Source organism: Tinamus guttatus, unplaced genomic scaffold (assembly GCF_059628265.1).
Source record: "Tinamus guttatus ecotype Peru unplaced genomic scaffold, ASM5962826v1 Tinamus_guttatus_pri_ptg000786l, whole genome shotgun sequence".
Lineage (NCBI taxonomy): Eukaryota > Metazoa > Chordata > Aves > Tinamiformes > Tinamidae > Tinamus > Tinamus guttatus.
This window is the reverse complement of record NW_028289320.1, coordinates 1-69,894: the sequence shown is the minus strand read 5'-3', so window position 1 is coordinate 69,894 and position 69,894 is coordinate 1. Positions and strand designations below refer to the sequence as shown.

Below are 69,894 nucleotides of genomic sequence, written 5' to 3'. Positions count from 1 at the left end.
GGTCCCTATACATTGGGGGGGGGCTATAAAACAGGGGGGCCCTATGGGGGGTTCCCCCCCCCACCTTGGTCCCAAGGGGGGGGCCCTGTCCCCTATGGGGTCCCCTATGGATGGGGGGGGGGTAGGGGGACATCCCCCCCCCCGGGTGTCCCTTATTGGGGGGGGGGGGACCCCAGGACATCCCCTATACATCGGGGGGGACCCCCCCCCCCAAAGCCCCTATAGGACATGGGGACCCCCCCCCCCCACCTTCCTATGGGGCAGGGAACTCCCTGCTGCCCCCCCCCCCGCCCCTATAGGGTGGGGACCCCCCCATTAAAACCCCTATGGGTCGGGGACCCCCCCCATCCCCTATACATTAGGGGACCCCCCTTAAAGCCCCTATAGGTCAGCCCCTCCCCCCCAAGGCCCCTATAGGGCAGGAGCCCCCCCCCAATTTCCCTATAGGGCAGCGCCCCCCCCCCCGGGGCCCTATAGATCAGGCCCCGCCCCCTCCATAGTTCGGGGGAGGGTCACTACAGCTCAGGGCCCCCCCCCATAGATTGGGCCCCCCTATAGATTGAGGACCCCCTATAGATCTCCCTATAGATTGAGGTCCCCCCTATAGATTGGGCCCCCCCCATAGATTGCCCCCCCCTATAGATTGGGCCCCCCCCATAGATTGGGCCCCCCCTATAGATTGAGGCCCCCCTATAGATTGAGGACCCCCCTATAGATCCCCCTATAGATTGAGGCCCCCCTATAGATTGAGGCCTCCCCTATAGATCTCCCTATCGATTGAGGCCCCCCTATAGATTGAGGCCTCCCCTATAGATCTCCCTATCGATTGAGGTCCCCCTATAGATTGAGGACCCCCCCTATAGATCTCCGTATAGATTGAGGTCCCCCCTATAGATTGGGCCCCCCCCCATAGATTGGGCCCCCCCTATAGATGGAGGCCCCCCTATAGATTGAGGACCCCCCCTATAGATCTCCCTATAGCTTGAGGTCCCCCCTATAGATCCCCCTATACATCAGGCCCCCCCTATAGCTCGGGCCCCCCCATCTCAGGTGCCCCCCCCCTTGCGCTCCGCCCCCTCCCCCCCTCCTCCTCCCCCCGCCCCCCCCCCAGGGGTGGGCGGGGGCGGGGCCACCGCCCCCCCGGCCCCGCCCCCGGCCCCGCCCCCCCCGGCCAGGGCGTAGCCGAAGGGGACGGGGACGGGGACGAAGGTGTCACCCTCGGGCAGGACCATGTTGAGGGCCAGGGGTAGCGGGAAGCCGTAGGGGTAGGCGGCCAACAGGCGGGGGCCGTAGGGCAGCGGGAAGGCCTTGGCGCCGCCTGTAGCGCCGCCGCCGCCTGTCCCGCCGCCCGTCGCGGTGTTGTCACCGCCGCCGCGCTCGTCGCCGGCCCTGCGAGTCCGCCCCGCGGCGGCCGCCAACAGCGGCAGCGGGTACTCCTGCACGGGGTACCCGTAGCAGGGGACAGGCGGCGGCGCGGGGTCGGCGGCGCCGTCACCCGGCGGCGGTGGTGGTGGCGGCCCGGTGTGCGACACCACCGGGTCCTGCACGGAGCCCCGGCTGGGCCCCGGCGGCTCCTCCGGCGGCGCCGCGGCGGCTGTAGCGGCGGCTGTAGCGGCGGCTGTTGCCCCGCGGGCGCCGTCGCCGCTGGACGAGGACACCTGCATCTCCTGCGGGTCCTCCTCCTTCACAGGCGCCACCTTCTTGCTGTAGGCGATGACGGAGGGGGCGGCGGGCGGCGGTGGCGGCGTTGTCACCGCGCCGCCGCCTGTTGCGGCGGCGTCGCCCGCCTGGCCCTGGTGCCGCTTGTTGTGGCGGCTGAGCGCCGCCGCCGTCTTGCACACCTTGCTGCAGTGCGCACAGGCGAACTTGAGCGAGGGCCGGCGGCCCACGCGGGGCGCCTGTTGCGCCGCCGCCTGTTGCGGCGCGCCGCTACCGCCGTGCGCCCGCTGGTGCTTGCGCAGCTTCTTGAGCGCCGAGAACAGCTTCCCGCAGGCGCCGCACCGGTGGCCGCCGTCACCCGCGGCGCCGTCGTCACCCGCGCCGCCTGTTGCGTCCCAGCGCGGCGGGCGCCGCCAGCGGCTCCGGCGGCCGCGCGACACCGCGCCGGGGCCCTTGCGCTTGGGCTTGTAGCTGTAGTAGGGCCGCCACAGCTGGTCCTCGGCGTCACTCGCCTCGTCCGCGCTGTCGCCGCCGCCTGTCGGCGCCACCGCCGCCGCGGCGGTCCCGTCGGAGGTGCCGTCGGCCGCCTTGTCGCGGTGTAGGTCGGTCTCGGAGATGCGCCGGGTGACGATGGCCTCCTCGCCGATGCGCACCGTGATCTGGCACAGCGGCGCCGCGCGCCCGTCACCCGCCGCGCCAACACACGCCGGCTTCGCCACGTACGTCATGGTGCGCCCGCCGCGCGGCCGCCTGTCCTCGGCGCCGCCTGTCTCCCCGCTCGCGCTGTTGCCGTCGCCCTGCCGCGCCGCCTGTTGCGCCCGCTGCGCCTCGATGTAGTCCCGCAGCACCTGCTTCTTCATGGGCTTGGCGGCCGTCACCCGCGGCGGTACAGGCGGCGCCGGCGCGGTGTTGTCGCCCCCGCCGCTCGGCGCCCCGTTGTAGGCGATGACGGAGGTGGCGGCGGCCGGCGCGGCTGTAGCGGCGCCGCTCCCGCCGCGCACGATGACGGAGGCGGCCGGGCGCCCGTAGGCGATGACTGACGCGGCCTCCGCACCGCGCGCCGGCTCCGGCACCGGTACCACGAAGCGCGGCTGTTGCGCCACCTCCGCCGGGGGTTCCCCGCCGCCGCCTGTACCCTGCGCCGCGGCGGGCAGCAACAGCCCGTCGGGCGGCAACGCCTGGCTGTAGGTCTTGTAGGGCCGCTTGTGCGCCCGCATGGGCAACAGGCGGTAGAGCTTGAGCGCGTTGAGCTTGGGCTTGTAGCCGCCGTTGGGTGTCTTCTCCGAGGCGATGAGCCCGGGGTTGATGCCGTGGAAGGCCTTCTGGTGCGTCTTGAGGTTGTAGTAGGTGACGAAGGTGTCCCAGCAGAAGATGCACTGGTACCGCCGCTCGCCGGTGTGCCACACCTCGTGCTTGGTGCGGTACTCGGCCAGCGCGAACACCTTGTCGCAGTAGCGGCAGGGGTACTTCCGGCGCCACGAGTGGACGTTCGCGTGGCGCTTGAGGCTCGACAGCGTCACGTACGAGCGCTGGCACACCCCGCACAGGTACACCGCCGGGCCCGCCTTGGCCGCCTGTTGCGGCGCCTGTTGTTGTTGCTGCGGTTGTTCCGGTTGTTGCGGCGGGCGCGGGCGGAGCAGCAGCGCCTTCTTGGCGGGCGCCCCCGGCGCCGCCGTGAGCACCTTGGCGGGGTGTTCGTGCGGCGGTTGTTGTTGTTGCGGTTGTTGTTGCGGCTGTTGCGGCGGGCCGTCGGCCTCCTTGCACAGCGCCTCGTGCGTCTGTAGCCGCTTGCCGTGGATGAAGGCCTTGCCGCAATGGCGGCACGACAGCGCGCGCCGCGCGCGGTGTAGCTTGGCGTGCAGCCCCAGCGCCGCCGCCGTGCCGAACAGCCGCCCGCAACAGCCGCACCGCAGCGGCGACGACGGCGACGCCGCCGGCGGTACCGACACCGCGGGCGCCTCCGGGCTGGCGCGGGCCCCGCGCGTCAGGTCGACGGGGGCGGCGCCGGCGTCACCCTCCAGCGCCTGTAGGCGCGCGATGCCCAGGCGCCGCGCCAGGGCGCCCAGCTCGCGGGCCGCCGCCGCCGACGGTACCGACAGGCGCGCGTTGTAGATGTAGTTGAGCACGGCGGACAGCGCCGCCGCCTGTACCCCCGGCAGCTCCAGCACCCGGCCGCCTGTTGTTGTCGCGGTGCCGCCTGTTGTACCGCCGGCGTCACCCAGCGCCTCCTTGAAGTAGGGGCTGGAGGCGGCCAGGACGTTCTGGTGCGCCCGGAACTTGGTGTCACCCGCGATGATGGTGACGTCGCAGAACTGGCCCCGCAGCCGCTGCTCGTTCAGCTCCAGCAACAGCGCGCGGCAGTGACCCCCGTCCGACACCTCCACGACCGGAGACATCCCCGCGGCGCCCGCCTGCGGGGGGAACAGGCGGACGGAGCGGGGGTCGCCGCGGGGGACAACCGGGAGCGGGGTGTCACCGCGACCCGCATGGGAAATGGTGACAATCGGGGACAGGGTGTCACCACGGGGCGCGCTGGGAATGGGGACAACTGGGGGATGGGGTGTCACCGTGACAACCACAGGAAATGGGGACAACCAGGGGACAGGGTGTCACCGTGACAAGTGTGGGAAATGGGGGACAAGGTGTCACCATGACAACACAGGAAATGGGGACAACCAGGGGAGAGGGTGTCACTGTCACACACAGGGGAAATGGGGGACAGGGTGTCACCGTGACCCACATGGGAAATGGTGACAACCAGGGGACAGGGTGTCACCATGACAAGTGTGGGAAATGGGGGACAGGGTGTCACTGTGGGATGCACCGGAAACGGGGACAACTGGGGGACAGGGTGTCACCGCGACACACACAGGAAATGAGGGGAGTAGAGGTATAGGGTGTCACCGTGACCTGTGTGGGAAATAGGGACAACCGAGGGAGAGGGTGTCACTGTCACACACATGGGAAATGGGGGACAGGGTGTCACCGTGACACACATGGGAAATGGGGACAATCGGGGACAGGGTGTCACCACGGGGCGCGCTGGGAATGGGGACAACCGGGGCAGGGGGTGTCACCGTGACAAACACAGGAAATGGGGGGAGTGGGGGGACAGGGTGTCACTGCGACACATACAGGAAATGGGGGGACAGGGTGTCACCGTGACCCGCGTGGGAAATGGTGACAACCACAGGGGTGACAACCACAGAGTGTCACCACGGGGCGTGCTGGGAATGGGGACAACCGGGGGATGGGGTGTCACCGTGACAAACACAGGAAATGGGGACAACCGGGGGACAGGGTGTCACCGTGACAAGTGTGGGAAATGGAGGAAAGGGTGTCACTGTGACCCGCATGAGAAATGGGGACAATCAAGGGACAGGGTGTCACCATGGGGGGTACCGGGAATGGGGACAACCGGGGGACAGGGTGTCACTGTGACCCACGTGGGAAATGGGGACAACCAGGGGACAGGGTGTCACCATGACACACACAAGAAATGGAGGAAAGGGTGTCACCGTGACCCGCATGGGAAATGGTGACAACTGGGGGACAGGGTGTCACCGTGGGGGGTACCGGAAACGGGGACAACCGTGGGACAGGGTGTCACCGTGACACATACAGGAAATGAGGGGAGTGGGGGGACAGAGTGTCACCGTGACACACGTGGGACATGGTGACAACCGGGGGACAAGGTGTCACCGTGGGGTGTACCAGGAATGGTGACAACCGGGGGAGAGGGTGTCACCGTGACGAGTGTGGGAAATGGGGGACAGGGTGTCACCGCGACACACACAGGAAATGGGGACAACCGGGGGACAGGGTGTCACCGTGGGGTGTACCAGGAATGGTGACAACCGGGGGAGAGGGTGTCACCGTGACGCGTGTGGGAAATGGGGGACAGGGTGTCACCGTGACGCACACCCAAACCGGGGGTCACTGCACCGCGCACCGGAAACAGGCGGACGCTGAGGGTCGCGGTGTCACTGTCGGGGGTCCCCAGCCCCACAGATTCGGGGTCCCCCCAGCCCCACACGTGTGGTCCCCCTCCTGCCCCACAGATTGGGGTCCCCCCAGCCCCATAGATTGGGGGGTCCCCAGCCCCCCCCCCCAGCCCCACAGCTCCATGTCCCCTGCCCCACACATGGGTCCCCCTCAGCCCCACAGATTGGGGGTCCCCCCTGCCCCACACATGGGGGCCCCGAGGTCCCCCCCAGCCCCACAGATTAGGGGTCCCCCCCTGCCCCACACATGGGTCCCCCCACCCCATAGATTGGGGGTCCCCTCCAGCCCCACAGATTGGGGGTCCCCCCACCCCATAGATTGGGGGTCCCCCAACCCCACACATGGGTCCCCCTCACCCCATAGATTGGGGGTCCCCCTGCCCCACACATGGGGGTCTCCAGCCCCACACATGGGTCCCCCCCCCCAGTTTAGGGGTGCCCAGCCCCCCCCCCAGCCCCACACATGGGGTCCCCCCCCGCCCCACAGATTGGGGGTCCCCCCGCCCCATAGATTGGGGGTCCCCCAGCCCCACACATGGGTCCCCCCCCCTCCAGTTTAGGGGTGCCCAGCCCCACACATGGGTCCCCCCAGCCCCACAGATTGGGGGTCCCCCCACCCCATAGATTGGGGGTCCCCCCTGCCCCACACAGGGGTCCCCCCAGCCCCATAGATTGGGGGTCCGCCCACCCCATAGATTGGGGGTCCCCCTCCCGCCCCATAGATTGGGGGTCCCCCCTGCCCCACACATGGGTCCCCCCTGCCCCACAGATTGGGGGTCCCCCCAGCCCCACACATGGGTCCGTTCCCCCCCCCCCCCGTTTTGGGGGTCCCCAGGGCCCCCCCCGGCCCCACATCCCCCCCCCCCGCCCCGTTCCCAGGATGCCCCGCGCCGAGGCCCCGCCCCCTTCCCCCCCCCCCCCCCCCCGCGCAGCCATTTTGCGGCGGCGCCTCCGCGGCCGGCGGCTAAAATGGCGGCGGGAGCCGCCGCGACGGGAGCCGCGGAGGGACACGGGGAGGGGGGGGCAAGGGGACACGGCGGGGGGGGGGGGACACGAGGGGACATTGGGGACATGGAGGGACCTGGGGACATGGAGGGACATGGGGGGACACGGGGGGACCCACAGAGGGACATGGGGGGACAAATGGAGGGACATGGGGGGACACGAGGGGACCCGGGGGGACCCACAGAGGGACATTGGGGACATTGGGGACACGGAGGGCGACACGGGGACATGGGGGGACCCGGGAGGACACGAGGGGACCCACAGAGGGACACGGGGGGACATTGGGGACACAGAGGGGGACACGGGGACATGGAGGGACATGGGGACATGGAGGGACCCATGGAGGGACACGGGGGGACCCACAGAGGGACATGGGGGGACACGGGGACATGAGGGGACATGGGGGGACCCACAGAGGGACACGAGGGGACATGGGGACGTGGGGGGACATGGAGGGACCCATGGAGGGACACGGGGGGACCCACAGAGGGACATGGGGACATGGGGGGACACGGGGACATGAGGGGACATGGGGGGACCCAGAGGGACCCACAGAGGGACACGAGGGGACATTGGGGACACGGGGGGCGACACGAGGGGACACGGGGGGACACGGGGACATGGGGGACACAAGAGGACACGGAGGGACACAGAGGGACATTGGGGACACGGGGACATGGAGGGACACAGGGGGGACCCACAGAGGGACACGGGGGGACATTGGGGACACGGAGGGGGACACGGGGACATGGAGGGACACGGGGACATGGAGGGACATGGGGGGGACCCACAGAGGGACATGGGGGACGCACGTAGGGACACATGGAGGGACATGGGGGGACACAAGGGGATATGGAGGGATAGGGGGGACACAGGAACACGAAGGGACACGGGGACATGGAGGGACCCACAGAGGGACACGAGGGGACACTGGGGACACGAGGGGACCCACAGGGGACACAAGGGGACATGGGGGGAGACACGGGGACATGGGGGGACCCATGGAGGGACACGAGGGGACCCACAGAGGGACACGGGGGGACACGAGGGGACATGGGGGGGACACACGGAGGGACATGAGGGGACACTGGGGACACAGAGGGGGACACGGGGACATGGAGGGACCCATGGAGGGACCTGGGGGGACACGAGGGGACCCACAGAGGGACACGAGGGGACACTGGGGACACGAGGGGACCCAGGGGGGACACAAGGGGACATGGGGGGACCCATGGAAGGACACAGGGACATGGGGGGACCCGGGAGGACCTGGGGACATGGGGGACACACAGGGACCCATGGAGGGACACAGGGGGATCCACGAGGGGACACGTGGACACAGTGACACAGGGGGACACATGGGGACACCCATGGAGGGACATGGGGGGACCCACAGAGGGACACGAGGGGATATGGGGACACATAGGGACCCATGGAGGGACACGGGGGGACCCATGGGGACATATGGAGGGACATGGGGGGACACAGGGGGACCCACAGGGGGACACGTGGGGACAGGAGGGACCCATGAAGGGACATGGGGGGACACGGGGACATGGAGAGACCCACAGGGGGACACAGGGGGACCCATGTAGGGACACATAGAGGGACACAGGGGGACACAGGGACATGGGGGGGACACAGGGGGACATGGGGACACACAGGGACATGAGAGGGACACAGGGACATGGGGGGGGGCCCACGAGGGGACAGAGGGACACGCGGGGACCCATGGAGGGACATGGGGGACACAGGGGGACATGGGGGGACACGGGGACACGAGGGGACCCACAGAGGGACACGGGGGGACCCACAGGGACATGGGGGGACCCACGTAGGGACCCATAGAGGGACATGGGGGGGACACAGGGACATGAGGGGGGCCCACGAGGGGACACAGGGACACGCGGGGACCCATGGAGGGACACGGGGGACACAGGGGGACACAAGGGGACACGAGGGGACCCACAGAGGGACACGCGGGGACCCATGGAGGGACATGGGGGACACAGGGGGACATGGGGGGACACGGGGACACGAGGGGACCCACAGAGGGACACGGGGGGACCCACAGGGACATGGGGACATGGAGGGACCCATGGGGGGACATGGGGGACACGAGGGGACACGCGACCCACGGCACCGGGGCTGCCCCATAGCGCGACCCACAGGGTGACCCACAACTGCCCCCCACCAGGACCCCCCCTCTTGCCCCCCATGTCCCTGGGACCCCAATGTGCCCCCCCCAGCCCCCCAACCTGCCCCCTAAGTTGCCCCTCCCCCATCTCCATCGTATTGACCCCCCCCCCGGATCCCCCCCAAATATGGGGGGGGGGGGCAAAAATTCCGCCCCTTCCCGGCATTCCCGGATCCCCCAGGATCCCATGGGGCAGGATGGGGCCCCCCCCCGGTGACAGGGGGCGGTTGTAGAGCGGGACAGGTTGTCACGGTGACAAGGGGATGGTTGTAGAGCCGGGTGGGTTGTCATGGTGACAAGGGGGGCAGTCGTGCAGTGGGACAGGTTGTCACGGTGACAAGAGGGCGGTTGTGCAGCGGGACAGGTTGTCATGGTGACAAGGGGGGCAGTTGTGCAGTGGGACGGGTTGTCACGGTGACAAGAGGGCAGTTGTAGAGCGGGACAGGTTGTCACGGTGACAAGGGAGCGGTTGTGCAGTGGGACAGGTTGTCACTATGACAAGGGGGCGGTTGTAGAGCGGGACAGGTTGTCACGGTGACAAGAGGGCGGTTGTAGAGCGGGACAGGTTGTCACGGTGACAAGGGAGCGGTTGTGCAGTGTAACAGGTTGTCACGGTGACGGGGAGGCGGTGGGGGCGGCTGTACAGCCGGACAGGTTGTCGAGGTGACACGAGCCTGTTCCAGGGGCGGGTAGGTTGTCACAGAGACGGGGCTGGTTCTAGATGGGAGCGGCTGTCGCGGTGACAGGGGGGCGGTTGTGCAGCCATCTGGCTGTCACGGTGACAGTTGAGGCCAGTTCTAGAGCCGGTGGGTTGTTGCGGTGACAGGGGGGCGGTTGTACAGCCATCCGGCTGTCGCAGTGACGGGGGAAGCCGGTTCTAGAGCTGGCGGGTTGTCACGGTGACAGGGTGCGGTTGTGCGGCTGTTGCGGTGACAACGGGGCCGGTTCTAGAACTGGCGGGTTGTCGCGGTGACGGGGGGGCGGTTGTGCAGCCGTCACGGTGACAGGGGGCGGTTGTGCGGCTGTCGCGGTGACGACGGGGCCGGTTCTAGAACTGGCGGGTTGTCGCGGTGACGGGGGGGCGGTTGTACAGCCGTCACGGTGACAGGAGGGCGGTTGTGCAGCCGTTCGGCTGTCACGGTGACAGGGGCAGTTGTGTGGCCGTCACGGTGACGGGGGGGGGCGGTTGTGCGGCCGTCGCGGTGACAGGGGGAGCCGGTTGTAGAGCCGGCGGGTTGTCGCGGTGACAGGGGCGGTTGTGCGGCCGTCGCGGTGACGGGGGGCGCCCCCTACCTGTGAGCGGAGGCCTCATGGACCAGGGGCGGCTGCTCCGGGGGTCCTCGGCCGGGGGTCGCTGCCGGCAGGGCCTCCTGGGGGGGACAGAGCGGGCTGAGAACCCCCGGACACCCCCCCACAACCCCCGGCCGGGCGGCTGTTGTCAGGCGGCAACAGGCAGAAAACACCGGGGAGCGGAGCCGGGCCGTGGGAGCGAGCGCAGCTACAGGCGGAGAGGGCCGCGACACGCGGTGGGTACAGGCGGAGGGGCGGGAAGAGGCAACCCCCCGCCGCCGCTACACCGCGACGGGCGCCGGCGGCCGGGCATGTCACAACCGCACTGGGGGTGTGCATGGGCTGGGTACAGGCGGACGCCGTCAGCGGCACCTCGAGCCCGGGCGGCGGTTGTGCCGGGAACAGTCGGACGCCCGCTGGGACTCGGTGGGGGGTTGGGCTACAACCAGAGCCCGTCAGCTCCCTTTCACGCTGTAACGGGGTGGGGGGTACAGGGAGGTGGAGGGGAAAGCTACAGTCGGAGGCAATTGGGGATGGCGACCGGTCTTCCGGTGGGAGGGGTGTGCGCATGCGGGTGTATGTGTGTAACTGCCAATACAGCCGTTCCGTGTGTGCGAGCTTGTTTGAGGAACAGGTGGAAACAGTCGACGTCAGGCGGGGAACAGCGCTGCAGAACCCCCCCATCCGAGGAGGTGTCCTTTGGAGACAACAGTCGCCCCGGAAAGGTGTAGCGCGGCCACAGCCGCCCTGGTGGGTGTGCGCGGGTGTCCGTCCCCTGGCTACAGCCGGAGCCCAGGGGTGCTGGGAAGCTCCTGGTACAGCCGCACCTCGCGCCGGCGCGGTGTAGCAGGGGTGTCCGTCTGCGGCTGTACCGCACAGGCGGCGTGAGGGCCCCGCCGGGCTGTGCGTTGACAGCGGGGGGCGCGCGGTAGCTACAGCCGCGTCACCGGTTCACGCGGCCCCCGGTGACGTAGGCGGGGGTTCCGCCGAGCGTGACGTCACCGGGGGCGGGGGGGCGTGTCGGCTACAGCGTGAGGTCACCGGGCAGGCGTCAGGCGGCGGCGACGTCACCGCGTCAAGCACAGGCGGGGGGGGTGTAGGCAGTGGGGGTGTAGGGGACACACACAGCGTGCGAGGGGGGTACAGGCACCGATTGACACGAGGGGGGTGTGCCCGGCCCGGGTGAATCCGGTTGTGCGCAGGAGATACAGGCGGTGCATAGCTGGGGGGGGAGGGGGGGGGAACAACAGCACAGCAGGGGGTACAGCCGGACGGAAAGAGGGGGTCAACACCCCCCCCCCCAGGTACAGCCGGCTGCGCTGGGGGGCGGGGCCGAGCGGGGGGACCCCGGGGAGACAACCTGACGCAGCGGCTACAGCCGGCGGCCCCGGGGGGGGTGTTGTTTGGGGGGGGGGGGGGGGCTACCCCCGCGGCACCAACAGCCTCCCCGGAAACCCTCCGCGAACCGGAACAACCCCGCGAGGAAACACCCGCCCCCCCCCCCCCACCAAACACACCCGCCCGATACAAGCGGGCGGTTGTCACGGAAACCTGTGTCACCCCCAACCCCACCTCGAGCCCCCCCCCCCCCTTACACCCCTCCCCGCACCGACCACCGCCGAAGCCGCCTGACAACCTCCATCCGCTGCTCGGGGTGGGGGTGACGGACGTCACCGCGGCAACAACCGGTCACATCCCCGGCTGATGGAGGACCCGGTTCCCCCGGTGACGGGGGGGAGGAAGTTGTTGCCGGGGGGGGGGGGGTGTCACCCAACTGTTGCCACGGAAACAACCCCCCCCCGCCCCCAAAACAACCCCCCGTCGCGGGGTCCTGACAGGGGAAAGACCTTTCACCTGCTCCAATGGGGACGCGCGGACGGGGGGTCCCGCCCCGCGTCACCGCCCCCGCCGGCCAATGGGGCGCCGCGGCGGCCGCGACGTCACACTCACCTGGATGCTCATTGGCCGGGCTGGGCGTGATGTCACCGGGCCCCCTTCCTGAGCACGACCCCCTGCTCCGGGTGTCTTAAAGGAACAGGCGCCCCCGGAACAGCCTGCGGGGGGGGGGGGGACGCGTCAGGCGGACGCGCGGCGGGTACAGGCGGACGCCGCGGGGGGTACAGGCGGACACGGAGCTACAGCCCGACGGGCTGTCCCGGTTCCGCCCCCCCTCCTTCGCCCCCCCTCCCGCTGCCGTGGTATGCGGGTGACGCAGCGCACAGTCGCGCAGGCCCCGCGGGTTGTGCGCACAGCCGGCGGCGGGGGGTAGCCCGCGCTACACCCGCAGGGCGCACAAGCGCCCGCAACACCCCGCAAGCAACACCCACACTGTGACACGCGCAACAGCCGGCGCGCGCGACACCCTTCACGCGCTGTTAGGCCGCTCCGCCGCAGCGACGACGCGCGCGCACAAGCGCAACGCACACCCGGACAACACCGCGACGCTGCCCCCCGGCTCGCGCACAACCGCAGGCCTCGCGCGCGCCCCGCTCCGCACAACCTGCCCATGCGCACAGGCGGCGGCGGCTGTACCTGTTGTCACACGCGCGCACCGCCCTAAGCTCCACACAACCCAACAACCCATCCCGCTGCACAGCCGTCAACACGAACACCCGCGTGCACGCACAAGCGGAGCGCCTCCCGTCACAGCCGCACGCACCCCTTTGCAGCAACACCCGCTCACGGCCCAGCGCGCGCTGCCGTGCACAACCGCACAGGCAACAACAGCCCACAGAAGAGCCCGCACAACCGCACACCTCCGTGCTCCCGCACACCCTCTCCGGGCAAGCACAACCGCACGCACAACCACCCGTACATGGGGATGCACAAGCGGGTGAAACACCCCGCGTAGCTGGACCTGTGACGGTACAGGCGGTCACAAGCGGCCAAGCACAACCGCGCGCCGGAGCACAGCGCTACAGGCCGCGACGCGCACAACCCCCTGCGCCGCCGCAAGAACAACCGCACGCCCCCTTCCCCGCCAACAGGCGCACGCACAGCCGGGCGCAGGGGCACACGCAGAAACGCAACAACCGCGCGCCCGGACGCACAACCGCACGCGGATACGAGCCGGGGCGGGGGGGAACACGCACACGCAACAACCGCACGCAACAACCGCACGCAACAACCGCATGCAACAACCACTCGCAACAACCGCACGCAACAACCGCAGTGTGGGGGGGTCCCGGGGACAGTCGAGAAGGGGCCCCAAACCCCCCCCCCCGGGCCCTGTTTATTTGGGAGGGGGTTGGTACCGGGAGGGGGGAACAGCCGGTTCGGGGTGTTGGTACCGGGGCGGGGGCGGGGAACGGTACAGGGGGAGTCGGTACCGGGAGGGCGGTTGGTACCGGGGGCTGTTGGTACCGGGGGGGAGGTGCCAGAACCGGGGGGGTTGGTACCGGAGGGGGGTCGGTACCGGGGGGGTTCGAGCCGGTTCCGGGGGTGCTGGTGTCGGGGGGGGGGGGGGGGGGTGGTTCGGGCCTGTCCCGGTCCCGGTACCTGGGGGGAGTTCGGGCCGGTACCGGGGGCGGGGCCGGGCCGGTCCCGGAGAGGGGGAGCGGTTCGGGCCCGTCCCGGACCCGGTGCCGGAGCCGGGGGGGGGGGGGGGTGGTTCGGGCCCGTCCCGGTGCCGGGGGGGGTTCGGGCCGGTCCCGGTGCTGGTCCCGGTCCCGGGGGGGGTTGGGGCCGGTCCCGGTGCTGGTCCCGGTCCCGGGGGGGGTTCGGGCCGGTCCCGGTGCTGGTCCCGGTACCGGGGGGGGTTCGGGCCCGTCCTGGTCCCGGGGGGGTTGTGGCCGGTGCCGGTACCGGTACTGGGGGGGGTTGGGGCCGGTCCCGGTGCTGGTCCCGGTACCGGGGGGGGTTCGGGCCGGTCCCGGTGCTGGTCCCGGTCCCGGGGGGGGTTGGGGCCGGTCCCGGTACCGGGGGGGGTTGGGGTCGGTCCCGGTGCTGGTCCCGGTCCCGGGGGGGGTTGGGGCCGGTCCCGGTCCCGGTACCGGGGGGGTTCGAGCCCGTCCTGGTCCGGTGCTGGTCCCGGTACGGGGGGGGGTTGGGGCCGGTCCCGGTCCCGGTACCGGGGGGGGTTCGGGTCCGTCCCGGGGGGGGTTCGGGCCGGTGCCGGTACCGGGGGCGGGGGGGGTTCGGGCCGGTACCTGGCGCGGGCGGCGGCGGCGGCGGCGGCGGCTTCAAGATGGAGGCGGCGCCGCTGGGCCCGGGCGGGAGCGAGGCCCCCCCCGCCCCGCCCGCCCCGGGACCGGGACCGGGACCGGGACCGGGAATGGGAATGGGAATGGGAATGGGAATGGGGGGGACCGGGAATGGGGGGGGGAATGGGAATGGGAATGGGAATGGGGGGACCGGGAATGGGGGGGGCGGGGACCGGGAATGAGGGGGGACCGGGAGGGGGGGGGGGCGGGGATGGGGGGGGGGACCGGGAATGGGGGGGGGGAATTGGGGGGGGGGACTGGGAATGGGGGGGACCGGGAATGGGGGGGGGGGGGAATTGGGGGGACCGGGAATGGGGGGGACCGGGAGAGGGGGGGGGGCGGGGATGGGGGGGGGGACCGGAATGAGGGGGGACCGGGAATGGGGGGGGGGGCACTGGGAATGGAGGGGACTGGGAATGGGGGGGGCACCGGGAATGGGGGGGGGGCACCAGGAGCGGGGGGGGGGCGGGAATGGGGGGGGTACCGGGGATGGAGGGGGGGGCGGGAATGGGGGAGACCGGGAATAGGGGGGCGGAATTGGGGGGGGACCGGGAATGGGGAGGGGGGCACCAGGAATGAGGGGGGGGTGGGAATGAGGGGGGGCACCGGGAATGAGGGGGCACCAGGAATGAGGGGGGGGCACCAGGAATGGGGGGGACCAGGAATGGGGGGGGCACCGGGAATGGGGGGGGGGCACCAGGAATGAGGGGGGGGGGCACTGGGAATGAGGGGGACCAGGAATGGGGGGGGCACCAGGAATGAGGGGGACCGGGAATGGGGGGGCACCAGGAGCGGGGGGGGGAGGGGGCGGGAATGGGGGGGTACCGGGATGGAGGGGGGGGCGGGAATGGGGGAGACCGGGAATGGGGGGGGAGAATTGGGGGGGGACCGGGAATGGGGAGGGGGGCACCGGGAATGAGGGGGGGTGGGAATGAGGGGGGGCACCAGGAATGACGGGGGGGGGCACTGGGAATGGAGGGGACGGGAATGGGGGGGGCACCGGGAATGGGGGGGGGGCACCAGGAATGAGGGGGACCAGGAATGGGGGGGGCGGGAATGGGGGGGGCACCAGGAGCAGGGGGGGGGAGGGGGCGGGAATGGGGGGGCACCGGGGATGGGGGGGGGGGACTGGGAATTGGGGGGGGAGTACCGGGAATGAGGGGGGCTGGGAATGGGGGGGGTACCGGGGATGGGGGGGGGGACCAGGAATGGGGGACTGGGAATTGGGGGGGGTGGAACCCGGAATGGGGGAGGGTCGGGAATGGGGGACCAGGAATGGGGGGGGAGTCACCAGGAGCGGCGGGGGGGGGGGGACTGGGAATGAGGGGGGATCGGGAATGGGGGGGGAAAAATGGGGGGGGTCCGGGAATGAGGGGGGATCCGGAATGGGATGGGGGGGGAGAGGACTTGGAATGGGGGGAATGGGAATGGGGGGGGGCTGGAATTGGGGGGCACCTGCCTGGGAAGGGGGTGACAAGATGGGGGGGGACCAGGATGACGCGGGGGGGAACAGCCGGACGGGCAGCTGGGTACAACCGGAGAGACAACCGGACACGAGCGGGGTCACAGCCCGGGGTACAAGCGGGGCACAAGCGCGCGGCGGGGTGACAACCGGAGGTACAACGGGACGCAGTGGGGGGAACAACCGGAGGCGAGCCGGGGTGCACAGTCGGAGGGGCACAAGCGGAGCTACAGCAGCACAGGGGGGACAAGCGGAGCTACAGCCCGGCATAACTGGGAGGTTGTAGCAGAGACAGCCAGGGCTACAGCGGGACACAAGCGGAGACCACAGCGCACAGTCAGCGACGTGGCTGTACCCAGAGGTGCAAGTGGGTGACACAACCACCGCACAAGGCGGGGGACACAGGCGGAACAACCCCACAACTCCGGTCTGGGGCCCCCCCGGTGATGGTGACAACCGGAACGTGGGTATCGCACCGGTGACAGGGGGGGTCGTGGTGACGGGGACCCACCGGTGACAGCGCAACGTGTTGTCCGGGAACCCTTCGGTGTCAGGGTGACGCGGTGAGGGTGACACAGGGACACAGGGCGGCTCCCAGCGGCGCTGCCGGTTGTTGGGGGACGCGGTGACCACAATGGTGACGGGGACCCACGGGTGACGGGGACCCCATGGGTGACAAGGTGACACGGAGCCACCACCAGTGACATGGTGACAAGGGCACCGGGTGACAGTGACACTGTTGGTGACAGGGTAGGGGAAAGCCTGTAGGACCCCCCAGCCTACAGGTGTCCCGAGCGGCGCCTGTCCTTGGCTGTGCCCATCGTGCCAGGGAAATGAGATGCTAATGAGATGCAAACTATATGCTAATGAGGCCACGACTGGCTGTTCGGGCAGCCTGGGAGGGCGGGGCTAAAGCTCCTTAGAGTTCAGGGGTTGTTGCTGTTGCAGCCTGAGAGAAGCGGGACCTTCCTGAGATGCAAATGAGATGCTAATTATATGCTAATGAGGCCCACCACAAGGTCCCTCCTCCTGTTTTCTGCCCGGCCAAGCGGTGGGGGGACAAAACGGGGCTTAGGGGGCGGGGCCGGCTGCGGGGGCGGGGCCGGGGCAGAGGGGGCGGGGCCGGGCAGAGGGGGCGGGGCCAAACCGTGTGGGCGTGGCCGGGGCTGTTGTTTTGGTTGTCCGGGGAGCGCAGAGCTTCCGGGTTCCCGCCGCAGCGTAATGGCGCCTTAATTACATGCTAATGATATGCTAATTACATGCGAGCGAGGCCAGCCCTCCAGTGGTGCTGTGAGGCGGTGGGGGCGTGGCCACCGAGGGAGGGGGCGGGGGCTCTGCGGGGCTGCAGCCAATGGCAGGGCGAGGGGCGGGGAGGGGCGGGGCCACGGGGGTGGGCGGGGCGAGGGGCCGGGACCGGGGGGCGGAGGGAGGGGCGGGGCGAGATGCCGGAAGAGGCGGGGCCTGTGGGGGCGGGGGAGGTTTTTGGCCCCCGGGGGTGGCGGGGCGAGGGAGCGGGGGTGGGGCCCGGAGTGGGCGGGGCGAGGGGCAACGGGGGCGGGGCGAGATGCAGGGGCGGGGGTGGGCGGGGTGAGGGGGCCAAAGGAGGCGGGGCCCCCGGAGGGGGCGGGGCCAATGGGCGTTGGGATTTGGAAAGGGCAGCGAAATCCTGGGAATTGGGAAGGACATTTTGGGCTCGAAACGGAGAGCCGTTCACGGTGACACCGGAGGCCGGTTGTGACGGCGACCGATTGACAACCCGGGCACAACAGAGAGACAGGCGCAGGCGACACCGTCGCGTCGATCCGATGGTTTATTCCCGGCGCAGCCGGTGCTTCCGGTTCGGAGCGGGGAATCCTTGGGCAGCAGGGAGCCAAATTCCCGATCCATAGGGGAACGTATTCCTGATCCATAGGGGAACGTATTCCATATCCATAGGGAAACATATTCCCTATCCATAGGGAAACATATTCCCTATCCATAGGGGAACACGTTCCACATCCATAAGGGAACGCGTTCCATATCCATAGGGGAACGCATTCCGTATCCATAAGGGAACGCGATCCCTATTCATATGGGAACGCATTCCCGATCCATAGGGGAACGCGATCCCTATCCATAAGGGAACGCGTTCCCTATCCATAGGGGAACGTATTCCATATCCATAAGGGAACGCAATCCCGATCCATAGGGAAACATATTCCCTATCCATAGGGGAACACGTTCCATATCCATAGGGGAACGCGATCCCTATCCATAGGGGAACGCGATCCCTATCCATAAGGGAACGCGATCCCTATCCATAGGGGAACGCATTCCGTATCCATAGAGGAACGCATTCCATATCCATAGGGAAACATATTCCCTATCCATAGGGGAACGCGTTCCACATCCATAAGGGAACGCGTTCCATATCCATAGGGGAATGCCTTCCCTATCCATAAGGGAATGCCTTCCCTATCCATAGGGGAACGCATTCCGTATCCATAAGGGAACGCAATCCCTATCCATAAGGGAACGCATTCCGTATCCATAAGGGAATGCCTTCCCTATCCATAGGGGAATGCATTCCCTGTCCATAAGGGAACATATTACCTATCCATAGGGGAACGCATTCCGTATCCATAGGGGAACGCATTCCGTATCCATAAGGGAACGCATTCCGTATCCATAGGAGAACGTATTCCATATGCATAAGGGAACATATTACCTATCCATAGGGGAACGTATTCCATATCCATAAGGGAACGCATTCCGTATCCATAAGGGAACGCGTTCCGTATCCATAAGGGAACACGTTCCGTATCCATAAGGGAACACGTTCCGTATCCATAAGGGAACACGTTCCGTATCCATAAGGGAACGTATTCCCTATCCATAGGGGAACGCGTTCCCTATCCATAAGGGACCGGCCCCATCGGGACAAGGCGGCAGCAGGGGGTGACGCGGGGACACCCGGGAGTCACCATCGGCCGCCACTTCCAACCACCCCCCAAACGAGTTGTTCCCCCTATGGATGCGGACGGCCCCTATGGATGGGGATGGTCCCCTATGGATACGGATGGCCCCTATGGATGGGGATGGTCCCCTGTGGATGGGGATGGGGCCCTATGGATGAGGATGGGCCCCTTATGGATGCGGACAGAGCCCTATGGATGCAGACGGGCCCTATGGATGGGATCTGGCCCCTATAGACGGGGACGGGGCCCCTATGGATGCGGATGGGCCCTATGGATGGGGACGAGCCCTATGGACGGGGATGGCCCCCATGGACGGGGATGGGGCCCTATGGATGCGGATGGCCCCTATGGATGTGGATGGCCCCTATGGATGGGGATGGTCCCCTATGGATGCGAATGGTCCCCTATGGATGGGAATGGTCCCCTGTGGATGTGGATGGGCCCTATGGATGGGGACGGGGCCCCTATGGATGCAGATGGCCCCTATGGAGAGGGGCGGGCCCAATGGACGGGGATGGCCCCTATGGATGGGGACGGTCCCCTATGGACGGGGACGGGGCCCCTATGGATGGGGATGGCCCCTATGGATGTGGATGGCCCCTATGGATGGGGACAGGCCCCCACAGATGGGAATAGCCCCTATGGACAGGACCGGAGCCCCTATGGATGCAGATGGGCCCCCACAGACGGGGAGGGGGCCCCTATGGATGCGGATGGCCCCTATGGATGCGGATGGCCCCTATGGACGGGGATGGAGCCCTATGGACGGGCACGGAGCCCCTATGGACGGGCACGGAGCCCCTATGGATGCGGATGGGTCCCTATGGATGGGGATGGGTCCCTATGGATGCGGACAGGCCTGGGCCCCCTATGGATGGGGAATGGGGCCCCACGGACAGGGACGGGGCCCTATGGATGCGGATGGCCCCTATGGACGGAGACGGGCCCCCACGGACAGGGATGGCCCCTATGGATGGGGACGGAGCCCTATGGACGGGGACGGGCCCCATGGATGGGGACGGCCCCTATGGATGGGGATGGGGCCTATGGATGGGGACGGCCCCTATGGATGCAGATGGCCCCTATGGATGGGGACGGCCCCTATGGATTCCATAGGCGCCAGGTGGATGCACACGAGCCCCCTCCCCCGTTACCCACCGGTTCCGACACTCGGGGGCTCCGCGATGGCGGCGGGGCCAGAACCGAGCCCGGGTCGGACCGGAACCGGTACCGGACCCGGTACCGGTCCCAAGGGGTCCCACACGGGGCGGCACCGGTTCCCGGCAGTTCCGGTTCCGCTCGGTGGGTCCATCCATGCCGGTCCTGCGGCTCCCGGCGGCAGAACCACACACACCCGGTACCGGTACTGGACCCGGTACCGGTCCCGGTCCCAAGGGGTCCCACACAGGGCGGCTCTGGCTCCCGGCGGTTCCGGTTCCGCTCGGTGGGTCCGTCCGTGCCGGTCCCGTGGCCCCCGAACCGCAGCCCCCCGCGGACCCGGTACCGGTACCGGACCCGGTACCGGTCCCAAGGGGTCCCACACGGGGCGGCACCGGCTCCCGGCGGCTCCGGTTCCGCTCGGTGGGTCCGTCCCTGCCGGTCCCGTGGCCCCCGAACCGCAGCCCCCCGCGGACCCGGTACCGGTCCCGGTCCTGGTCCTGGTCCCGGCTCCCTTTGTGGCTCCGGACCCGGTTCCGACCCCGCCCCTCGGTACCGCCCAGTCCCACCCTGCAGCGCCGCTCCCGGTCCCGCCCGACCCGTCCTTGTCACCCTGTCACCGGTGTCGCCACCACCTCTGCTGTGACACCCCCCCAAGGAGCAACAGCGCCCGCGTCACCGGGAAAGGGGTGACAACCGGAGAGGGGGGGACACAGGGACAGGGACCCCCCGGTGACACCGCTCGGGGGGGGGGGGGGCAGGGACCCCCGGCCACTCCATTGGGCCGAGCGGAATTCCCGGCGGAGCGGAATTCCCGGCGGAGCGGCGTTCCCGGCCGCGGCGTTCCCGGTCCCCACGGAGACCCTGGGCTTCCTTCCCGCCTCCTGCTCCCGGATGGGGGACAACCGTCGTCCCCGGACGGATATAAGGACATCAGGCCGCTTTTCCTTGTTTTTTCATGGAATGCTGAAGGTCGGAAGGGACCTCTGGGGATCACCCGGTCCATCCAGGGTCACCTAGAGCAGGTGGCATCCAGGTGGCTTTGGAAGATCTCCGGAGAAGGAGCCTCCACAGCCTCCCTGGGCAGCCTGTTCCAGGGCTCCGGCACCCTCAACGTTAGGAATTTTTCCTTAAGTTCCTGCGGAATTTTGGATGATTCCGTTTGGGGCCGTTTCCTCTAGGTCTGGCGGTGGCCACCGCGGAGAAGAGGCCGCCCCGTCGTCCTCCCTGGAGGCCCCTATGGACACTGTTGAGGTCCCCTCTTGGCCTCCTGTTCTCCAGCTGAACAGGTCCAGCTCCCTCATAGGATGGATATTCCAGGTCCTGGATCATCCCTGGATCCCTATTCCAGCCTGTTCTTGACGTCCCCCAGGATCCCGTTGGCCTCTCGGCCACCCCGTTGCCTCGAGGTCACTTGTCACCCGCCGGGACACGCGGGTGTCCGGGTTATTCCTCCCCGAGGGCAGGACCTCGCACTTGGCCCTGTTGAATTCCGTGAGATTTCCCGGTTATCCAGCGTGCCCGGGTCCCTCCGGATGGCAGCGCTCGGGGCCGTCGGATGCTCCTCCCGCTTTGGGATCATCCCGAACCTCGTCCGTCCCCTCATCCGGGGCACTGATGGGTAAATGGAACAGGACGGGACCTGGGGGACACCCCGGGCCTCTGTCCCGCTGGTCACCACCCTCCGGGCTCTCCATCCGGCCAATTCCCAATCCACCTCCCCGTCCGCTCGGCTATCCCACACTTTGGAGCCTGCCCAGGAGGACGTTGTGAGGGACAATGTCCAAAGCCTTGGTGACATCGCGATGGACGACATCCACCGCTCTCCCCTCGTCCATCCAGCCGGTCATTCCATCATGGAAGGCCATCGGGTTGGTCAAGCAGGATTTCTCCTTGGGGAATCCATGCTGGCTGCTCCTGAGCACCTTCTTGTCCTCCATGGGCCTGGGGACAAGGGACAGGAGGGGCCATTCTGTCACCCAGGGCCCATTGTGAGGAGGTCTAGGGGAGGTGGCCAGAGGCCCATCGCAAGGTGACCCATGGTGAGGTGACCCATTGAGAGGTGGCCCATCGTGACGTGACCCGTGGTGAGGTGACCCATTCTGATGTGACTCATCATGAGGTGACCCATCACGAGGTGGCCCATGGTGAGGTGACCCATCGTGATGTGACCCATCGCAAGGTGACCCATCACGAGGTGGCCCATTGCAAGGTGACCCATCATGACGTGACCCATCGCAAGGTGACCCATGGTGAGGTGACCCATCACGAGGTGGCCCATTGAGAGGTGACTCATTGTGACGTGACCCATCGTGAGGTGACCCATTGAGAGGTGGCCCATGGTGACATGACCCATGGTGAGGTGACCCATTGAGAGGTGACTCATTGTGACGTGACCCATCGTGAGGTGGCCCATCGCAAGGTGGCCCATTGTGACGTGACCCATTGCTAGGTGACCCATGGCGAGATGGCCCATGGCGAGGTGACTCATTGTGACGTGACCCATCACGAGGTGGCCCATTGCGAGGTGACTCATTGCTAGGTGGCCCATGGCGAGATGGCCCATGGTGAGGTGACTCATTGTGACGTGACCCATCCCGAGGTGGCCCATTGCAAGGTGACCCATCATGACGTGGCCCATTGCAAGGTGCTCATTGTGAGGTGACCTATTGCAAGGTGACACATTGGGAGGTGGCCCACTGTGACGTGACCCATCGTGAGGTGACCCATTGCGAGATGACCCATTACGAGATGACCCATCGCAAGGTGGCCCATTGCGAAGTGACTCATTGCGAGGTGGCCCATTGTGACGTGACCCATCATGAGGTGGCCCATCGCAAGGTGGCCCATTGTGACGTGACCCATTGCTAGGTGACCCATGGCGAGATGGCCCACGGCGAGGTGACTCATTGTGACGTGACCCATCACGAGGTGGCCCATTGCGAGGTGACTCATTGCTAGGTGACCCATGGCGAGATGGCCCATGGCGAGGTGACTCATTGTGACGTGACCCATCACGAGGTGGCCCATCGCAAGGTGGCCCGTTGCGAGCTGACCCATTGCTAGGCAGCCCATTGAGAGGTGGCCCATTGCAAGGTGACCCATTACGAGGTGGCCCATTGCGAGGTGACTCATTGCTAGGTGGCCCATGGCGAGATGGCCCATGGTGAGGTGACTCATTGTGACGTGACCCATCCCGAGGTGGCCCATTGCAAGGTGACCCATCATGACGTGACCCATTGCAAGGTGCTCATTGTGAGGTGACCTATTGCAAGGTGACACATTGGGAGGTGGCCCACTGTGACATGACCCATCGTGAGGTGACCCATTGCGAGATGACCCATTACGAGATGACCCATCGCAAGGTGGCCCATTGTGAAGTGACTCATTGCGAGGTGGCCCATTGTGACGTGACCCATCATGAGGTGGCCCATCGCAAGGTGACCCCTTGTGACATGACCCATTGCTAGGTGACCCATGGCGAGATGGCCCATGGCGAGGTGACTCATTGTGACGTGACCCATCACGAGGTGGCCCATCGCAAGGTGGCCCGTTGCGAGGTGACCCATTGCTAGGCAGCCCACTGAGAGGTGGCCCATTGCAAGGTGACCCATCATGACGTGACCCATGGTGAGGTGACCCATGGTGAGGTGACCTATTGCGAGGTGACGCATTGGGAGGTGGCCCACTGTGACGTGACCCATGGTGAGGTGACCCATCGCAAGGTGACCCATCACGAGGTGGCCCATTGAGAGGTGACTCATTGTGACGTGACCCATCGTGAGGTGACCCATTGAGAGGTGGCCCATTGTGACGTGACCCATGGTGAGGTGACCCATTGAGAGGTGGCCCATTGCAAGGTGACCCATCATGACGTGACCCATGGTGAGGTGACCCATGGTGAGGTGACCTATTGCGAGGTGACGCATTGGGAGGTGGCCCACTGTGACGTGACCCATGGTGAGGTGACCCATCGTGATGTGACCCATCACAAGGCGACCCATCACGAGGTGGCCCATTGCAAGGTGACCCATCGCAAGGTGACCCATGGTGAGGTGACCCATTCTGATGTGACCCATCACGAGGTGGCCCATTGCGAGGTGACCCATTGCAAGGTGCTCATTGTGAGGTGACCTATTGCAAGGTGACGCATTGGGAGGTGGCCCACCGTGACGTGACCCATCGCGAGGTGACCCATTGCTAGGCGACCCATTGCGAGATGACCCACCACGAGGTGGCCCATCATGAGGCGCCCATCGCAAGGTGGCCCATTGTGACATGACCCATTGCAAGGTGACCCATGGCGAGGTGACTCATTGTGATGTGATCCATCACAAGGTGGCCCATTGCTAGGTGGCCCATTGCTAAGTGACTCATTGCGAGGTGGCCCCTTGTGACATGACCCATCATGAGGAGGCCCATCACAAGGCGACCCATTGTGACGTGACCCATGGCGAGGTGACCCACGGCGAGGTGACCCATGGCGAGGTGGCCCCTTCTTGACATGACCCATTGCAAGGTGCCCACTGTGACATGACCCATTGCGAGGTGACCTGTCACGAGGAGACCCAGCGCAAGGTGGCCTATTGTGAGGTGACCCACCGTGACATGGCCCATCATGAGGTATCCATCACAAGGTGGCCCATTGTGACGTGACCCATTGTGACATGACCCATTGCTAGGTGACCCATGGCAAGGTGACCCATGGCAAGGTGGCCCATCGCGACGTGACCCATTGTGACATGACCCATTGCGAGGTGACCTGGCACGAGGTGACTCATCGTGACGTGACCCATTGTGAGGTGGCCCATTGCAACGTGACCCATCGTGAGGTGCCCATCGCAAGGTGGCCCATGGTGACGTGACCCATTGTGACATGACCCATTGCTAGGCGACCCATGGCAAGGTGACCCATGGCGAGGTGGCCCATTGTGACAAGACTCATTGCGAGGTGACCTGGCACAAGGTGACTCATCGTGATGTGACCCATCGCAAGTTGGCCCATTGCAACGTGACCCATTGCGAGGTGACCTGTCACGAGGTGACTCATCGTGACGTGACCCATCGCGAGGTGGCCCATTGCAACGTGACCCATCATGAGGTGGCCCATCGCAAGGTGGCCCATGGCGAGGTGACCCATTGTGACATGACCCATTGCTAGGTGACCCATGGTGAGGTGACCCATGGCGAGGTGGCCCATTGTGATATGACCCATTGCGAGGTGACCTGGCACGAGGTGACTCATCGTGACGTGACCCATTGCGAGGTGGCCCACTGTGATGTGACCCATCATGAGGTGGCCCATGGCAACGTGACCCATCATGAGGTGTCCATCGCAAGGTGGCCCATCGCGACGTGACCCATTGTGACATGACCCATTGCTGGGCGACCCATGGCGAGGTGACCCATGGCAAGGTGGCCCATTGTGACAAGACCCATAGCGAGGTGACCTGTCACGAGGTGACTCATCGTGACGTGACCCATTGCGAGGTGGCCCCTTGTGATATGACCCATCATGAGGTGGCCCATCGCAAGGTGGCCCATCGCAACGTGACCCATTGTGACATGACCCATTGCTGGGCAACCCATGGCGAGGTGACCCATTGTGACATGACCCATTGCGAGGTGACCTGTCACGAGGCGACCCATCGCAAGGTGGCCCATTGCGAGGTGGCCCATCGTGAGGTGCCCATCACAAGGTGGCCCATCGCGACGTGACCCATTGTGACATGACCCATTGCTGGGCGACCCATGGCGAGGTGACCCATGGCAAGGTGGCCCATTGTGACAAGACTCATTGCGAGGTGACCTGTCACGAGGTGACCCATTGTGACGTGACCCATCGTGACGTGACCCATCGCGAGGTGGCCCATTGCAACGTGACCCATCATGAGGTGCCCATCAAGGTGGCCCATCGCGACGTGACCCATTGTGACATGACCCATTGCTGGGCAACCCACGGCAAGGTGACCCATGGCGAGGTGGCCCATTTTGATGTGCCCTGTCACGAGGTGACCCATCATGACGTGACCCATTGCGAGGTGGCCCACTGTGATGTGACCCATGATGAGGTGCCCATGGCAACGTGACCCATCATGAGGTGTCCATCACAAGGTGGCCCATTGTGACAAGACCCATAGCGAGGTGACCTGTCACGAGGTGACTCATCGTGACGTGACCCATTGCGAGGTGGCCCCTTGTGATATGACCCATCATGAGGTGTCCATCGCAAGGTGGCCCATCGCGACGTGACCCATTGTGACATGACCCATTGCTGGGCGACCCATGGCGAGGCGACCCATGGCGAGGTGACCCATGGCGAGGTGGCCCATTGTGACAAGACCCATAGCGAGGTGACATGTCACGAGGTGACTCATCGTGACGTGACCCATTGCGAGGTGGCCCCTTGTGATATGACCCATCATGAGGTGGCCCATCGCAAGGTGGCCCATCGCGACGTGACCCATTGTGACATGACCCATTGCTAGGTGACCCATGGCGAGGTGACCCATGGCGAGGTGGCCCATTGTGACAAGACTCATTGCGAGGTGACCTGTCACAAGGTGACCCATCGTGACGTGACCCATTGCGAGGTGGCCCACTGTGACATGACCCATCATGAGGTGCCCATTGCAACGTGACCCATCATGAGGTGTCCATTGCAAGGTGGCCCATCGCGACGTGACCCATTGTGACATGACCCATTGCTAGGTGACCCATGGCGAGGTGACCCATGGCGAGGTGGCCCATTGTGACAAGACCCATAGCGAGGTGACCTGTCACGAGGTGACCCATCGTGACATGACCCATTGCAACGTGACCCATCATGAGGTGCCCATCAAGGTGGCCCATCGCGACGTGACCCATTGTGACATGACCCATTGCTGGGCGACCCACGGCAAGGTGACCCATGGCGAGATGGCCCATTTTGATGTGCCCTGTCACGAGGTGACCCATCATGACGTGACCCATTGCGAGGTGGCCCACTGTGATGTGACCCATCATGAGGTGGCCCATGGCAACGTGACCCATCACGAGGTGTCCATAGCAAGGTGGCCCATTGTGACAAGACCCATAGCGAGGTGACCTGTCACAAGGTGACTCATCGTGACGTGACCCATCGCGAGGTGGCCCATTACAACGTGACCCATCATGAGGTGTCCATCGCAAGGTGGCCCATCGCGACGTGACCCATTGTGACATGACCCATTGCTGGGCAACCCATGGCAAGGTGACCCATGGCGAGGTGGCCCATTTTGATGTGCCCTGTCACGAGGTGACCCATCATGACGTGACCCATTGCGAGGTGGCCCACTGTGACATGACCCATCATGAGGTGCCCATTGCAACGTGACCCATCATGAGGTGTCCATCGCAAGGTGGCCCATGGCGACGTGATCCATTGTGACATGACCCATTGCTGGGCAACCCACGGCAAGGTGACCCATGGCGAGGTGGCCCATTTTGATGTGCCCTGTCACGAGGTGACTCATCGTGACGTGACCCATTGTGAGGTGACAAAGGTCCTTCTCCCACAACCCAGTGCGTACGAAGGCCCTTGGAGGCCAAATGGACCTCCAGGACCCTTCAGGCCCTGGAGTCCCTAATTACCCCCTATTATCCCCCCCATTCCCCTAGTTACCCCCTAATTACCCTCTATCACCCCCCCATCCCACTAGTTACCCCCCTAATTCCCTAATTACTGCCTAGTTAACCCCTATTACCCTCTGGTGCCCTAGTTACCCCCTAATTACTGAGTTACCCCCTTAATTACCCTATTACCTCCTACCCTCTAGTTACCCCTGAATTACCTAGTTACCCTCTTAACTATCCCCCTAATTACTTAGTTAGCCCCTTAATTACCCCTAATACCCCCATCCCCCAAGTTACCCCCTAATTATCCCCTATTACCCCCATCCCCCTAGTTACCCCCCGATTACCTAGTTACCCCCTTAATTACCCCCCTAGTTACTTAGTTATCCCCTTCATTACACCCTAATTACCCCCTAATTACCCCTATTAACCCCCACCCCGCCAGTTACCCCCCTAATTCCCTCTCTACCCCCCCCGGCCCCGCTCGGCAGCTGGCGCATGCGCACGAGGGGCGGAGCTCGCGCCGAGGGGCGGGGGCTGCGCCCTCGTGAATTATTCATGACTCCTCCCACCTGCCGGGAGGAGGAGGGCGGGGCGAGCGGCGCTGCCCACGCGGGGGAGGGGGGACCCCGCGCCCCCCGACTCCTTTTAACCGCCTCTCCCGCATTCTTCGCGGTGTCTCCCGCCTTTTCGAAGCCCCTCCGCTTATTTTAACCCTCCAGATCCCCTTCCCCGCCCGTTTTACTCCCATTTTCCCTCTTTTTTCACCCTTTTATTTTCCCCCTCCGCTTCCGGCTCTTGGTACGCCCCGCCGGCCCCGCCCTCCGCGCTGCCCCGCCGCCGCGCGCATGCGCGGGCGAGGCTATAAAAGGCGGCGCGGGCAGCGGCGACGCTCAGTCGCGCTGTGGAGCGCGCGGGGGTCGGACCGGAGGGGAGGGGGACCCCGGTCCGGGGGGCTGAGCACGGGGAGGGGGTCCCGGTGCTGTTGTCGGCGCCGCCGGTAGCGCGGCCGTTACCGCCCCGTTAAAGCGGAGGCCGCCGGGCCCCCCGCGCTCCCGGCCGGCGCCATGCACGGCGGGCCGCCTTCCGGGGACAGCGCGTGCCCGCTGCGCACCATCAAGCGCGTGCAGTTCGGCATCCTGAGCCCCGACGAGATGGTACCGGGAGCCGGGGGGAGCGGCGGGGGCGCCGGTGGCGGCGGCGGGAAGGCGGGGGGGGCACAGACGGGAAGCGGCGGCGGGCGGAGGCGGAAGAAGCGGCGCCCAAAATGGCGGCGCGGGGCCGGAGCGGCGGCGGCGGCGCCTCCCGCGGGCCGGGGGGGACCGGGCGGTTTAGGGGGCTCCCCGGGAGGCTCGTGGGGCTCCCCGGGGTGTCCTGGGGGTCCCTAAGGGGCCTGGGGGTGTCCCCAGGGCCCCTCAATGTGGCCTGTGGCACCCAGGTGGCTCTTGGGGCTCCCTAAGGTGCCCGGGGGTGGCCAGGGGTGTCCCCAGGGTCCCTTAATGTGCCCTGGGGCACCCAGGGGTGTCCCCAATGTGCTTGGAAGGTGCCTAGGGGTGACCGGGGGTCCCTCAATGTGTCCTGCGGCTCCTTAAGGGGCCTGGGGGTCACCAGGGGTGTCCTGGGGTCCCCTCGATGTGTCCTGGGGCACCCAGGAGCCTCTTGGGGGTCCCCAATGTGCTTGGAATGTGCCTGGAGGTGACCAGGGTGTCCCTAGGGGTCCCTCAAAGTGTCCTGGGATCCCTAAAGTGCCTGGAGGTGACCAGGGGTGTCCCGGAGATCCCTTCATGTGTCCTGGGGCTCTCAGGTGCCTTTTGGGGGTCCCCAAGGTGCTTGGAAGGTGACCAGGGGTGTCCTGGGGACCCCTCGATGTGTCCTGAGGCACCTGGGAGCCCCTTGGGGGTCCCCAATGTCCTTGGAAGGTGCCTGGAGGTGACCAGGGGTGTCCTGGGGGGCCCTTGATGGGTCTTGGACCCCCCAGGAGCCTCTTGGGGGTCCCTAAGGTGCCTGTAGGTGGCTGGGGGTGTCCCCAGGGCCCTTCAATGTGTCCTGGGGCTCCTTAGGGTGCCTGGGGGTGACCAGGGGTGTCCCCAGGGTCCCTTAATGTGTCCTGGGGCACCCAGGAGCCCCTTGGGGGTCCCTAAAGTGTCTGGAGGTGGCTGAGGGTGTCCCCAGGGCCCCTCAATGTGTCCTGGGGTGCTATGAAGGTGGCTGGAGGTGACAGGGATGTCCCTGGGGTCCCTTGTGACACCTTGGGGTGCTATGAAGGTGACAGGGATGTCCCTGGGGTCCCTTGTGACACCTTGGGGTGCTGTGAAGGTGACAGGGGTGTCCCCGGGGGTCCCTGGCGGGTGTTTTGCTGGGGGTCCCCTGGGGCACCCCAAAGTCCCCCGGGGGTGGCCTGGGGTCCCTTTCAGGTGATCCCGGGGGCGTCGTGGGCCATTTTGACCCGTTTTCCCCCCTTTTCTCCCCAGAAACGCATGTCGGTGACGGAAGGGGGCATCAAGTACCCCGAGACCACGGAGGGCGGCCGGCCCAAACTGGGGGGGCTCATGGACCCCCGCCAGGGCGTCATCGAGAGGACGGGGCGCTGCCAGACCTGCGCCGGTGCGTGGGCGCCTGTTGTCCGCCGACTGACAACGCGTCCGCCTGTGCCCAAAGGGGACATTCCCGCTGTTCCATTCCCGCTCCGAAACACCTGTTTTTTCCCCCAAACTATCGTAGTTCCCTGCCCCAAGGTGACATTTCCACGCGGAAATGTCACCAATTGCCTCAAAGCCCCTTGGGGACATTTTGGGGGGACAATTTTCCCCTTTGGGTTGTCCCTGGCTCCCGTTTGGGCTGAAAAACAACCCCAAAAGGCCCCAAAGTGGCTGTTTTTCCCCACGAGGACCCAGGTTCTCCATCTCTCCTCCACCAAGTGTCACCCGGGGACAATCGGAGGGACAATTGTCCCTTTAGGGACACCCTCGGCGTCCTGTTTTTTGGGGACCTGCCCCACAGCGACTGTCCCCTTCTCATCCCGCTTTTCCCTCCCAACTTGCTTTTTGGGCCAGTTCACCCCAATTTAGAGCCCGTTTTGGGGCAGAATCCTGCAATCCCAGCACCCAACCGGCGCCCTTTGTGCTTGTCACACCCTTTGGGTCTTGTCACCAGCTGTGGGGTGACAGCAACCGTCCTTTCCACAGGCAACATGACCGAGTGTCCGGGCCACTTCGGCCACATCGAGCTGGCCAAACCCGTCTTCCACGTGGGATTTTTGGGCAAAACCATGAAAATCCTGCGCTGCGTCTGCTTCTTCTGCTCCAAGCTCCTGGTGGACTCCGTAAGTCCGCCTGTTGTCCGCGCCTCTTGCGGCCGGAACAACCGCCGGGGCTTGGCGGTGCTCCCCGGGTGTTGCCGCCCTCGCGGTGTTGCCAGGGGGCAACGGGTGTTGCTGAGGGCCCCGCGGGCTGTTGTTGCCGCCGCAGAACAACCCCAAGATCAAGGACATCCTGGGCAAGTCCAAGGGACAGCCGAAGAAGCGGTTGACGCACGTCTACGACCTGTGCAAGGGCAAGAACATCTGCGAGGGCGGCGAGGAGATGGACCACAAATTCGGCGTGGAACAGCCCGAGGGGGACGAGGACGTCACCAAGGAGAAGGTGACAACCCCCGCGCGGGCGCCTGTGTCCCCGTGACGCCTGTGCGGCGGTACCGACCCCGTGCCGGCCGCCTGTGTTTGCTGCTTGACGCCGCCGCGTCCGGCTGTGCCCGCAGGGGCTGCTGACCCTGTGTCCCCTGGGTGGTGCCACTACCAGCCCCGTGTCCCCTTAACCTGTGTCCCCATGAATGTCCCCAACGCTGTCCCCGCAGGGCCATGGTGGCTCTGGGTGCTCCCAGCCCCATGTCCCCATTGCTGTCCCCATTGATGTCACTGTCCCCATAGGGTCACAGAGGCTGCGGGCGCTACCAGCCCCATGTCCCCCTGAACCCCATGTCCCCATTGCTGTCCCCAACACTGTCCCTTGTCCCCACAGGGCCACAGAGGCTGCGGGTGCTACCAGCCCCATGTTCCCCTCAACCTGTGTCCCCATGAATGTCCCCAGTGATGTCCCCATGTCCCCAACCCTGTCCCTTTTCCCCACAGGGCCATGGAGGCTGCGGGCACTATGAGCCCCATGTCCCCATTGCTGTCCCCAACCCTGTCCCTTGTCCCCACGGGGTCACGGTGGCTGCGGTCACTGCCAGCCCCATGTCCCCCTCAACCTGTGTCCCCATTAATGTCCCCATTCGTGTCCCCATAGGGTCATGGCGGCTGCGGTCGCTACCAGCCCGATGTCCCCAGTGATGTCCCCAGTGATGTCCCCATGTCCCCATAGGGTCACGGTGGTTGCGGTTGCTACCAGCCCCATGTCCCCATTAATGTCCCTGTTGATGTCCCCACAGGGTCATGGTGGCTGCGGTCGCTACCAGCCCCATATCCCCAGTGATGTCCCCAATGATGTCCCCATGTCCCCAGAGGGTCACGGTGGTTGCGGTTGCTACCAGCCCCGTGTCCCCATTAATGTCCCCATTAATGTCCCTGTTGATGTCCCCACAGGGTCACGGTGGCTGCGGTCGCTACCAGCCCCATGTCCCTGATGATGTCCCCAACACTGTCCCTTGTCCCCATAGGGCCATGGTGGCTGCGGTCGCTACCAGCCCCACGTACCCAATGATGTCCCCATGTCCCCAGCGTTGTCCCTGTCCCCACAGGGCCACGGCGGCTGCGGTCGGTACCAGCACCATGTCCCCATGAATGTCCGCATGTCCCCAATGATGTCCCCATTGATGTCCCCATGTCCCCACAGGGTCACGGTGGCTGCGGTCGCTACCAGCCCGATGTCCCCATGTCCCCATTGCTGTCCCCATTGCTGTCACTGTCCCCATAGGGTCACGGCGGCTGCGGTCGCTACCAGCCCCGTGTCCCCTCAACCCCATGTCCCCATGAATGTCCCCATGTCCCCAATGATGTCCCCATGTCCCCACAGGGCCATGGTGGCTGCGGTCGCTACCAGCCCCATGTCCCCTCAACCCCATGTCCCCATTGCTGTCCCCATTGCTGTCCCATAGGGTCATGGTGGCTGCGGTTGCTACCAGCCCCATATCCCCATGTCCCCAATGATGTCCCCATGTCCCCACAGGGTCACGGTGGCTGTGGTCACTACCAGCCCCATGTCCCCATGAATGTCCCCATGTCCCCATGAATGTCCCCATGTCCCCAATGATGTCCCCATGTCCCCACAGGGCCATGGTGGCTGCGGGCGCTACCAGCCTGATGTCCCCATTGATGTCCCCATTGATGTCCCCATTGATGTCCCCATTGATGTCCCCATTGATGTCCCCATAGGGTCACGGTGGCTGCGGTCGCTACCAGCCCCATGTCCCCAATGATGTCCCCATGTCCCCAATGATGTCCCCATGTCCCCAATGATGTCCCACAGGGTCACAGTGGCTGCAGTCACTACCAGCCCCATGTCCCCAATGATGTCCCCATGTCCCCAATGATGTCCCACAGGGTCACGGCGGCTGCGGTCGCTACCAGCCCCATGTCCCCATTGATGTCCCCATTGATGTCCCCATTGATGTCCCCATTGATGTCCCCATTGATGTCCCCAATGATGTCCCCAATGATGTCCCCATGTCCCCACAGGGTCACGGTGGCTGCGGTCGCTACCAGCCCCATGTCCCCAATGATGTCCCCATGTCCCCAATGATGTCCCACAGGGTCACGGCGGCTGCGGTCGCTACCAGCCCCATGTCCCCATTGATGTCCCCATTGATGTCCCCATGTCCCCACAGGGTCACGGCGGCTGCGGTCGCTACCAGCCGCGCATCCGCCGCTCCGGCCTGGAGCTGTACGCCGAGTGGAAGCACGTGAACGAGGACTCGCAGGAGAAGAAGATCCTGCTGAGCCCCGAGCGCGTCCACGAGATCTTCAAGCGCATCTCGGACGACGAGTGCTTCGTGCTGGGCATGGAGCCGCGGTTCGCGCGGCCCGAGTGGATGGTGTGCACGGTGCTGCCGGTGCCGCCGCTGGCCGTGCGGCCCGCCGTGGTCATGCAGGGCTCGGCACGGAACCAGGTGGGTAACGAAGGTCCTGGATGGGGTTTGGGGTGATTCTGGGGGTTCTCCATTGGGTTTGGGGGTTCTCCATGGGGTTTGGGGTCCTGCACGGTGCTGCCGGTGCCGCCGCTGGCCGTGCGCCCGGCCGTGGTCATGCAGGGATCGGCACGGAACCAGGTGGGTCTGGATGGGGTTTGGGGTGATTCTGGGGGTTCTCCATGGGGTTTGGGGGTTCTCCATGGGGTTTGGGGTTCTCCATGGTGTGCACGGTGCTGCCGGTGCCGCCGCTGGCCGTGCGACCCGCCGTGGTCATGCAGGGCTCCGCGCGGAACCAGGTGGGTCTGGATGGGGTTTGGGGTGATTCTGGGGGTCCTGGATGGGGTTTGGGGGGTTCTAGATGGGATCTGGGGGTCCTGGATGGGGTTTGGGGGTTCTCCATGGGGTTTGGGGTTCTCCATGGGGTTTGGGGTCCTGCACGGTGCTGCCGGTGCCACCGCTGGCCGTGCGGCCCGCCGTGGTCATGCAGGGCTCCGCGCGGAACCAGGTGGGTCTGGATGGGGTTTGGGGTGATTCTGGGGGTCCTGGATGGGGTTTGGGGGTTCTCCATGGGGTCTGGGGGTTCTCCATGGGGTTTGGGGTTCTCCATGGTGTGCACGGTGCTGCCGGTGCCGCTGCTGGCCGTGCGACCCGCCGTGGTCATGCAGGGCTCCGCACGGAACCAGGTGGGTGTCCAGGAGGTCCTGGATGGGTTTGGGGTTCTCCATGGGGTTTGGGGGTCCTGGATGGGGTTTGGGGTCCTCCATGGTGTGCACGGTGCTGCCGGTGCCGCCGCTGGCCGTGCGGCCCGCCGTGGTCATGCAGGGCTCGGCACGGAACCAGGTGGGTCCTGGATGGGGTTTGGGGTGATTCTGGGGGTCCTCCATGGGGTTTGGGGGTCCTCCATGGGGTTTGGGGTCCTCCATGGGGTTTGGGGGTCCTCCATGGTGTGCACGGTGCTGCCGGTGCCGCCGCTGGCCGTGCGACCGGCCGTGGTCATGCAGGGCTCGGCACGGAACCAGGTGGGTAACGAAGGTCCTGGATGAGATTTGGGGTGATTCTGGGGGTCCAGGTTGGGATCTGGGGTGATTCTGGGGGTTCTCCATGGGGTTTGGGGTTCTCCATGGGGTTTGGGGTCCTGCATGGTGTGCACGGTGCTGCCGGTGCCGCCGCTGGCCGTGCGGCCCGCCGTGGTCATGCAGGGCTCGGCACGGAACCAGGTGGGTACGGGATGGGATGTGGGGTGATTCTGGGGGTTCTCAATGGGGTTTGGGGGTTCTCAATGGGGTTTGGGGGTTCTCAATGGGGTTTGGGGGTCCTGGATGGGGTTTGGGGGGCAGGAGCTGCTCCCTGGGGTCATTTAGGGGGTCCTGGATTGGGTTTGGGGGGTCCTGAATAGGACTTGGGGAGCAGGAGCTGCTCCCTGTGGGTGTTTTGGCCGCTCCTGGCACCGCTTTGGGGGTCCTTGTGGGCTGACGCGGCCCGTGCGCCTGTTGTTCCGCCTGTCGCAGGACGACCTGACGCACAAGCTGGCCGACATCGTGAAGATCAACAACCAGCTGCGGCGCAACGAGCAGAACGGGGCGGCCGCCCACGTCATCGCCGAGGACGTGAAGCTGCTGCAGTTCCACGTGGCCACCATGGTGGACAACGAGCTGCCCGGCCTGCCGCGGGTGAGCCGTGGGGCGGGACCCACGGCGCGGGGGGAGACGTGGGGCGCGCGAGGGCGGTGGGCGAGACCCATGGGGTGTTGGGTCGTTGGCCAAGACCCATGGCGTGTTGGGAGCTGTGGGGCACACGAGGGCGTTGGCCAAGACCCACGGCGTGTTGGGTTGTTGGCCAAGACCCACGGCGTGTTGGGTTGTTGGCCAAGACCCACGGCGTGTTGGGTTGTTGGCCAAGACCCACGGCGTGTTGGGTTGTTGGCCAAGACCCACGGCGTGTTGGGAGCTGTGGGGCACGCTAGGGGGTTGGCCAAGCCCCATGGCGTGTTGGGAGCTGTGGGGCACGCTAGGGGGTTGGCCAAGCCCCATGGCGTGTTGGGAGCTGTGGGGCACGCTAGGGGGTTGGCCAGGACCCATGGCGTGTTGGGTTGTTGGCCAGGACCCATGGCATGGTAGCAGCTGTGGGGCATGCTAGGGTATTGGGCATGACCCATGGCATGGTGGGAGCTGTGGGGCATGACCCATGGCATGATGGGAGCTGTTCGGCACACTGGGGTATTGGGTAAGACCCATGGAGTGTTGGGCTGTTGGCCAAGACCCATGGCATGATGGGAGCTGTGGGGCACGACCCATGGCATGGTGGGATGTGTGGGGCACAGTAAGGTGTTGGCCAAACCCTATGGCATGGTGGGAGCTGTGGAGCACGACCCATGGCATGGTGGGAGCTGTGGGGCACACTAGGGCATTGGCCAAGCCCCATGGCATGATGGGAGCTGTGGGGCACACTGGGGTATTGGGCATGACCCATGGTGTGTTGGGTTGTTGGCCAAAACCCATGGCATGGCGGGATCTGTGGGGCACAGTAAGATGTTGGCCAAACCCCATGGCATGGTGGGAGCTGGGGGGCATGACCCATGGCATGATGGGAGCTGTGGGGCACGACCCATGGCATGGTGGGATCTGTGGGGCACAGTAAGGTGTCGGCCAAACCCCATGGCATGGTGGGAGCTGGGGGGCACGACCCATGGCATGATGGGAGCTGTGGGGCACGACCCATGGCATGGTGGGATCTGTGGGGCACACTGGGGTATTGGGCATGACCCATGGTGTGTTGGGTTGTTGACCAAACCCCACGGCATGGTGGGAGCTGTGGGGCATGACCCATGGCATGATGGGAGCTGTGGGGCACGACCCATGGCATGATGGGAGCTGTGGGGCACGACCCATGGCATGGTGGGATCTGTGGGGCACAGTAAGGTGTCGGCCAAACCCCATGGCATGGTGGGAGCTGGGGGGCACGACCCATGGCATGGTGGGAGCTGTGGGGCGCGACCCATGGCATGATGGGAGCTGTGGGGCACACTGGGGTATTGGGCATGACCCATGGTGTGTTGGGTTGTTGGCCAAACCCCACGGCATGGTGGGAGCTGTGAGGGCACGACCCACGGCATGGTGGGAGCTGTGGGGCACGACCCACGGCATGGTGGGAGCTGTGGGGCACGACCCACGGCATGGTGGGAGCTGTGGGGCACGACCCATGGCATGGTGGGAGCTGTGGGGCACACTGGGGTATTGGGTAAGACCCATGGAGTGTTGGGCCGTTGGCCAAGCCCCATGGCACATTGGGCCGTTGGCCAAGGCCATGGGCACATTGGGCCACCCCAACGGGTCGTCCCATCCCCACGTCATCCGGGCACCCCCTGGGCCCCACAGCATGCTGGGATCATGGCCGCCAGCCCCCCGCGTGTCCCCCCAGGCCATGCAGAAGTCGGGGCGGCCCCTCAAGTCGCTCAAGCAGCGGCTCAAGGGCAAGGAGGGCCGCGTGCGGGGCAACCTCATGGGCAAGCGCGTGGACTTCTCGGCCCGCACCGTCATCACGCCCGACCCCAACCTCTCCATCGACCAAGTGGGCGTCCCCCGCTCCATCGCCGCCAACATGACCTTCGCCGAGATCGTCACCCCCTTCAACATCGACCGGTGGGCGCCGGGGGGCGGCCGCGACACCCGAGGGACCCATAGACACCATGTGGGGGGCACCTAGGTCGTGGTGGCACCCAAAGGCCCCATAGACACGGTGTGGGGCCACCTGAGTAGCCCTATGTGGACATGGGGTCATGGTGGCACCCAAAGGCCCCATAGACACGGTGTGGGGCCACCTGAGTAGCCCTATGTGGACATGGGGGTCATGGTGGCACCCGAGGGACCCGTGGGTGCCGTGTTGGGGCACCTGGGTAGCCATGGGTGGACATGGAGGTCATGGTGGCACCCAAAGGACCCATAGACACCGTGTGGGGGACACCTGGGTAGCCCTAGGTGGACATGGGGGCATCCAAGGGACCCTTGGGCACCGTGGGGGGCACCTGGGTAGCCCTAGGTGGACACGGGGGTCATGGTGACATCCAAGGGACCCGTGGGCACCGTGTTGGGGCGCCTGGGTAGCCCTGGGGGTCATGGGGACATCCAAGGGACCCATGGGCACCTGGGTAGCCCTGGGTGGACATGGGGGTTATGGTAGCACCCAAAGACCCCATAGATACTGGGGGGGGGGGCACCTGAGTAGCCCCATGTGGACATGGGGGCCATGGTGGCACCTGAGGGACCCGTGGGCACCATGATGGGGCACCTGGGTAGCCATGGGTGGACATGGAGGTCATGGTGGCACCCAAAGGACCCATAGACACCGTGTGGGGGACACCTGGGTAGCCCTAGGTGGACATGGGGGCATCCAAGGGACCCGTGGGCACTGTGGGGGGCACCTGGGTAGCCCTAGGTGGACATGGGGGTCATGGTGACACCCGAGGGACCCGTGGGCACCGTGTTGGGGCGCCTGGGTAGCCCTGGGGGTCATGGGGACATCCAAGGGACCCATGGGCACCTGGGTAGCCCTGGGTGGACATGGGGGTTATGGTAGCACCCAAAGACCCCATAGATACTGGGGGGGGGTGGGCACCTGAGTAGCCCTATGTGGACATGGGGGCCATGGTAGCACCTGAGGGACCCGTGGGCACCATGATGGGGCACCTGGGTAGCCATGGGTGGACATGGAAGTCATGGTGGCACCCAAAGGACCCATAGACACCGTGTGGGGGACACCTGGGTAGCCCTAGGTGGACATGGGGGCATCCAAGGGACCCGTGGGCACCATGGGGGGCACCTGGGTAGCCCTAGGTGGACATGGGGGTCATGGTGACATCCAAGGGACCCGTGGGCACCGTGTTGGGGCGCCTGGGTAGCCCTGGGGGTCATGGGGACATCCAAGGGACCCATGGGCACCTGGGTAGCCCTGGGTGGACATGGGGGTTATGGTAGCACCCAAAGACCCCATAGATACTGGGGGGGGCCACCTGAGTAGCCCTATGTGGACATGGGGTCATGGTGGCACCCGAGGGACCCGTGGGCGCCGTGTTGGGGCACCTGGGTAGCCATGGGTGGACATGGAAGTCATGGTGGCACCCAAAGGACCCATGGGCACCGTGTTGGGGCACCTGGATAGCCCTGGGGGTCATGGGGACATCCAAGGGACCCATAGATACGATGTGGGGGGCACCCAAGGGACCCATGGGCACCGTGGAGGCACCTGGGTAGCCCTAGGTGGACATGGGGGTCATGGGGACATCCAAGGGACCCATAGATACCGTGTGGGGGGCACCTGGGTAGCCCTAGGTGGACATTGGGGTCATGGGGACATCCAAGGGACCCATGGGCACCATGAGGGGCACCCAAGGCAACCATGGGCACCATGTTGGGGCACCTGAGTAGCCCTGGGTGGACATTGGGGTTGTGGTGGCACCCAAGGGACCCATAGACACCGTGTTGGGGCACCTGAGTAGCCCTAGGTGGACACTGGGGTCGTGGGGACATCTAAGGGACCCACAGATATCATGTGAGGGGCACCCAAGGGACCCATGGGCACCGTGTTGGGGCGCCTGGGTAGCCCTGGGGGTCATGGGGACATCCAAGGGACCCATAGACATTTTGTGGGGGGCACCTGGGTAGCCTTAGGTGGACACTGGGGTCATGGGCACATCCAAAGGACCCATAGGCACCATGTGGGGGCACCTGGATAGCCCTATGTGGACATGGGGGTCATGGGGACTTCCAAAGGACCCATAGACACCCTGTGGGGGGCACTCAGGAAGCCCTAGGTAGATATTGGGGTCATGGTGGCACCCAGTGGGCCCATGGGCACCATGTGGGAGGCACCTGGGTAGCCCTATGTGGGCATGAGGGTCGTGATGGCACCCAAGGAACCCATAGACACCGTGTGGGGGACACCTGGGTAGCCCTAGGTGGACACTGGGGTCATGGTGGCACCCTAGGGACCCATAGACACCATGTGGAGAGTACCTGGGTAGCCCTGGGTGGACATGGGGGTCATGGTGGCACCCAAAGGACCCATAGACACCATACGGGGGGCACCTGGGTAGCCCTGGGTGGACATTGGGGTCATGGTGGCACCCAAGGGACCCATAGACACCATGTGGGGGGCTCCCAGGCAACCCTAGGTGGACATGGGGGTCATAGTGGCACCCAAGGGGGTCATGGTGGCACCCAATGGGCCCATAGACACCATATGGGGGGCACCTAGGAAGCTTTAGGTGGACATTGGGCTCATGGTGGCACCCAAGGGACATCCTTGGGGTGGATGTGACCCCCATGTCCCCCCTGCCCCCCGTGTCCCCCCCAGGCTCCAGGAGCTGGTCCGCCGGGGCAACAGCCAATACCCGGGGGCCAAGTACATCATCCGGGACAACGGCGACCGCATCGACCTGCGCTTCCACCCCAAGCCCAGCGACCTCCACCTGCAGATCGGCTACAAGGTGGCATCTCGGGGGGCTTCGCGGGGACCTGCCCCGGGCGCCCCGTGGCCCGCGGTGACACCGGAGGGACCCAAACGTGGACCCATGGGGTGGCCCCACGGGGCCTCCTTTGTGCTCCTTGAAGAACCTCAATTTTGGGGGCCACCTCCTGCTTTTGGGGTCCCCAGTGAAGCTCCTTCTGCTGAGGGACCTTTGTGGGTCTTTGGAGCCCACCAGGGGTTGTCCCTGGTTTTGGGGCGGAAATCCCCTGGTTTGGGTCTTCTCCAGCCCCTGGGATTGTTGGGAATCCATCCTGGAAGCCCCTTTAAGACCCTGGTTTTGGGGCAGAAATCCCCTGGTTTGGGTCTTCTCCAGCCCTTGGGATTGTTGGGAATCCATCCTGGAAGCCCCTTTAGGACCCTGATTTTGGGGCAGAAATCCCCTGGTTTGGGACATCTCCAGCCCCTGGGATTGTTGGGAATCCATCCTGGAAGCCCCTCTAGGACCCTCGTTTTGGGGTCCCTGGACCCCCCGGATTGTGTGGGGTGACGCCGGCTGTTGTCCCCAGGTGGAGCGTCACATGTGTGACGGGGACATCGTCATCTTCAACCGGCAGCCCACGCTGCACAAGATGTCCATGATGGGCCACCGCGTCCGCATCCTGCCCTGGTCCACCTTCCGCCTCAACCTCAGGTAGCCCCGGGGCCTCCTGCCCCACGCGTGGCCCCACGGCAGCTCCCCGAGATGCTCCGGGTGCCCCCAAAACTGTCGCCTTGACCCCAAGATTGTCCTAGTGCGTGTTCCAGTGTCCCCAAAACTGTGTCCTTGACCCCAAACCTGCCCCACTGCAGGTGCTGATGTCCCCCAGACTGTCCTGGTGTCCCTAAAAGTGTGTTCTTGTCCCCAAAACTGTGTCTTTCACCCCAAACCTGCCCCACTGCAGGTCCTGATGTCCCCCAAACTGTCCTGGTGTCCCTAAAACTGTGTCCTTGTCCTTGTCCTCAAAACTGCGTCCTTGACCCCAAACCTGCCCCACTACAGGTCCTGATGTCCCCAAACTGTCCTGGTGTCCCAAAACTTTGTCCTTGACCCCAAACCTGCCCCACTGGAGGTCCCGATGTCCCCCAGACTGTCCTGGTGTCCCCAAACCTGCTCCCTTGACCCCAAACCTGCCCCACTGCAGGTCCTGGTGTCCCCAAAACTGCGTCCGTGACCCCAGACCTGCCCCACTGCAGGTCCCGATGTCCCCCAAACTGTCCTGGTGTCCCCAAAACTGTGTCCTTGACCCCAAACCTGCCCCATGGGAGGTCCTGATGTCCCCCACACTGTCCTGGTGTCCCCAAAACTGTGTCCTTGACCCCAAACCTGCCCCAATGCAGGTCCTGATGTCCCCCCAGTTGTTTTGGTGTCCCTAAAACTGTGTCTTTCACCCCAAACCTGCCCCACTGGAGGTCCCGATGTCCCCCAAACTGTCCTGGTGTCCCTAAAACTGTGTCCTTGACCCCAAACCTGCCCCATGGGAGGTCCCGATGTCCCCCAAGCTGTCCTGGTGTCCCCAAAACTGCATCCATGACCCCCAACCAGCCCCAACGCACGTCCCAGCGTCCCCCAACCCATCCCGGTGTCCCTGAAACACCCCGTACGGCCCCCAACCGCCTGACGCCGCCTGTCCCCGCAGCGTCACCACCCCCTACAACGCGGACTTTGACGGTGACGAGATGAACCTGCACCTGCCGCAGTCGCTGGAGACGCGGGCCGAGATCCAGGAGTTGGCCATGGTGCCCCGCATGATTGTCACCCCGCAGTCCAACCGCCCCGTCATGGGCATCGTGCAGGACACCCTCACCGCCGTCCGCAAGTTCACCAAGCGCGACGTCTTCCTCGAGCGCGTCAGTGCCCCGCCGCCTGTTGCGGGCGGCTGGAGGGGGTCTTGAAGGGCGTCCTTGGGCTGTAGGAAGGGGGTTTTGGGTGTTTATGGGGTGTTCCTGGATTCCAAGTGATTTGGGGTGGTTGTAGAGTGTTTTAGGGCTGTAGAAAGGGGTATTGGGGTGTTCCTGGTCTCCGGGTGTTTTGAGGGAGATTGTAGAGTATCCTTGGGCTGTAGGAAGGGATTTTGGGGTGTTTTTGGGGTGTTCCTGGATTCCAAGTGATTTGGGGTGGTTGTAGAGTGTTTTAGGGCTGTTGGAAGGGATTTTGGGGAGCTCGTGGGGTGTTCCTGGTCTCCGGGTGTTTTGAGGGAGGTTGTAGAGCATCTTTGGGCTGTAGAAAGGGGGTTTGGGGAGCTTATGGGGTGTTCCTGGATTCCAAATGATTTGGGATGGTTGTAGAGTGTTTTAGGGCTGTAGGAAGGGGTTTTGGGGTGTTTATGGGCTGTTCCTGGTCTCCGGGTGTTTTGAAGGGGTCTTGAAGGGCATCCTTGGGCTGTAGGAAGGGATTTTGGCGAACTTGTGGGGTGTTCCTGGTCTCCGGGTGTTTATGAGCGGTTGTAGAGCATTTGGGGGCTGTAGGAAGGGATTTTGGGGTGTTTACAGGGTTTTTCTGGGCTCCAGGATTTAGCATGGAGTTGTAGAGCCTTTGGGGCTGTAGGGGTTTTTAGGGCTGTTGCAGGACCTCTTTAGGCTGGAAAAAAAGTGGTGTTCTGCTATTTACGGATAACCTTTGGGCTACAGGGAGGCTTCAGGCGGTCGCAGAACCTCCTTGGGCTGTAGGAGACTCCGGGGGCTGCTCCCAGACTGTCCCTGGGCCCCGTTGGGGTGTTTTGGGGTGTTGCAGGGGCTCTTTGGGCTGTGGTTTGGGCGATTTGGGGTGTTGCAGGGCCTGTTTGGACTATGGTTTGGGTGATTTGGGGTGTTGCAGGGCCTGTTTGGGCTACAGTTTGGGCGATTTGGGGTGTTGCAGGGCCTGTTTGGGCTACAGTTTGGGCGATTTAGGGTGTTGCAGGGCCTGTTCGGGCTACAGTTTGAGCGATTTAGGGTGTTGCAGGGCCTGTTTGGGCGATGTGGGGTGTTGCAGGGCCTGTTTGGGCTACAGTTTGGGCGATTTGGGGTGTTGCAGGGCCTGTTCGGGCTGCGGTTTGTGCGATTTGGGGTGTTGCAGGGCCTGTTTGGGCAATGTGGGGTGTTGCAGGGCCTGTTCGGGCTGCGGTTTGGGCGATTTGGGTTGTTGCAGGACCTGTTCGGGCTACGATTTGGGCGATTTGGGGTGTTGCAGGGCCTGTTCGGGCTGCGGTTTGTGCGATTTGGGGTGTTGCAGGGCCTGTTTGGGCGATGTGGGGTGTTGCAGGGCCTGTTCGGGCTGCGGTTTGGGCGATTTGGGTTGTTGCAGGACCTGTTCGGGCTACGATTTGGGCGATTTAGGGTGTTGCAGGGCCTGTTCAGGCTATGGTTTGTGCAATTTGGGGTGTTGCAGGGCCTGTTTGGGCTACAGTTTGGGTGATTCGGGGTGTTGCAGAGCCTGTTCGGGCTGTGGTTTGAGTCATTTAGGGTGTTGCAGGGCCTGTTTGGGCGATTTGGGGTGTTGCAGGGCCTGTTTGTGCAATTTGAGGTGTTGCAGGGCCTGTTTGGGCTATCGTTTGGGCGATTTGGGGTGTTGCAGGGCCTGTTTGGGCTACAGTTGGGGTGTTTTGGGGTGTTGCAGGGGCTCTTTGGGCTGTGGTTTGGGCGATTTGGGGTGTTGCAGGGCCTGTTTGGGCTACAGTTTGAGTCATTTAGGGTGTTGCAGGGCCTGTTTGGGCGATTTGGGGTGTTGCAGGGCCTGTTCGGGCTACAGTTTGGGTGATTCGGGGTGTTGCAGAGCCTGTTCGGGCTGTGGTTTGGGCGATTTGGGGTGTTGCAGGGCCTGTTCGGGCTGCGGTTTGGGCCATTCGGGGGCATTTTCCCGGTGGCCCCGGCGCTTGCGGCGGTGCCTGCGGGTGACAACCGCCGTGCGGCTGTTGCGCGCGCAGGGCGAGGTGATGAACCTGCTCATGTTCCTGTCCACGTGGGACGGCAAGGTGCCCCAACCGGCCATCCTGAAGCCGCGGCCGCTCTGGACGGGCAAGCAGATCTTCTCGCTCATCATCCCCGGCCACATCAACTGCATCCGCACCCACAGCACCCACCCCGACGACGAGGACAGCGGGCCCTACAAGCACATCTCGCCCGGGGACACCAAGGTGGGGACAGGGGGACGCGGCCGGGGGCGCCTGGGGGGCTTGGAGGGCGGTTGGGGACACCCTGAGGTGGTTGGGGACACCTTGAGGCGGTTGGGGACACCTTGAGGTGTCATTGGGGTGGGTGAACAGGATTTAGGAGGATCTTTGGGGTGGTTGGGGTCTTGGAGGGTGGTTGGGGACACCCTGAGGTGGCTTTGGGGCAGGTGAACAGGAATCAGGAGGATCCTTTGGGTGGTCGGGTGGGACATGAGGGGCTTGGAGGGTGGTTGGGGACACCCTGAGGTGGTTGGGGACACCCTGAGGTGGCTTTGGGGCAGATGAACAGGAATTAGGAGGGTCTTTAGGTGGTTGGGTGGGATGCGAAGGTCTTGAAGGATGGTTGGGGACACCGTGAGGTGGTTGGAGACACCCTGAGGTGGCTTTGGGGCGGGTGAACAGGAATTAGGAGGATTTTTGGGGTGGTTGGCTGGGACATGAGGGTCTTGGAGGGTGGTTGGGGACACCCTGAGGTGGTTGGGGACACCCTGAGGTGGCTTTGCGATGGGTGAACAGGAATTAGGAGGATCCTTTGGGGTGGTTGGGTGGGACGTGAAGGTCTTGGAGGGCGGTTGGGGACACCCCAAGGCGGTTGGGGACATCCTGAGGTGGCTTTGGGGCAGGTGAACAGGAATTAGGAGGATCCTTTGGGTGGTCGGGTGGGACATGAGGGGCTTGGAGGGTGGTTGGGGACACCCTGAGGTGGTTGGGGACACCCTGAGGTGGCTTTGGGGCAGATGAACAGGAATTAGGAGGGTCTTTAGGTGGTTGGGTGGGATGTGAAGGTCTTGAAGGATGGTTGGGGACACCCCGAGGTGGTTGGGGACACCTTGAGGTGGCTTTGGGGTGGGTGAACAGGAATTAGGAGGACCCTTTGGGTGGTTGGGTGGGACATGAGGGTCTTGGAGGGTGGTTGGGGACACCCCGAGGTGGCCGGGGACACCCCGAGGTGGCTTTGGGATGGGTGAAGGGGGACAAGGAGGATCATTTGAGTGAGACAGGAGGGTTTTGGGGGGTGGTTGGGGGTGACCATGAGGTGCCCCGTGGTGACTTTGGGGTGCGCGAAGGGGACGCAGGGACTTTTTGGGGCAATTAAAGGGATCTTAGGGTGGCCGTGAGGAACCCAATGAGATTCTGGGGTGACTGGGGGGGTTCTGGACCTGCTGGACAGGTCCAGGGTGCAGCAGGTGACCAGGGTCAATTGAGGACCCCCAAGCACTCGGCTTGCGGCGTTGGATCGTCCGGCTGTGCGAGGGGTGTTGTCACCCCGCCGGGGTGTTGCGGGGGGTCTTGTCAGGCGCCGCTCACCCCCGGCCCTCCCCGCGCAGGTCATCGTGGAGAACGGGGAGCTCATCATGGGCATCCTGTGCAAGAAGTCGCTGGGCACCTCGGCGGGCTCCCTGGTCCACATCTCCTACCTGGAGATGGGCCACGACACCACCCGCCTGTTCTACAGCAACATCCAGACCGTCATCAACAACTGGCTGCTCATCGAGGGTGAGCGCGGGCCCCGGCGTCCGGGGCCACCCCCCGGCTTCCGTATCGGCCCCTACCTTGTTCCTTTCCGTCCCAGAGATGGGTTATGGGGTGAGGAGCACCCCAAGTAGATGAGTTATGGGGTGAGAAGCACCCCAAGTAGATGAGTTATGGGGTGGAGGAGACCCTAAGGAGATGAGTTGTGGGGTGAGGAGCACCCCAAGTAGATGAGTTATGGGGTGAGGAGCATCCTAGGGAGATGAGTTATGGGGTGAGGAGCACCTCAAGGAGATGAATTATGGGGTGAGGAGCCCCTCTAGAAAGGGAGATACGGGATGGGGAGCACCTCTAGGAAGGTAGTTATGGGGTGAGGAGCACCCCTAGGAAGGTAGTTATGGGGTGGAGGAGACCCTAAGGAGATGAGTTGTGGGGTGAGGAGCACCCCCAGGAAGGGAGTTATGGGGTGCTCCTCACCCCACAGAGATGGGTTATGGGGTGCGGGGCACCCCGGGGTGCAGAACGCTCTGCCTGACCCCCGGTCCCCCCGCAGGCCACACGATCGGCATTGGGGACTCCATCGCCGACGCCAAGACCTACCAGGACATCCAGAACACCATCAAGAAGGCCAAGCAGGATGTCATTGAGGTGGGTCGAGCGCCTGGGGGGCTCCTCCTTGGAAATGTGTCTCCTGCCTCAGGGACATGTTGGTGTCCTCGGAGGGCTTGGTGTTTTGGAGCACCCTCGGTGACATCGCGATGTCCCCCTAGAAGTTTTGAGGAGCTTCCTGGTGTTTTGGAGCATCTTTGGTGATGTTATAATGTCCCACTAGGAGTTTCCAAGTGTTTTTCAGGGTCTTGGAGCACCCTTATTGATACTGTAACTTTCCACTGGAAATTTGAGGTTCTCCCTGGGCTTTTGGAGCACCCTTGGTGACATCACCATGTGCTTCTAGAAATTTTGAGGAGCTCCCTTAAGTTTTGGAGCCCCCTCGTTGACATTGTGAGATCCCAGAGCAATTGTGAGGAGCTCCCTTGGGTTTTGAAGCCCCCTTATTGACATTGTGACATCCCAAAGCAATTTTGAGGAGCTCCCGTGGGTTTTGGAGCCCCCTTATTGACATCGTGACATCCCAAAGCAATTTCGAGGCGTTTCCTTGGGTTTTGGAGCCTCCTCATTGACATTGTGACAGCCCAGAGTAATTTTGAGGAGCTCCCTTGGGTTTTGGAACCTCCTCATTGACATCGTGACATCCCAAAGCAATTTTGAGGAGCTCCCTTGGGTTTTGGAGCCCCCTCGTTGACATCATAATATCCCAGAGCAATTTCGAGGTGTTTCTTTGGGTTTTGGAGCCACCTTATTGACATTGTGACATCCTAGAGCAATTTTGAGGAGCTCCCTTGGGTTTTGGAACCTCCTCATTGACATCATGACATCCCAAAGCAATTTTGAGGAGCTCCTTTGGGTTTTGGAGCCCCTTATTGACATTGTGACCTCCCAGAGCAATTCTGAGGAGCTCCCTTGGGTTTTGGAGCCTCCTTATTCACATTGTGACATCCCAAAGCAATTTTGAGGAGCTCTGTTGGGTTCTGGAGCCCTCTCGTTGAAATCATGACATCCCAAAGCAATTCTGAGGAGCATCTTTGGGTTTTGGAGCCTCCTCATTGACATTGTGACATCCCAAAGCAATTTTGAGGAGCTCCGTTGGGTTTTGGAGCCCCCTTATTGACATCATGACATCCCAGAGCAATTTTGAGAAGCTCTCTTGAGTTTCGGAGCCTCCTCATTGACATCATGATGTCCCAGAGCGATTTTGAGGAGCTCCTTTGGGTTTTGGAGCCCTGTCGTTGACATCGTGACATCCCAAAGCAATTCTGAGGAGCATCCTTGGGTTTTGGAGCCTCCTCATTCACATTGTGACATCCCAGAGCGATTCTGTGGAGCTCCCTTGGGTTTTGGAGCGCCCTTGGGGACACGGCCGCTCCGGGGACCCCCCGGCATTGGCGGTGACGCCGTTGGCTCCGCAGGTCATTGAGAAGGCGCACAACAACGAGCTGGAGCCCACGCCGGGGAACACGCTGCGGCAGACCTTCGAGAACCAGGTGAACCGCATCCTCAACGACGCCCGCGACAAGACGGGCTCCTCCGCCCAGAAGTCCCTCTCCGAGTACAACAACTTCAAGTCCATGGTGGTGTCAGGCGCCAAAGGCTCCAAGATCAACATCTCCCAGGTGCGATGGGGGCTGCGAGGCGCTCCGTGGCGTCTGGGGAGGCTCCTGTGGGGTGTGAGGAGCCCCATGAGGTCCTCATGGAGATCCAGGGGTCCATGGTGGTATCGGGGCCTCCAGGAACGTCATCTCCCAGGTCCCTGTAGGGTCCCTATGGGATCTGAGGAGACCCACGGGGTCCTCATAGGGGTCTAGAGGTCCATGGTGGTGTCGAGGCCTCCAGGAACGTCATCTCCCAGGTTCCTATAGGGTCCCTATGGGATGTGAGGAGCTCCACGGGGTCCTCATGGAGATCTAGGGGTCCATGGTGGTGTCGGGGCCTCCAAGAAGGTCATCTCCCAGGTTCCTATAGGATCCCTTTGGGATGTGAGGAGACCCACAGGGTCGTCATGGGGATCTAGGGATCTATGGCGGTGTCAGCGCCTCCAAGAAGGTCATCTCCCAGGTCCCTGTAGGGTCCCTATGGGATGTGAGGAGCCCCATGAGGTCCTCATGGAGATCTAGGGGTCCATGGTGGTATCAGGGCCTCCAGGAACGTCATCTCCCAGGTCCCTGTAGGGTCCCTATGGGATGTGAGGAGACCCATGAGGGTCTAGGGGGTCCATGGTGGTGTCGAGGGCTCCAGGAACGTCATCTCCCAGGTTCCTATAGGGTCCCTATGGGATGTGAGGAGCTCCACGGGGTCCTCATGGAGATCTAGGAGTCCATGGTGGTGTCAGGGCCTCCAAGAAGGCCATCTTCCAGGTTCCTATAGGATCCCTTTGGGATGTGAGGAGACCCACAGGGTCGTCATGGGGATCTAGGGATCTATGGTGGTGTCAGCGCCTCCAAGAAGGTCATCTCCCAGGTTCCTATAGGGTCCCTATGGGATGTGAGGAGCCCCATGGGGTCCTCATGGAGATCTAGGGGTCCATGGTGGTATCGGGGCCTCCAGGAACGTCATCTCCCAGGTCCCTGTAGGGTCCCTATGGGATCTGAGGAGACCCACGGGGTCCTCATAGGGGTCTAGAGGTCCATGGTGGTGTCGAGGCCTCCAGGAACGTCATCTCCCGGGTTCCTATAGGGTCCCTATGGGATGTGAGGAGCTCCACGGGGTCCTCATGGAGATCTAGGGGTCCATGGTGGTGTCGGGGCCTCCAAGAAGGTCATCTCCCAGGTTCCTATAGGATCCCTTTGGGATGTGAGGAGACCCACAGGGTCGTCATGGAGATCTAGGGATCTATGGCGGTGTCAGCGCCTCCAAGAAGGTCATCTCCCAGGTCCCTGTAGGGTCCCTATGGGATGTGAGGAGACCCATGAGGGTCTAGGGGGTCCATGGTGGTGTTGAGGGCTCCAGGAACGTCATCTCCCAGGTTCATATAGGGTCCCTATGGGATGTGAGGAGCTCCACGGGGTCCTCATGGAGATCTAGGAGTCCATGGTGGTGTCGGGGCCTCCAAGAAGGTCATCTCCCAGGTCCCTATAGGGTCCCTATGGGATCTGATGAGGAGCCCCACGGGGTCTTCATGGCGATCTAGGGGTCTATGGTGGTGTTGGGGCCTCCAGGAACATCATCTCCCAGGTTCAAGTTTCCTATAGGGTCTAGCAGGAGGTCCCTATGGGGTTTGGGTGTTCCTGTGGGGTTGTCAAAGGGGTCTAAGTGACAAGGAGAAGATCTGGAGGGATTTTGGGGTGCTTATGGTCTTGTTTGTAGGATCTAGGTGTTTTTGGGTGGTTATGGAGGATTTTGGGGGCTGTAGAAAGGGATTTATGGCTGTTGAGGGTCTTGTTCTTAGAATCTAGGTGTTCTGGGGGGTTGTGGAGCATCTCGGGGGCTGTAGAAAGGGATTTGGGGGTGTTTATGGAGCGTCCCAGAGCCATTTTGGGTTGTTTTGGGGTGTTGAAGGGCATTTTGGGGCTGTGACTGTGGAAATTTGGGGATATTTGCCCGGTGTCCCCAAACCCTTGGGACTTGAGGGTGGGAGAAAAGGAGGACACGAGGAGACGCGGAGAAGATCCGGAGGAAGAAGGTTCCTGAGGCCGCAGGGAAGCTCCCGTCCCCAGGGTGTCCCCCACGTGTCCCCCGCGTGTCCCCGCAGGTCATCGCCGTGGTGGGGCAGCAGAACGTGGAGGGCAAGCGCATCCCCTTCGGCTTCAAGCACCGCACGCTGCCCCACTTCATCAAGGACGACTACGGCCCCGAGAGCCGCGGCTTCGTGGAGAACTCCTACCTGGCCGGCCTCACGCCCACCGAGTTCTTCTTCCACGCCATGGGCGGCCGCGAGGGCCTCATCGACACGGCCGTGAAGACGGCCGAGACCGGTGAGCGCCCGCGGAGCCTCCGTGGAGGCGCTCGGAGCGTCGCTGGAGCTTCTGGGGAGCCACCAGAGCCGCCGTGGAGGTCCCTGGGACCCCCAAACTCTTACTGGAGATGCCCAGAGCCTCCCTGGAGCCTCCCTGGGAGCCCCAGAATCTCTCTGGAGCTCCTGGGGATCCTCCAGAGCCTCCCAAGGATCCCCAGAGCCTCCCGGGAGCCTCCCTCAGAGCCCGAGAATCTCTCTGGAGCTCCTGGGGATCCTCCAGAGCCTCCCTGGGAGCCCCAGAGCCTCCCTGGAGTCTCCCTGGGATCCCCATAATCTCTCTGGAGCTCCTGGGAATCCTCCAGAGCCTCCCAAGGATCCCCAGAGCCTCCCGGGAGCCCGAGAATCTCTCTGGAGCTCCTGGGGATCCTCCAGAGCCTCCTTGAGAGCCCCAGAGCCTCCTTGGAGCCTCCCTGGGATCCCCATAATCTCTCTGGAGCTCCTGGGAATCCTCCAGAGCCTCCCAAGGATCCCCAGAGCCTCCCGGGAGCCCGAGAATCTCTCTGGAGCTCCTGGGGATCTTCCAGAGCCTCCTTGGAATCCCCAGAGCCTCCCTGGAGCCTCCCAAGGATCCCCAGAAGCTCTCTGGAGCTCCTGGGGATCTTCCAGAGCTTCCCTGGGAGCCCCCAAATCTCTCTGGAGCTGCTGGGGATCCTGCAGAGCCTCCCAAGGATCCCCAGAATCTCTCTGGAGCTCCTGGGGATCCTCTGGAGCCTCCCTGGAAGCCCCAGACTCTCTCTGGAGCTCCTGGGGATCACCCAGAGCCTCCCTGGAGCCTCCCAAGGATCCCCCAAATCTCTCTGGAGCTCCTGGGGATCCTCCAGAGCCTCCCTGGAGCCTCCCTGGGATCCCCAGAATCTCCCTGGAGCTCCTGGGGATCCTCCAGAGCCTCCTTGGGAGCCCCAGAGCCTCCCTGGAGCCTCCCTGGGATCCTGAGAATTTCTCTGGAGCTCCTGGGGATCCTCCAGAGCCTCCCTGGGATGCCAAGAGCCTCCCTGGAGCCTCCCAAGGATCCCCAGAATCTCTCTGGAGCTCCTGGGGATCCTCCAGAGCCTCCCTGGGATGCCAAGAGCCTCCCTGGAGCCTCCCAAGGATCCCCAGAATCTCCCTGGAGCTCCTGGGGATCCTCCAGAGCCTCCCTGGAGCCTCCCTGGGATCCCCAGAATCTCTCTGGAGCTCCTGGGGATCCTCCAGAGCCTCCCTGGAGCCTCCCAGGGATCCCCAGACTCTCTCTGAGGCTCTTAGGGAGCCCCTAGACCCTCCCTGAGACCCCCAGACCCTCTCTGGAGCCTCTCAAGTGTCTCCCATCCCTCTGGAGCTCCTAGATACCTCCTTGGATTCCCTTGGGACCCCCAGACTCTCCGCGGAGCCTCCAAGGGTCTCCCAACCCTCTCTGGAGCTCCTGGAGCCTCCCTGGATCCTCCTGGGACCCCCAAACCACCCCTGGAGCCTCCCAAGCGTTTCCAAAATCTCTCTGGATCCCCCTGGGGACCTCCATGGAGCCCCTTGTGCCCCTTCCCCCTGTCCCCGGAGCCCCTTTAGGACGTTACGGGTGACGCGGGACCGTCGCCCTCTCAGGGTACATCCAGCGGCGCCTCATCAAGTCCATGGAGTCGGTGATGGTGAAGTACGACGCGACTGTGCGCAACAGCATCAACCAGGTGGTGCAGCTGCGCTACGGCGAGGACGGGCTGGCGGGCGAGAGCGTCGAGTTCCAGAACCTGGCCACCCTCAAGCCCTCCAACAAGGCCTTCGAGAAGAAGTGAGCGGGGTGACGCGCCGGCGCGGGGTTGTCACCCGGCGGGGAGGTGTTGGCCTGGCAACACCCCGATTCGGGGGGTAATCTGGGAGAGAACTGGCCCGGTGTTGCCCTTTGGCAAGGAGGAAGCGCTGGGAAGGATTGTCACGGTGTTGCCCTAGAGTGGGGTGTCACCTGGAGGGGAGGTGTTGGCCTGGCAACACCCCGAATCAGGGTGTAATCTGAGGGAGACGCATCAGGTGTTGTCCCTGGGCAAGGACTAAGCTCCAGGAAGGATTGACACGGTGTTGCCCCAGAACAGGGTGTCACCTATAGGAGAGGTGTTCACATGACAACACCCTGAATCAGGGTGTAATCTGGGGGAGAACTGGCCTGGTGTTGCCCCTGAGCAAGGACTAAGCTCCAGGAAGTCTTGTCACAGTGTTGCCCCAGAACAGGGTGTCACCTATGGGAGAAGTGTTGACATGGCAACACCCCGAATCAGGGTGTAATCTGGGGAAGAACTGGCCTGGTGTTGCTCCTTAAGCAAGGACTAAGCTCCAGGAAGTCTTGTCACGGTGTTGCCCCAGAACAGGGTGTCACCTATGGGAGAAGTGTTGACATGACAACACCCCGAATCAGGGTGTAATCTGGGGAAGAACTGGCCTGGTGTTGCTCCTTAAGCAAGGACTAAGCTCCAGGAAGTCTTGTCACGGTGTTGCCCCAGAACAGGGTGTCACCTATGGGAGAAGTGTTGACATGACAACACCCCGAATCAGGGTGTAATCTGGGGGAGAACTGGCCTGGTGTTGCCCTTGAGCAAGGACTGAGCTCCGGGAAAGGATTGTCACGGTGTCACCCCGACCCGGGGTGTCACCCGGTGGCCGTGTCACCCTCCGGTGCCCCCCGCCTGACGCCCCTTCCCCGCGTGAGCAGGTTCAAGTTCGACTACACCAACGAGCGGGCGCTGCGGCGGACGCTGCAGGAGGAGATGGTCAAGGACATCCTGAGCAACGCGCACATCCAGAACGAGCTGGAGCGCGAGTTTGAGAAGATGCGGGAGGACCGCGAGGTCCTGCGCGTCATCTTCCCCACCGGCGACAGCAAGGTGACACTCTTGGGGACACCCAACAGCCCTGTTTCGGGGGCTCCGGGCCCCTGTTTGGGTGTTCGGGACCCGTTTCTGACCCCCGTCCCCAGGTGGTGCTGCCCTGCAACCTGCTGCGCATGATCTGGAACGCGCAGAAGATCTTCCACATCAACTCGCGTCTCCCCTCGGACCTGCACCCCGTCAAGGTGGTGGAAGGTGAGCGGGACCCCCCGGGACACCCTGGGATGCTCTGGGGTCTCCTGGCTCCTCGTGGTCCTCAGGAGATGGTGGTGGGTCCTTCCAGACCCTGGGATCCTGCCAGGAAGGTGCTGGGGGTCTCTCTAACCCCAGGAGGATGTTGAGGGGCTTTGAGACCCCTCAAGACCTTCCAGGTGATGCTGGGGGTTCCTGCCAGCCCCTCATGGTCCCTTAGGAAGGTTCTGGAGGACCTTCTGGACCTCCCATGACCTTCCAGGCGATGCTGGGGGTTCCTGCCAGCCCCTCATGGCCCTTAGGAAGGTTCTGGAGAATCTTCTGGACCTCCCGTGACCTTCTAGGTGATGCTGGGGGTTCCTGCCAGCCCCTCATGGCCCTTAGGAAGGTTCTGGAGAATCTTCCGGACCTCCCATGACCTTCTAGGTGATGCTGGGGGTTCCTGCCAGCCCCTCATGGTCCCTTAGGAAGGTTCTGGAGAATCTTCCGGACCTCCCATGACCTTCTAGGCGATGCTGGGGATTCCTGCCAGCTGCCCATGGTCCCTTAGGAAGGTTCTGGTGGATCTTCTGGACCTCCCATGACCTTCTAGGTGATGCTGGGGGTTCCTGCCAGCCCCTCATGGTCCCTTAGGAAGGTTCTGGAGGACCTTCTGGACCTCCCATGACCTTCTAGGTGATGCTGGGGGTTCCTGCCAGCCCCTCATGGCCCTTAGGAAGGTTCTGGAGAATCTTCTGGACCTCCCGTGACCTTCTAGGTGATGCTGGGGGTTCCTGCCAGCCCCTCATGGCCCTTAGGAAGGTTCTGGTGGATCTTCTGGACCTCCCATGACCTTCCAGGCGATGCTGTGGGGACATTAGAGACCCTCCTGGTCCCCAAGAACTCCCGGTCCCCCCGTTTCCTCCCACCGCAGGGGTGAAGGAGCTGAGCCGGAAGCTGGTGATCGTCAACGGGGACGACCCGCTGAGCCGGCAGGCGCAGGAGAACGCGACGCTGCTCTTCAACATCCACCTGCGCTCCACGCTCTGCAGCCGCCGCATGGTCGAGGAGTTCCGCCTCAGCGGCGAGGCCTTCGACTGGCTCCTGGGAGAGATCGAGTCCAAGTTCAACCAGGCCATCGTGCGTGGGGCGCGTCAGGGGGGCCGGCGGGGCGGATATCGGGGTCTGGAGGGGCCTGGTTGAGGTTGAGGTCAAGTTCATTGAGGCCATCATGTGGGGCGCATCTGGGGGTCTAGAAATGTGGATTTTGGGGTCTGGAGGAGCCTGGTTGAGGTTGAGGTCAAGTTCATTGAGGCCATCATGTGGGGCACATCTGGGGGTCTAGAGGGTTGGATTTTAGGGTCTGGAGGAGCCTCCAACTGCCTCCTGGTTGAGGTCAAGGCCAAGTTCAACCAGGGCATTGTGTGTAGGGCAGATATTGGGGTCTAGAGGAGCCTCCAACTGCCTCCTGGTTGAGGTTGAGGTCAAGTTCAATGAGGCCATCATATGGGGCACATCTGGGGGTCTAGCGATGTGGATTTTGGGGTCTGGAGGAGCCTCCAACTGCCTCCTGGTTGAGGTTGAGGTCAAGTTCAACCAGGGCATCGTGTGTAGGGCAGATATTGGGGTCTGGAGGAGGCATCAGATGGCCCCAGGTTGAGGTTGAGTCCAGGTTCAACCATCCCCATCATTTGTGGGGCACATCTGGAGATCACAGGGGCTTCTGGTTGGTTCTTAGGGAAGATGGAGTCCAAGTTCAACCAGGCCATCGTGCGTGGGGCGCGTCGGGGGGTCCGGGGGGGTGGATATCGGGGTCTGGAGGGGCCTGGTTGAGGTTGAGGTCAAGTTCATTGAGGCCATCATGTGGGGAGCATCTGGGGGTCTAGAGATGTGGATTTTGGGGTCTAGAGGAGCCTCCAACTGCCTCCTGGTTGAGGTCCGGGTCAAGTTCAATCAGGTCATCATATGTAGGGCAGATGTCGGGGTCTGGAGGAGCCTTCAGCTGGCTCCTGGTTGAGGTGGAGGCCAAGTTCAACCAGGGCATCACGTGTAGGGCAGATATTGGGATCTGGAGGAGCCTTCAACTGCCTCCTGGTTGAGGTCAAGTTCAACCAGGGCATCACGTGTAGGGCAGATATCAGGGTCTGGAGGAGCCTCCAACTGCCTCCTGGTTGAGGTCAAGGCCAAGTTCAACCAGGGCATAATGTGTAGGGCAGATATCGGGGTCTGGAGGAGCCTTCAACTGCTTCCTGGTTGAGGTTGTGGTCAAGTAGTTCAACCAGGTCATCATATGTAGGGCAGATATTGGGGTCTGGAGGAGCCTCCACCTGCCTCCTGGTTGAGGTCAAGGCCAAGTTCCACCAACCCCATCATGCGTGGGGCACATTGGAGACCCAGAGATGCCTCCAGTTGAGTCCAGGTTCAACCAGGGCCACGTTCCGACGCCGGAAAGGGGGGGATGACACTAGCGACCTAGGGACAGATTCGGGGCGCGCCGGGGACATCTGCAGGCCCAGGGGCCACCACGGGCCCCGCGTTGACGCTGTCCCCTTGTCCCCCAGGCCCACCCCGGCGAGATGGTGGGCGCCCTGGCGGCGCAGTCGCTGGGCGAGCCGGCCACCCAGATGACCCTCAACACCTTCCACTACGCCGGCGTGTCGGCCAAGAACGTCACCCTGGGCGTCCCCCGCCTCAAGGAGCTCATCAACATCTCCAAGAAGCCCAAGACGCCGTCGCTCACCGTGTTCCTGCTGGGCCAGAGCGCGCGCGACGCCGAGCGCGCCAAGGTGGCCCCTTGTCCCCGAGCGTTGTCCCCTCTGCGGCCCCTGGGTGGCCCAAGGGGGTCTTGATGCTCATGGGATGTCCCCGTGGCCGTGGGGTGGCCCCTCTGTGGCCCCATGGCCATGGGATGGCCCCGAGGCTGCAGGGTGACCCATTGTGTCCCCTCTGTGTCCCCAGTGACCATGAGATGTCCCAGTGTCCCCACGGCCATGGGATGGCCCCAAGGCTGCAGGGTGACCCAGTGGGTCCCCTCTGTGTCCCCATGGCCACGGGGTGGCCCCTGTGTGTCCCCACATCTACACGTTGTCTCAGTGGCCCCTCTGTGTCCCCAGTGGCCATGAGATGTCCCAATATCCCCTCTGTGTCCCCAGTGACCATGGGGTGTCACCACCCCTGTCCCTGGGTGTCCCCAGGGCTACACGTTGTCCCAGGTGTCCCCTGTGTGTCCCTAGGGCCACAAGGTGTCCCAGTGGCCATGAGATGTCCCAGTGTCCCCATGGCCATGGGGTGTCCCCCGGGCTATGCATTGTCCCAGTGTCCCCTCTATGCCCCCAGTGGCCATGAGGATGTCCCAGTGTCCCCTCTGTGTCCCCAGGCCTAAACGTTGTCCCAGTGTCCCCTATGTGTCCCCAGGGCCACAAAGTGTCCCCATGGCCATGAGATGTCCCTGTGTCCCCAGTGGCCATGAGATGTCCCAGTGTCCCCTATGTGTCCCCAGGCCTACACATTGTCCCACTGTCCCTTGTGTGTCCCCGGTGGCCATGAGGATGTCCCAGTGTCCCCACGGCCATGGGGTGTCCCCTGTGTGTCCCCAGGGCTGCAGGGTGTTCCAATGTCCCCTCTGTGTCCCCAGGGCTGCAGGGTGTCCCAGTGTCCCCTCTGTGTCCCCAGTGGCCATGAGGGTATCCCCTGTGTGTCCCCAGGGCCGCAGGGTGTCCCCATGGCCATGAGATGTCCCAGTGTCCCCTCTGTGTCCCCAGGCCTACACGTTGTCGCAGTGTCCCCCATGTGTCCGCAGGGCCACAAAGTGTCCCTATGGCCATGAGATGTCCCTGTGTCCCCAGTGGCCATGAGATGTCCCAGTGTTCCCAGGGCTACACGTTGTCTCAGTGTCCCCTGTGTGTCCCCAGTGGCCATGAGATGTCCCAGTGTCCCCTATGTGTCCCCAGGCCTACACATTGTCCCACTGTCCCCTGTGTGTCCCCGGTGGCCATGAGGATGTCCCAGTGTCCCCACGGCCATGTGGTGTCCCCTGTGTGTCCCCAGGGCTGCAGGGTGTCCCAGTGTCCCCTCTGTGTCCCCAGTGGCCATGAGATGTCCCAGTGTCCCCTCTGTGTCCCTAGTGGCCATGAGGGTGTCCCCTGTGTGTCCCCAGGGCCGCAGGGTGTCCCCATGGCCATGAGATGTCCCAGTGTCCCCTCTGTGTCCCCAGGCCTACACGTTGTCCCAGTGTCCCCCATGTGTCCGCAGGGCCACAAAGTGTCCCCATGGCCATGAGATGTCCCAGTGTCCCCTGTGTGTCCCCAGGACTTCACATTATCCCACTGTCCCCTCGGTGTCCCAGTGGCCATGAGGATGTCCCAGTGTCCCCTGTGTGTCCCCGGGGCTGCAGGGTGTTCCAATGTCCCTTCTGTGTCCCAGTGGCCATGAGATGTCCCAGTGTCCCCTCTGTGTCCCCAAGCCTACACGTTGCCCCAGTGTCCCCCGTGTGTCCCCAAGGTCCCGGGATGTCCCCGTGTCCCCGAGCCACCTCACCGTGTCCCCAGCCCAACGTCCCCTCTCCCTCCAGGACATCCTGTGCCGCCTGGAGCACACGACGCTGCGCAAGGTGACGGCCAACACGGCCATCTACTACGACCCCAACCCGCAGAGCACCGTGGTGGCCGAGGACCAGGAGTGGGTCAACGTCTACTACGAGATGCCCGACTTCGACGTGAGCCGCATCTCGCCCTGGCTGCTGCGCGTGGAGCTCGACCGCAAGCACATGACGGACCGCAAGCTCACCATGGAGCAGATCGCCGAGAAGATCAACGCCGGTGGGGACCGAGCGGGGACGGGGCGGGCATGGGGCTACAGGGCGTTGAGGGGTCTAGGGGGGGATTGGAGGGGTCTGAGGGGGGATTTGAGGGATCTGTGGAGGGTTGAGGGATCTAAGGGGGGATTGGAGGGATCTGTGGAGGGTTGAGGGGTCTGAGGCGGGAGTTGAGGGATCTACAGGGGGATTTGAGGGGTCTAAGGGGGAAGTTGAGGGATCTAAGGGGGGATTGGAGGGATCTGTGCAGGGTTGAGGGATCTAAAGGGGAATTTGAGGGGTCTAAGGGGGAAGTTGAGGGATCTAAGGGGGGATTGGAGGGATTTGTGCAGGGTTGAGGGATCTAAAGGGGGATTTGAGGGGTCTAAGGGGGAAGTTGAGGGATCTAAGGGGGGATTGGAGGGATCTGTGCAGGGTTGAGGGATCTAAAGGGGAATTTGAGGGGTCTAAGGGGGAATTTGAGGGATCTAAGGGGGGATTGGAGGGGTCTGTGGAGGGTTGAGGGGTCTAAGGGGGTGTTGAAGGATCTATGGGATGTTGAGGGCTCTATGGAGGGTTGAGAGATCTATGGGGGTTTGAGGGATCTCAGAGGGCATTGAGAGATCTAAGAGGTTGAGGGATCTCAGGGTTTTGAGAGATCCCAAGGGGGATTGAGGGATCTAAGCAGGAATTTGAGGGATCTAAGGGGGATTGAGGGGTCTCACAGCAGGGTCGGGGGATCTCAGAGGGTTTTGAGGGATCTAAGGGGGGATTTGAGGGATCTCGGAGTGGGTTGAGGGGTTTATGGGGTTGAGGGATCTAAGGTGGGGTATTTGAGGGATCTTGGCAGGGTTGAGGAGTCTAAGGGGGGTTGAGGAGTCTATGGGGCATCTGAGGCATCTCAGGGGGGTTTGAGGGATCTAACGGGGGTCTCAGGATGGGTTAAGGGATCTCAGGGGGGTTTGAGGGATCTCAGGGGGCTTTGAGGGGTCTCAGGCTTTGGGTGCCCATGGGGACATGAAGGGGACCCTGCTCTGAGCCACCGTGTCCCCTCCCAGGCTTCGGGGACGACCTGAACTGCATCTTCAACGACGACAACGCGGAGAAGCTGGTGCTGCGGATCCGCATCATGAACAGTGACGAGAACAAGATGCAGGAGGTGGGCGCCCCCGTGTCACCCGTTGGGTCCCTGTCACCCGCTGTCACCCGCTGGGCTTGGAGACCACCCTGTGACCCCCAGGGTTCCTCAGGAGTTGAGGGATGGGACCTGTTGCTCTCTGTGACAGGGCTGGTGTCACCCTTGGGGTCCCCTGATGTCACCCTGGGGGTCTCCATAGGTGACGTGGTTGGTGTCACCCTTGATGTCCCCAAAGGGACAGTGGGGATGGGGCAGGAGTCCTAAAAGAGGGGACAAGGGCCAGCGTCACCCTAGGGCTGGTGGCAGGAGGCTGGTGTCACCTCAGGGGCTGGGTGGGGGACGGGTGCCACCCTCGGGGTCCCCGGGCTGGGGACAGGGCCAGCGTGTCACCCGCGGCGTCCCCAGGAGGAGGAGGTGGTGGACAAGATGGACGACGACGTCTTCCTGCGCTGCATCGAGTCCAACATGCTCACGGACATGACGCTGCAGGGCATCGAGCAGATCAGCAAGGTGGGCAGCACCCTTGGGTGCCGCGGCGCGCCGGCACCTCCGCGACACCCGTGGTGGCGCCGGGTGAGCACCCATGGGTGCTTCTGTGGGGGTCCGGGCTCCTAACACATGGTCAACGTGACCATGAAGGTCTTCACAGGGATGTCTTGAAGGTCCAGGGGCCCAATGAAGGCATGGGTGTCCAATGAGCACCCATGGGTGCTCATGTGGGTCCCAGTGAGCACCCATGGGTGCTCCTGTGGGGGTCCAGGCTCCAAACACATGTTCAACGTGACCATGAAGGTCTTCACAGAGATGTCTTGAAGGTCCAGGGTACCAATGAAGGCATGGGTATCAAATGAGCACCCATGGGTGCTCCTGTGAGGGTCTGGGCTCCTAACACGTGCTCAATGTGACCATGAAGGTCTTCACAGGGAGGTCTTGAAGGCCCAAGGTGCCAATGATGGTTATGGGTGTCCAATAAGAACCCATGGGTGGTCATGTGGTTCCCAGTGAGCACCCATGGGTGCTCCTGTGCAGGTCCAGGCTCCTAACACGTGTTCAACATGACCACGAAGGTCTTCACAGGGATGTCTTGAAGGTCCAGGGGCCCAATGAAGGCATGGGTGTCCAATGAGCACCCATGGGTGCTCATGTGGGTCCCAGTGAGCACCCATGGGTGCTCCTGTGGGGGTCCAGGCTCCAAACACATGTTCAACGTGACCATGAAGGTCTTCACAGAGATGTCTTGAAGGTCCAGGGTACCAATGAAGGCATGGGTATCAAATGAGCACCCACGGGTGCTCCTGTGAGGGTCTGGGCTCCTAACACGTGCTCAATGTGACCATGAAGGTCTTCACAGGGAGGTCTTGAAGGCCCAAGGTGCCAATGATGGTTATGGGTGTCCAATAAGAACCCATGGGTGGTCACGTGGTTCCCAGTGAGCACCCATGGGTGCTCCTGTGCGGGTCCTGGCTCCTAACATGTGCTCAGTGTGATCACAGAGGTCTTCATGGGGATGTCTTGAAGGTCTAGGATGCCAATGATATGTGATATGTCATGACAGGATGACACAGGGATGTCCAGGGAGCACCCATGGGTGCTCTTGGGGGTGCCAGGGAGCACCCATGGGTGCGTGTGTGGGTGTGCAGGCTCCTAACACATGTACATCATGGCCATGAGGGTCCCCATGGGGATATCTTGAAGGTCCAAGGTACCCCTGACAGTGCTGATAGACACCTGGGTGTCCAAGGAGCACCCATGGGTGCCCTTGTGGGTACCAGGGAGCACCCATGGGTGCTCTTGGGGATGCCAGGGAGCACAGGCTCCTAACACATGTACATCATGGCCATGAAGGTCCCCATGGGGATGTCTTGAAGGTCCAAGGTACCCCTGACAGTGCTGATAGACACCTGGGTGCCCAAGGAGCACCCATGGGTGCCCTTGTGGGTACCAGGGAGCACCTATGGATGCTCTCGAGGCTCTTGATACCTACCTGAAGGCTACCTGGAGATCTCCATGGATCTTCAAGATCCATGAATCCTTGGATCCACCTGGAGATCTCCACGAAGATCTCCCGGGCGTCCCGGTTGCTGCAGGTGCCGCGGGCGCTCCGGAGCAGCACCCATGGGTGCCGTCCCCCTGTTTTCCAGGTGTACATGCACCTGCCGCAGACGGACAACAAGAAGAAGATCATCATCACGGAGGACGGCGAGTTCAAGGCGCTCCAGGAGTGGATCCTGGAGACGGACGGCGTGAGCCTCATGCGGGTGCTGAGCGAGAAGGACGTGGACCCCGTGCGCACCACGTCCAACGACATCGTGGAGATCTTCACCGTGAGCGCCCCGGGGGGTTAGCGGGACCTTTGGGTGCCGGGATGCGCCCCGGGGTGCTCGTAGGGACCTTAATGGGGGCCCTTTGGGTTCTGGAACACCTGGGTCACCAGGGTGCCCATAGGGACCTTAATGAGGGTCCTTCGGGTGCCGGGATGCACCCCAGGGTGCCCATAGGGACCTTAATGGGGGTCCTTTGGGTGCCAGCATGCACCCCAGGGTGCCCATAGGAACCTTAATGGGGGTCCTTTGGGTGCCAGGACGCACCCCAGGGTGCCCATAGGGACCTTAATGGGGATCCTTTGGGTGCCAGGATGCCCCCCAGGGTGCCCATAGGGACCTTAATGGGGCTCCTTTGGGTGCCAGGACACCTGCGTTCTTAGGGTGTCTATAGGATCCTTTGGGTGCCTGGGTGACCCAGGCAGGGGGACATCAGGGTCCATATAGGGTCCATATAGAACATCCAGAACCCCAGGAGCATCAGGGTGCCCATGAGGACCTAGTAGGTGCCCAGAAGCTCCATGAAACACCCATGGGTGCAGCCCGTTAGCACTGGGATGTCCTTGGGGTGTCCCCGGACGCCTGGGCCCCTGAGGTCCTTAGGGGATCCTTTGGGTGCTAGAACATCTAGAACCCCAGGAGCATCAGGATGCTCATGAGAACCTGGTAGGTGCCCAGAAGCTCCATGAAAGACCCATGGGTGCAGCCCGTTAGCACCGGGGTGTCCATGGGTGCATGTGGGGTGTCCATGGGGCGTCCCCGGATGCCTGGGCCCCTGAGCTCCTTAGGGGATCCTATGTGTGCTAGAACATCTAGAACCCCAGGAGCATCAGGATGCCCATGAGGACCTGGTAGGTGCCCAGAAGCTCCATGACAGACCCATGGGTGCTGCCCGTTAGCACCGGGGTGTCCATGGGTGCATGTGGGGTGTCCATGGGGTGTCCTCGGATGCCTGGGCCCCTGAGGTCCTTAGGGGATCCTATGGGTGCTGGAACATCTAGAACCCCAGGAGCACCAGGATGCCCATGAGAACCTGGTAGGTGCCCAGAAGCTCCATGACAGACCCATGGGTGCTGCCCGTTAGCACCGGGGTGTCCATGGGTGCATGTGGGGTGTCCATGGGGTGTCCCCGGATGCCTGGGCCCCTGAGGTCCTTAGGGGATCCTATGTGTGCTAGAACTTCTAGAACCCCAGGAGCATCAGGATGCCCGTGAGAACCTGGTAGGTGCCCAGAAGCTCCATGACAGACCCATGAGTGCAGCCCGTTAGCACCGGGGTGTCCATGGGTGCATGTGGGGTGTCCCTGGGGTGTCCCCGGACGCCTGGGCCCCTGAGGTCCTTAGGGGATTCTATGGGTGCTGAAACATCTAGAACCCCAGGAGCATCAGGATGCCCATGAGAACCTGGTAGGTGCCCAGAAGCTCCATGACAGACCCATGGGTGCAGCCCATTAGCACCGGGGTGTCCATGGGTGCACGTGGGTTGTCCATGGGGCCTCCCCGGCACCTGGGCCCCTGAGGTCCTTAGGGAACCTTTGGGTGCTAGAACATCTAGAACCCCAGGAGCACCAGGATGCCCATGAGAACCTGGTAGGTGCCCAGAAGCTCCATGAAAGGCCCATGGGTGCAGCCCGTTAGCACCGGGGTGTCCATGGGGTGTCCCCGGACGCCTGGGCCCCAGAGCTCCTCATGGGGATCCTGTGGGTGCTGGAACATCTGATGCTCCTGGGGTTCTAGGATGCCCATGAGGACCTGGTAGGTGCCCAGAAGCTCCATGAAAGACCCATGGGTGCAGCCCATTAGCACCAGGGTGTCCCTGGGCGCACGTGGGGCGTCCGTGGGTTGTCCCCGGACACCTGGGCCCCTGAGGTCCTTAGGGGATCCTATGGGTGCTAGAACATCTAGAACCCCAGGAGCATCAGGATGCCCATGAGGACCTGGTAGGTGCCCAGAAGCTCCATGACAGACCCATGGGTGAAACCCGTTAGCACCGGGGTGTCCATGGGGTGTCCGTGGGGTGTCCCCGGACGCCTGGGCCCCAGAGCTCCTTATGGGGATCCTATGGGTGCTAGAACATCTAGAACCCCAGGAGCATCAGGATGCCCGTGAGAACCTGGTAGGTGCCCAGAAGCTCCATGACAGACCCATGGGTGCAGCCCGTTAGCACCGGGGTGTCCATGGGTGCACGTGGGGTGTCCGTGGGGTGTCCCCGGACGCCTGGGCCCACGGCGTGCCGCCCGCAGGTGCTAGGCATCGAGGCGGTGCGCAAGGCCCTGGAGCGCGAGCTCTACCACGTCATCTCCTTCGACGGCTCCTACGTCAACTACCGCCACCTGGCGCTGCTGTGCGACACCATGACGTCCCGCGGCCACCTCATGGCCATCACCCGCCACGGCGTCAACCGCCAGGACACCGGCCCCCTCATGAAGTGCTCCTTCGAGGAGACGGTGAGGCGTTTTGGGGCGCTTTGCTCGGATTTGGGGTGTCGGGGTGCCTTTGGGGGGTTGACTTGGCCAATGAAGGGTTGTTTTGGCCAACGAAGGGTTGTTGGGGTGGAAGAACCAGACTTGGGTGCTCTGAGCCACCCGAGGTGACATCGTGGGGTCTTGGGGTGCCCTGGTTGGGTTTGGGGGTTCCCTGGGGTCAGATTTGGGGTGTTCTGGTGGGATTTGGGGCTGTTGGGGTGGCTTTGGTGAGTTGACTTGGCCAATGAAGGGTTGTTTGGGTGGAAGAACCAGACTTGGGTGCTCTGAGCCACCCAAGATGACATCATGGGGTCTTGGGGTGCCCTGGTTGGGTCTTGGGGTGTCCTGGTTAGGTCTTGGAGTGCCCTGGTTGGGTTTGGGGGTTCCCTGGGGTCAGATTTGGGGTGTTCTGGTGGGATTTGGGGGTGTCAGGGTGTGTTTTGGGGGTTGAGTTGACCAATGAAGGGTTGTTTGGGTGGAAGAACCAGGTTTGAGTGCTCTGACCCAAGGTGACATCGTGGTTGGCTCTTGGGGTGCCCTGGTTGGGCTTTGGGGTCCCTGGGGTCAGATTTGGGGTGTTCTGGTGGGATTTGGGGATGTCGGGATGTCATTTGGGGGTTGAGTTGGGCAATGAAGGTTGTTTGGGTGGAAGAACCAGACTTGGGTGCTCTGAGCCACCCCAGGTGACATCGTGGTCCCTTGGTGGGGTTTTGTGGTGTCCTGGTTGGGTTTGGGGGTTCCCTGGTGTGAAATTTGGGGTGTTCTGGTGGGATTTTGGGGTGTTGGGGTGTCTTTTGGTTGTTGACTTGGCCAATGAACGATTGTTCGGGTGGAAGAACCAGGTTTGGGTGCTCTGAGCCACCCGAGGTGACATCATGGTGCCTTGGTTGGGTTTTAGGGTGTCCTGGTTGGGTCTTGGGGTGCCCTGGGGTCAGATTTGGGGTGTTCTGGTGGGATCTTGGGGTGTTGGGGTGGCTTTGGGGGTGATTTGACCAGATGATGGGAGGGTTTGGGGCCCCTGGGATGGTTTTCAGGCCTCCCGATGGGGGGTTTTGAGGCTCCCAGAGTGGTTTTTGGGCCTCCCAATGGGGTTTTGAGATGCTCAGGGTGGTTTTTGGGGCCCCAGGGTGGTTGTTGGAGGTCCCAGGGTGGTTTTTGGGCCTCCCAATGGGGTTTTGAGACCCCCAGGGTGTTTTTTGGGCCCCCAGGGTAGTTTTTGGGCCTCCCAATGGGGTTTTGAGACCCCCAGGGCGTTTTTTGGGCCCCCAGGGTAGTTTTGGGGCCTCCCGATGGGGTTTTGAGGCTCCCAGAGTGGTTTTTGGGCTCCCCAGGATGATTTTCGGTCTTCCTGATGGGGTTTTTGGGGCCCCCAGGGTGCTTTTTGGGGCCCCCAGGCCGGTCTTGGAGGCCCCAGGGTGGTTTTCGAGCCTCCCAGTGGGGTTTTGAGGCTCCCAGAGTGGTTTTGGGGCCCCCAGGGTGATTTTTGGGCCTCCTGATAGGGTTTTTGAGACCCCCAGGGTGGTTTTTGAGACTCCCAGGGTGGTTTTCGGGCTTCCCGATGGGGTTTTGAGGCCCCCCGGGGTGCTTTTTAGGGCCCCCAGGGTGCTTTTTGGGCCTCCCAATGGGGTTTTGAGACCCCCAGGATGGTTTTTAGGGTCCCCAGGGTGGTTTTTGGGCCCCCCAGGTTGGTTTTGGGGCCTCCCGATGGGGTTTCTTGGCCCCCCAGGATGGTTTTTGGTCCCCCAGGGTGGTTTTGGGGGTCCCCAGAGTGCTTTCTGGGGTCCCCAGGGTGGTTTTTGAGGCCCCCAGGTTGGTTTTTGGGCCTCCCGATGGGGTTTTTGGGCCCCCCAGGTTGGTTTTTGGGCCCCCCAGGGTGGTTTTTTGGTCCCCCAGGTTGGTTTTTGGTCCCCCAGGGTGGTTTTTGGGGTTCCCAGAGTGCTTTTTGGGGTCCCCAGGGTGTTTTTGAGGCCCCCAGGATGTTTTTTGGGGTTCCTAGAGTGCTTTTTGGGGTCCCCAGGGTGTTTTTGAGGCCCCCAGGGTGGTTTTTGGTCCCCCAGGGTGGTTTTTGGGGCCCCAGGATGGTTTTGGGGGTCCCCAGAGTGCTTTTTGGGGTCCCCAGGGTGTTTTTGAGGCCCCCAGGATGGTTTTTGGGGTTCCTAGAGTGCTTTTTGGGGTCCCCAGGGTGTTTTTGAGGCCGCCAGGATGGTTTTTGGGCCTCCCGATGGGGTTTTGGGGCCCCCAGGCTGGCTTTCAGGTGCCATCCTCCCCCCGCGCAGGTGGACGTGCTCATGGAGGCGGCGGCGCACGGCGAGAGCGACCCCATGAAGGGCGTCTCGGAGAACATCATGCTGGGGCAGCTGGCGCCCGCCGGCACCGGCTGCTTCGACCTGCTGCTCGACGCCGAGAAGTGCAAACACGGCATGGAGATCCCCAGCGCCGTGCCCGGCCTGGGCGCCGGCGCCGGTGAGGGCCCCTTGGGGACATCGGGGGGGCCCGGACGCCTGGGCCCCCTTGGACAGGACGGGGCTGGCCCGGACGCCTGGGCCCCTTTGGGGACATCAGGGTGGCCCGGACGCCTGGGCCCCCTTTGGGGGCATCGGTGGGGCTCAGACGCCTGGGCCCCCTTGGGGCAGATGGGAGCTGGCCCGGATGCCTGGGCCCCCTTGGGGCAGATGGGAGCTGGCCCGGACGCCTGGGCCCCCCTGGGGGCATCGGGGGGGCCCGGACACCTGGGCCCCCTTGGGTAGATGGAGGCTGGCCCGGACGCCTGGGCTCCCGTGGCGGCATCAGGGTGGCCCGGGCCCCTGGGCCCCCTTTGGGGACATCGATGGGGCTCAGACACCTGGGCCCCCTTGGGGCAGATGGGAGCTGGCCCGGACGCCTGGGCCCCCTTGGACAGGACAAGGCTGGCCCGGACGCCTGGGCCCCCTTGGGGTCATCGGGGTGGCCCGGACGCCTGGGCCCCCTTGGACAGGACGGGGCTGGCCCGGATGCCTGGGTCCCCTTGAGGACATTGGGGTGGCCTGGATGCCTGGGCCCCCTTTGGACAGAAGGGGACTGGCCCGGACGCCTGGGCCCCCTTTGGGTCTCCTGGGGTGGCAGCCGGGGTGGCCTGGACACCTGGGCCGCCTTGGGGCCCTTGCGGCCATTAGGGTGGCAGCTGGGCTGGCCCGGACGCCTGGGCCCCCTTTGGGGGCATCGGTGGGGCTCAGACGCCTGGGCCCCCTTGGGGCAGATGGGAGCTGGCCCGGACGCCTGGGCCCCCTTGGACAGGACAAGGCTGGCCCGGACGCCTGGGCCCCCTTGGGGTCATCGGGGTGGCCCGGACGCCTGGGTCCCCTTGGGGCCATTGGGGTGGCAGCTGGGCTGGCCCAAACGCCTGGGCCCCTTTGGACAGGACGGGGCTGGCCCGGATGCCTGGGCCCCCTTTGGACAGAAGGGGACTGGCCCGGACGCCTGGGCCCCCTTTGGGTCTCCTGGGGTGACAGCCGGGGTGGCCTGGACACCTGGGCCCCCTTGGGGCCCTTGGGACAATTGGGGTGGCAACTGGGCTGGCCCGGACGCCTGGGCCCCCTTGGGGGCATCGGGGGGGCCCGGATGCCTGGGCCCCTTTGGGTAGACGGGGGCTGGCCCGGACGCCTGGGCCCCTTTGGGTCTCCTAGGGTGGCCCAGACACCTGGGCCCCCTTTGGGTAGACGGGGGCTGGCCTGGACGCCTGGGCCCCCTTGGAGGCATCGGGGGGGTGGCCGGACGCCTGGGCCCCCCTTGGGGCCCTTGGGGCCATTGGGGTGGCAGCTGGGGCGGCCCGGATGCCTGGGCCCCCTTTGGGCAGACGGGGCTGGCCCGGACGCCTGGGCCCCCATGGGGACATTGGGGTGGCCCGGACGCCTGGGCCCCCTTGGCGGCCCCAGGAGCCTCCCGGACGCCTGGGCCCCCTTGGGGCTGTTGCTGGAGGGGCCCCCCGGGGCCTCCCCGGACGCCTGGGCCCGCTGACGCCGCCTCCCATCCCCCTTTGCAGCCACCGGAATGTTCTTCGGCTCCGCCCCCAGCCCCATGGGGGGGATGTCCCCGGCCATGACGCCCTGGAACCAGGGGGCCACCCCGGCCTACGGGGCCTGGTCCCCCAGCGTGGGTACGTGGGGACAACGGGGGACACCGGGGGACACCGCGGGACGGGGGGGGTTGGGGATGGGGGGGTGCTTGGGGACACGGGGGGGGCCTTGGGGACACGGGGGGGGCCTTGGGGACATGGAGGGGGGGTGCTGGGACAGAGCAGGGGACACTGGGAGGTGGTTGGGGGACACGGGGACAAAGTGGGGATGGGCTGGAGGGGCACTTGGGGACACAGGGGGGCTTGGGGACACAGGGAGGGGCCTTGGGGACACAGGGAGGGGCCTTGGGGACACAGGGAGGGGGCTTGGGGACATGGGGGGGCCTTGGGGACACGGAGGGGGGGTGCTGGGACAGAGCAGGGGACACTGGGAGGTGGTTGGGGGACACAGGGACAAAGTAGGGGACATGGGGACAAAGTGGGGGACATGGGGACAAAGTGGGGATGGGCTGGAGGGGCCTTGGGGACACGGAGGGGGGGCCTTGGGGACACGGGGGGGGGCCTTGGGGACACAGGGAGGGGGCTTGGGGACACAGGGAGGGGGCTTGGGGACATGGGGGGGGCTTGGGGACACGGGCGGGGGGTGCTGGGACAGAGTGGGGGGCACCAGGAGGTGGTTGGGGGACACAGGGACAAAGTGGGGGACATGGGGACAAAGTGGGGACCGGCTGGGGGGCACTTGGGGGGCACTGGGGCCTCTTAAGGGGACACTGGGACAGACTGGGGGGCCCGGGGCTCCCAAGGGATCCCCTCTCGCCGCCTGTAGTTCTTCTTGTTCCCCCGCCGCCTGTTCCTATTGCCTCACTGCCTGTTGTTTCCACCTTTCCGTTCCCTCTCCGCCTGTTCTTGTTCCTCCTGTTTGCTCACCACCTGTTCCCTCGCTGCCTGTTGTTGTTCCCATCTCATTTGCTTGCTGCCTGTTGTTGTTCGCACCCTCCTGGTCCCTCTCCGCCTGTTGTTCCCATCTCCGCCTGTTCTTGTTCCCTGCTCCCATTCACTCACCGCCTGATGTTGCTCCCATCCCCTTTGCCCTCCGCCTGTTGTTTTCCCCTTGCTCCCCCCATCCCGCTCGCTCTCTGCCTGTTGTTGCCCCCCTCCCCTGCGCTCACCGCCTGTTGTCGCCCCCTACAGGCAGCGGGATGACCCCCGGCGGCGCCGGCTTCTCCCCCAGCGCCGCCTCCGACGCCAGCGGCTTCAGCCCCGGCTACTCCCCGGCCTGGTCGCCAACACCGGGATCCCCGGGCTCCCCGGGCCCCTCCAGCCCCTACATCCCGTCACCAGGTGAGCAACACCCGCCGGGACCCCCCGCACCGCCGGCAATACCCACACACCCCCCGCTCACCCCCCGTCTCCGCACAGGCGGCGCCATGTCGCCCAGCTACAGCCCCACATCACCCGCCTACGAGCCCCGCTCGCCGGGCGGCTACACCCCGCAGAGCCCCAGCTACAGCCCCACCAGCCCCAGCTACAGCCCGACGTCGCCCAGCTACAGCCCGACGTCGCCCAACTACAGCCCGACTTCACCAAGCTACAGCCCAACATCGCCCAGCTACAGCCCGACTTCACCGAGCTACAGCCCAACCTCACCGAGCTACAGCCCGACTTCTCCGAGCTACAGCCCCACCAGCCCCAGCTACAGCCCGACGTCGCCCAGCTACAGCCCGACGTCTCCCAGCTACAGCCCCACTTCGCCCAGCTACAGCCCCACA

At 64.0% G+C, this 69,894-nt stretch overlaps 2 protein-coding genes across 2 annotated transcripts; one reads left to right on the top strand and one right to left on the bottom strand.

Moving 5' to 3' along the window:
* Positions 1 to 1,172: 1,172 nt before the first annotated feature.
* On the bottom strand, positions 1,173 to 12,125 carry ZBTB4 (zinc finger and BTB domain containing 4; the record flags this gene model as incomplete). The annotated part of the gene is made up of 3 exons (XM_088537495.1): positions 12,106 to 12,125; positions 10,159 to 10,235; positions 1,173 to 4,070 (listed from the first exon to the last, which is right to left on the bottom strand). A coding segment is annotated over exon 3 (2,883 nt), but the record flags the coding sequence as incomplete, so codon positions are not given.
* A 16,453-nt stretch (positions 12,126 to 28,578) lies between these two features.
* LOC148591481 (DNA-directed RNA polymerase II subunit RPB1) lies at positions 28,579 to 69,888 on the top strand (the record flags this gene model as incomplete). Its single annotated transcript, XM_088537494.1, has 29 exons — positions 28,579 to 28,684; positions 29,999 to 30,131; positions 30,713 to 30,849; positions 30,995 to 31,168; positions 33,348 to 33,629; positions 35,159 to 35,320; positions 37,068 to 37,288; positions 39,999 to 40,131; positions 40,679 to 40,803; positions 41,789 to 41,999; positions 44,054 to 44,263; positions 45,628 to 45,796; positions 46,326 to 46,420; positions 47,800 to 48,003; positions 50,079 to 50,301; positions 51,918 to 52,101; positions 53,014 to 53,185; positions 53,278 to 53,383; positions 54,294 to 54,499; positions 55,921 to 56,145; positions 57,930 to 58,176; positions 59,210 to 59,310; positions 59,695 to 59,799; positions 61,431 to 61,613; positions 63,853 to 64,056; positions 66,351 to 66,537; positions 68,093 to 68,206; positions 69,317 to 69,466; positions 69,545 to 69,888. Coding segments are annotated over exons 1-29 (5,097 nt in total), but the record flags the coding sequence as incomplete, so codon positions are not given.
* Positions 69,889 to 69,894: the final 6 nt, after the last annotated feature.